At 37.3% G+C, this 72,089-nt stretch overlaps 1 protein-coding gene across 2 annotated transcripts; it reads right to left on the bottom strand.

Annotated features, from left to right (window-relative positions):
* Window positions 1–18,413: 18,413 nt before the first annotated feature.
* On the bottom strand, window positions 18,414–69,259 carry FAR1 (fatty acyl-CoA reductase 1; the record flags this gene model as incomplete). 2 transcript variants are annotated; one of them, XM_084229009.1, is made up of 12 exons in its annotated part: window positions 18,414–18,576; window positions 20,122–20,249; window positions 22,778–22,907; window positions 30,939–31,110; window positions 32,595–32,662; window positions 33,611–33,729; window positions 33,849–33,893; window positions 35,035–35,212; window positions 37,609–37,788; window positions 43,713–43,888; window positions 48,969–49,164; window positions 69,117–69,259. In XM_084229009.1, the coding sequence occupies 11 exons, from the start codon at window positions 49,155–49,157 to the stop codon at window positions 18,414–18,416; spliced, it is 1,548 nt and encodes a 515-aa protein (XP_084085135.1). The 2 variants fall into 2 exon arrangements, with proteins under 2 accessions (XP_084085135.1, XP_084085134.1); XM_084229008.1 differs by lacking the exons at window positions 30,939–31,110; window positions 69,117–69,259 and adding an exon at window positions 30,467–30,638 and having other exon boundaries at window positions 48,969–49,157.
* Window positions 69,260–72,089: the final 2,830 nt, after the last annotated feature.

Raw genomic sequence — 72,089 nt, 5'->3', positions numbered from 1 at the left:
ACTCGTGCTGCAGTGGCAGCGGATAGCTTCATAGGTTGCTTCTTAACCCCTTGTGCCACCAGGGAAGCCTTTTATTGATCTTCTGTATGAGCTTTGTTATAGCTATTTCACTTCTACTGTTAAATTTATCCCGTTCTTCTACTCACTTTAGGTCTTGCTTGTTCCTCTTTTCCAAGTTTCTTTAAATATAATATTAAGTTTTTTATTTGTATTTTCTTGTTTCTTTAGACCTGCACCCATTCAATATGGCAGACATTAGCCACATGTGGTTATTGAGCACTTGAAATATGGCTGGTTCAAACTGAAATGTGCTGTGAATGTAATCAACAAATCAGCTGAATCAAAAACTTGGATGTAAAACTTGAAATCATAAAATACATAGAAGATAACAGGCAAAACACTCTGTGGCACTGGTTTCAGTAATATCTTTGAGAGCTAGACTATAATAGCAAGAGAAAAAATAGCAAAAATAAACAAAGGACTACATCAAATTAAAAGCTTCTGCACACAAGCAGAAACTATCATTAAAACAGGAAGACCTGGGCCTCCCCAGTGGTGCAGCGGGTTGAGCACTGTGCTATGAAGCTGTGCGCAGCCTCTGCAGTGCCGGTTCGATCCCCGCCAGCCAGCGAGAATCCCACATGGCACAACAGACCTCTCCTGTCTCGCCTGCTGCTCCCTCAGCAGTGGAGTTCTGTCGTCTGCCTTTTCTGTTCCCCGCTCTGTCTCTGGTGAATCCTCTCACCCTCCCACCCTCTGGCCTGTACCCCAGTTCTTGTATAAAAATAAATAAATATTAAAATAAATAAATAAATAAATCTTTAAAAAAAAAAAAACAACAACACACACACACACACCAAAAAAAAATAAAAAAACAGGAAGACCTTACTAAATATAAGGGAGAAAATATTTGCATCATACATTTAACAAGGAGCTGATATCCAAAATCAACAAAGAACTCATAATAAGAAAACAAATAATCTAATCAAAAATGAGCAGAATACCTAAAGAGATACTTTGCCAAAGAAGACATACAGGCAGCCAACAGGCATATGAAAAAATGTTCATTATCAGGGAAAAACAAATCAAAACCACAATGAGATACCACCTCACACCTCTGAGAAAGGCCCTTATCAAAAAGATCAAAAACAATAAATGTTGATGAGGGTGCAGAGGAAAAGGAACCTCAGTACATTGTTGGTGGGAATGTAAACTAGTCCCGCCTCTATGGAAAATACTATAGATGTTTCTCAAAACATTAAAACTAGATCTACTATAAGATTCTGCAATTCCACTCCTAGGTTTCTACCCAAAGAATAGAAAACCATTAATTCAAAGAGACACATACACACACACACTCCCCCCCCCAACTCTGGCTTACACCCAGCTCTTGCATGCATAAATAAATAAAAATAAATCTTGGGGAAAATTTTATTTCACCTTTTTGTAAAAAATGCGTGGTGTGGCTACTAGAAAATTTTAACTACATATGTAGTTTGTGTTACTTTTCTACTGGGCAGGAAATTTATGGGCGCCTGGCTTTATGGCTTTATAGCCCAAGTTTTGCAATAGGAAAACTTTGTTATGTGAGTTTGTAAATCCCATTGGGCCTCTGCCTAAGCATTGAATAATTAGGATAAGGAGGGACTGGAGTTGCAAGATGTTATTTTTGTAGTAATAGTGGATGTGTTACTTATTAATCTCCCTTTATTCATCTGTACAATAAGAAAAATCAGTGCTGTTCTAGTGACTTCATAAGGTCTCAGTGCGGTTTGCTGAAATAGTGTGTGTGTGAGAGATAAAAGCTCTTAAAACCGTAAATAGCTGCTGCAATAGTGGTTGTCACGGTAATAATAATCACGATGGTTGCAGTAACTTCCTGGCTCCGGGCCCGCAGCGCCGCCAATCCCGCCCCGGGCTGGGGCGTGCTGGCCGCGGGCCCAGCGGCTGTTTCCATTGCATCAAAGCCGAGAGCTGGGTGGCCGCCAGGTGGCAGTGGAAGCCGAGCTCTGCTTCCCGCCTGGTCCCCGCCTGATCCCCGAGGGGCAGCCCCGCCCTGTGAGTAAGACTCCTGCTTTCCTGGGTAAGGTACCTTTTGCATCTTAAGCTTGAAGTGAGGCGATGCATAAGAGCTTCTGCGCCACCGTCCAGCCCTTCAAAGCCTACAGTGTAAACAAGAAAGTCGACCTCCAGGCAACCGGTCCCCTGGTGAAGACCCCTGCCTGGTCAGACAGACATGGCAGCTCTGATTTGGTCTTTGGGGAACAGAAGCTTCCAGAGATGTGGCCTCTGAGCAGGGTTTTTCGTGGAGAAGTGGGTGGGGAGACACATTTCAGTCAGAGGAATAAGCAAAGAAATGCAAAGAGCACCTGGTGCACTGGGGAGCAGAGGGAGAACTTTGAAAAGGAATGGTAAGTTGCATGGTGGTGCTCCAGGCATTTGCTGAGTGAACTGGAGTGTGCACAGATGTGCAGGGCACTTGGGTATAATGAAGAATTGCCCTTTCTGAAATGCCATTGGCAGCCCTTTTGAGAAATGGATGGTCTGGGTGGGGAAAGGGAAGCCAAGGTATTGAGATACACATGGAAAGATAGAGTGAGGACAAGTTGAAAAGGGCCTCCTGGCTAGACTCTGGCAGGTGACACAGCAGTGAAGTGGAGGTTCTAAAAGCAGGCAGCATCGCTGCGGGACTCTGGAGGGAGATGCTGTCCAACTGTGCTCCAGAAGCAGCTATACTACCTCCTCCTTTCACCTGTGACTCTTGATCAGATGCCAGTCATCCCATCCCTGGCACCAGATTGATGTCATCCTCCCTTTGGAATTTCAGACTAAGTGTGGACACAAACAGGCACTTAAAAACAATTGCCAAATGCCATAGAATTCACTTCCAAGACCTCTTGCATTTGCACAATGAAAGCAAACCCTCCTTCTGTGTTATGTATTAGTAATTTAGGTTTAAAAAAGGTGGCACCAGTGAGTTGTCAAAACCTTTGCTCTGAGCCTGCAGGAGGGTCTTCATCCCAAAAAGGGGTCAATGAACTAACTCATGTTACTGAGTCAGAGAAGGTAAAAACCTAAGGTGCCCAGGTGGCGGAGCCAGGCCACTGATCTGCCTCTAAGGGCCTTTGTTCTTTTCTCTGTGCCAGTCTGTTCCTCAGTCACAAGGAAATTGTTGTTCCTTAAAAGGGAAGAAAGGAACCCAAGGCCAGGGCACCCCCAGGAGAGGAAGCGGGGCTGCATCATTCTGCAGCCTTATTGGGATGTACTCAGCAGAGGTCTGCAGAGGGTTCCCTGTGAGAGGGGCCAAGGGCTCCAGGCCCACTACTCTCCTGGCCCTCACTCAATTTAAAAAGGGGCCCAGGAGAGCTGTGAAATGGAAAACGGGACACAGAAAGTGCTTGGGCAGGGTGTTATCTTCCAGAACTGCCAAAAACTGTCTCTGCCAACTCCTCCCTTTGGGCTGGCGCCTTGGCTGCACAAGAATGTATTGATTTAGTGGCTGTTTCCTCAGGGAAAAGGAGCCACCGCATGGAGCCACTCGTCTCCCCAGGGTACCATCGAGGCCCATAGCTCACAGCCACCAGAGCCATTGCACAAGACAGCTCCCACTGGTTGTTTTTCTGTATATTTGCCTGGGTGAGGGCCAAGTGTCTCATTGCCAGAGGGCTATTATCCTGCATGAAGTAACAAGAGAGATTAATTGCTGTTGGGACTGGCCTGTACAGGGCTGCTATGGTCTCCCCAGATCCCTTGGACTCAGGGCAAGTAATCAACAGAGTAGAATAGTCTTTTCATTTATACCATCCATCCATCCATCCATCCATCCATCCATTCATCCATCCATCCATCCATCCAACCATCCTCTGTTAATACAGACACTGTGCTTAACCCCAGGGGTTAAAAAAAAGGAGGGGAAAAGAATAGTCCCAATCCTCAGATTATGGGGTGAGAAGTCTAAAAATATAAACTCAGTGTTCCCAGCCCTCAGCACCCTGTGAAAACAAATGTGTGGACCCATTAATTCAAATAACCCACTCAAAGTCTTTAATTGCCTTCGAAGTTTACTCAAATATTTCCTGAAGTTCCCAAGAGTGTTGGGCATATAATCACAAAGCAATCCATCAGTTCAGTCAACACTTGACCCTCACCCTTTGTCTTTCCCAATCCCACACTTAATGCTTCCCCACAAACTACTCTTACGCATATCAGCTCATGCAAATAGAACCCAAGAGAGTGCCCTCCCCATCAGTGATGGCTCCCTTTCTAGGCTCAGCTAGAATATTGCTTTGCCTCAGTAACTGTAATGCAGTGGGAACAAAAGCTATCATAGTTGCAAGCACAGAAATGGAACATGTGAATCAGACAAGTGTGTCTTATAAAAGGAACATCTGGGGCCTCCCCAGTGGCGCAGCGGTTGAGCGCTGGGTTGCGAAGCTGCCCGCGGCCTCAGTGGCATCGGTTCGATCCCCGGCTGCTCCCCGGCCACCGGAGGAGGGTCCCACATGGTGCGCAGACCTCTCCTGCCGCCCGCTGCTCCCCTCAGCAGTGTACTTTGGTCCTTCTGCCTGCTCTGCTCCCCGCTCTGGCTCTGGTGAATTCTCTCACCCTCCTGCGCTTCTGAGTGTGCCCAGTGCTTGTATAAATAAATAAATAAATCTGATGGTCTCACTCATAGCAGGAATCTAGAAAACTTAAATAAGGGACCAGGAAAATGAATAACTATAAGATAGTGAAAATCAAAATCAACAAAAAACTATGAACCAGAGACACTTTTAGGGGGGCGGGGGCGGGAGGGGAGGGATTGGGGTCAGAATGGGGGGGCTGCAATTGTATGGGGAATATAACAATAAAATTTATTTAAAAAAAAAAAAATAAATAAATAAATAAATAAATAAATCTTTTTAAAAAATAAAAATAAAAATAAATAAAAATAAAAAAATAAAAGGAACATCTGAATTGAACCTTAAATGGTGAAATTAAAGGGAAAGTATAGGGATGACATCCAGACAGAAGAAACAGCAGAAGTGCAGGGGCATCAGCTTGGTTGTGCCAGAGGAGACAACAGGAGCCACATTTTAGACTCTGTTCATTGATAGACTCTGTTGAGACCACACTTTAAGGATGTGGGGAGCCACTGAAGATGACTAGCAGAGGAGTGAGATAATAATCTGTGTGCTTTGGAAAGACTGTTCTGGTTACATTGAATGAACTGAGCAGTGCCAGGGAGAAGGAAGTGGGTTGACTGTCAAAGTGATTCGGGTAAGAGACGATAAGGATTAGAACTGAGCAGTGGTAAACAAGGAGTGAAGAGGAGGAGGAGGATGGAGACAAGTTCATCAACAGAGGGGCAAGGACTCCCCCCAAGTTTCTGGCTTCGACACATGTTTTGAGGCCTTTGACAATGATAACCCCAGAAAAGGGAGAATTAAAGGGGTCTACACAAATGCTTGAGAGGTAACAGTCGCTGGAAATATGAATGTCAATATAGAATTTTTTTCCAGGAAAAATATCCTTTAAAGTAAAAATGAAACTAGAGACATCTGCAGGTGAGCAAAAGAATTTATCATCAGCCAAAGGAAATCATCATTCAAGCCAAAGGGAAGTGGCACCAATTGGAAATATGAATCTATATGGAAGAACAAAGAGCCCCAGAAATGTTCAATACTCCTTGTTTCTTAAGATCATTACAAGAAAATTACTAAGAGCAAAAATATTAACAATGTAGTTTGTAAAATCTGGAAAAGTGAAAAAAAGTATTTGACAACAGTGGCACAAAGAATGGGAGGGAGATACATGGAAATATATTGTAACATATTAAGTGGTATGACAATCCAAAGTAGGCTTTGAAAAGTAGAAATACTAGCAAGCTGGATTCAGTAGTACATACAAAAGATATAAAAATTGGGTTTAATGCTAGAAAAGTGAAGTTGGTTTACCATTTAAAGTGGAATAATTTACTGTTTACAAATTAGAATTGACATTCTCCATCCTAACAAGCCCACCGTGAAATCATCTTAACATCAGGCCACTTAGATATGTGTACGTTGACCAAAGATGGCAGATGCCTTAGACATGTGGCATGATTCCGTCTTTTGCACCCCTCGGAGACATCAGTGAACAGTAATGTATGGCATCCCCGTCCATGGAGTTTCTCAAATCTTTTGTCAACAGAGATGTCAGTTATCAACTAATTGGCAATAATACCAAAGACAAAACCTGTTTGTGATCCCTGGTTTGGACTTGGAGAATGAACGTGTGGAATGGAGTTTTATCAGAAGATTAGGAACAAAAGGTCATAAAGGCTAACTTTATTATTACATAACAGTAATAATAAATAATACAGTATCATGACAATTATCAATGCTAGCCGCTGCCAGACCTCTTATATAAAAAGAGTTAAGCTACAACCTGTTGTTTGGTTTTTTTTTAAGATTTATTTATTTATTTATTTATTTATTTATTTATTTATTTATTTATTTATTTATTTATACAAGAACCAGGGTATTGGCCAGATGGGCGGGAGGGTGAGAGGGTTCACCAGAGACAGAGTGGGGAACAGGACAGACTGACTGAAATACACTGCAGAGGGAAGCAGGGGTCAAGACAGGAGAGGTCTGCTGTGCCATGTGGGACCCTCGCTGGTCGGCTGGGATGGGATCTAACCGGCGCTGCAGAGGCTGGGGACAGCTTCACAGCGCGGCGCTCAACCGCCTGCGCCACCAGGGGAGGCCCTGCAACCTGAGTTTTTGGATATTTGCAGATGAAAGAATTCCTGATACAGACTTGTTGCCTAAACTGGAATGTAAAGTGGGTGAGATCAGACAGAATTTTACAGGTAGAGACATCATAATCAAGGCAAGAGAGAGATTAGAATTTTGATAGAACAGCAAGTGCTTGGGAAAGAGGTATAGGGAAGATGTGATCATAAATGAGCTTTAGAAACTGTTATGAAGTATGAATTTGATCTACTTGACAGTAACATACAAATGGAGAGTCACTTAGGGTTTTAAGTATGAGGGCTAACACAATCAGATCTATGACTTAGAAAGATCATTCAGCTGCTGATAAAAGCATGCTTCAGAAAGGAAGCAGAGGCATCAGTTAGATATTATCAGGATCCAGGTAGAAGAAGTGTTGGTCTCAGGCTGCAGCAGTAGCCGTAAAAATGTCAGGAAGTAAATTCCCACTGTTAAGGGAATAGAATGGAGATTTGGTGACTAATGCAATAGGATTAAGAGAGGGAAAGGCCCTGAATGATTTCCAGGGCCTCTCCGGTGGCCTGGGAGTTAAGTCTCAGCAATTCCATCGCAAGGCCCTCCTGAAGCAAAGCAGCCTAAGTTCAAGCCCGGCCAGGGAGCGGACTCACATGGCACAGCAGACCTCTCCTGTTCCGCCCCCCGTTCCCCTCAGCAGTGTATTTCAATGGATCCGCCTGTTCTGCTCCCTACTGTGTCTTTGGTGAATCCTCTCACCCTCCACACCTCCAGCCTATACCCCGGTTCTTCTATGCATAAATAAATAAAATAAAAATCTTACAATAAAGGAATAAGTCTTTAAAAAAAAGAATGATTTCCATTTCAAGCTTACCTGGGTGGATGATGAAATCTTTACTAATGGGATAGAGGAGAATTTGGGGCCTAGGGAATTTGGTGTCTTTTGGGACACCTTCAACAGCCTCTCCAAAGGCAAGATGGACCTTGGGAATGTATAAAGAGCAGTAAATTGAAGTATTACAACTTTAGCTCTATTGTCTGACATACAATAGAAATGTGTGTGCAAGTGTGTGAGTGCATGCGTGCGTGTGCGTGTGTGTTGGGTTTGGGATATACAGATAGAGGAGAACAGACTAGGTAGAAAGAATTTTTTTTTAAAAGATTTATTTATTTATACAAGAACTGGGGTACAGGCCAGATGCGCGGGAGGGTGAGAGGATTCACCAGAGACAGAGTGGGGAACAGAACAGGCAGACTGATGAAATACACTGCTGAGGGGAGCAGCGGACGAGGCAGGTGAGGTCTGCCGCTCCATGTGGGACCCTCGCCAGCCGGCATCGAACCGGTGCTGCAGAGGCTGCGGACAGCTTCACAGCAAGGTGCTCACCGCCTGCGCCACCAGGGGAGGCCCATGTAGAAAGAATTTTTTCAGACAAATAATTTGCCTTCTGCCTAGACCAAACCTGTGAATGAGCAGTCTGCTCTATAGTATATGTGGAAGAGCAGGGCTAATTCCCATGTAGTAACTATGCCTACATTAGGTACTGATGGGAAGTAGTAGCGAACCTGAAAAACAGAAAAAGGCAGTGGACATTTTATCAGAACCAGACATGAGGTTTTATTCTACCACATCTGGGGTCCTGAACCCTACCAGTGGAAGAAACCAGCACAACACAGCCAAGACACAGACAAGAAGCTGTACTAAACACAGAGGAAAGAGACGGTACACGGAGTTTAAGAAAGGGATTCCAAAAGCATGAGCAGGGTTATGGCAGCCAACCAGGGAGGCACATAGGGACTAGCAACAGTGGTGACCTGCAGACTAGGGGAGGAAGCAATAACCAGAACTCTGCGCTGCGTGGGGCTCTGAGAGAGGCGCCAGTCTGTTAGAGGAACGCAGCCCTGCCAAACTAAAACCCAGAGGGAGCGACTGAGGAATAAATACCCCGTCCTCTCTCTATTACTGCCAATGCCTCTCACTGTCTGGATCCAACTGGAAGCCAGAGGGCAAAGGAACTCAGATGTGTCATCCAGAGTCAGCTTGTTGTGGCAGAGCAACTGGAGGTGGAGCAGGTCTCAAGGGCAAGTGAAGAACATGCACCCCGCATAGGGGCTTTAAATGAATGTTCTTAGGGGCCTGGGGGTGCAGGGTGAATGGGGGGAACTGTAGATACTATCAAAGTGAGGATTGTGAGTCAGAATTAGAAACTCAAATGAAATAACTAGAAAAATATTAGCCAAGGGAAAGAGATCTTGTGAACCTCAAGGCTTAAAATGCAATGGGAAAAAAAGTTAGCTTAGAAAAAAAAACATTCTTATAAAATGCAATGGGGGAAAAAGTTAGCTTAAAACTAAATGTGGAAACACTGTAATAACCTCCTTTAAAAGGGAGAAAGGGTGAGAACACTGCATGGAATGCCTGGCAAAGCAAAGACCCAAACTAGAGCTCAGAACCTGTGATTTCACAATTTCTAAACACGGGTACTCTGCAATTTCCAGTTATTTGAAACTCTTCTGATGTCTTGATTCTGAGGACGGTCTCTGTTCAAAAGGGAGATTGTAAATGTATTTGAGGGTGGGGTGATTTCCCTCCCATTTCAGTTAGATGGAGTTTGTTTGGATAATTTGCAGCTTCTTCTAATTATAGCACACTGATCAGCCTGTTTAATTTTTCAGTGTTTAAGACTACAGGGCTAATGGGATGTGAAGAAATGTTTTAGTAGCCAAGTTACACGATTAGAAAAAACTGACACTTCTGCCGTTCAGGTTTCTCTTTTTTAAATGCAAGAGGCAAGAAACTCCCACAATGTTTTTGGAACATAAATGAGGCCCACAAGACATGCTATATATCTTTCAACCCCAGAAAGAGGACGAACTATTGTTTGCTTGACAACTGGCTAACTACAGGCCACATTGGGGTAGAGAAAGAGGGTAAATTGTCTCAAGATGGGGCTAACAAAAAAGTCTGAGGGAATGATTGATCTGGGGGGCATCTTTAAAGAATTATTCTGCCCTCAGATGCAGTAAGTCGGAATTTTTGTTCTTGGTTGGGGTAGTTTTTCTTTTTAAAGATTTATTTATGCATACAAGAGCTGGGGTGCAGGCCAGAGATGCAGGGGCGTAAGAGGATTCACCAGAGACAGATTGGGAAACAGAACAGACAGACAGACTGAAACACTGCTGAGGGGAGCAGCAGGCAAAATAGGAGAGGTCTGCCTCGCCATGTGGGTAGCTCGCTGCCTCGCCATGTGGGTGGCCGGCAGGGGATCGAACTCCTGCTGCAGAGGCTGCAGATTGCTTCATAGTGCTGTGCTTAACCCCTTGTGTCACCAGGGAGGCCCTGCTGGGGTAGTTTTAAATGATCCTCATTTTATCCCAGTGGGCAAAAGGTATTGATTGCAGAAAAAACACAGTGGAGAGAGAGGGATGATCTATTGAAGTGATAATATTGCTAGGGGAAAAGAGAACTGATTTCCCAAATTTTCGTTTAAAATATTCAGAATTCACTAATGATAAACAAGAAAATGTGATAGAAGTATCATAAATGGAAAATCAAAGTGTAAAAGTAGAGAATATAAAGTGGGTTGTGTTAATATAACATTCTAAAATTAGTCTTTACTTTTATTCTATGGATGGTTTTGGTGATTTTGAATTTACTGAACACTTACTATGTGTCACACACTATCTTCATTCAGTCCTTATATAATTTAACCTTCCCAGGCAGGTATTTTTACAGATGGGGAAATTGAGGTGAAGAGATTAAATGACTTATTTTCAAACAACTGGTAATGGTGGTGGATCACACCTCATCTTAACAAAACTAATGCTGTTCCACTACATAATTCTGCTTCTCTGTCCTGAGATGTTATTAGTTATGAATTTTACACACACTTGTGCAGTTACCATGGGATAGTGCTGGAGTTGCAGACATAGAATATCCACTTACAAAAACAATCTGAGTATCTGCACTGAAATGGCAGTACAATTTGTTGGAAAATGCTAAAGAACAGCAACTTTGCACATTACTGTCATCTGCTTCTGTTTTGTGTGGAAAAATCCTGCAATTTTTTTCGAGTGGCAAGAAAGTCTTTGAAAAAATTTGGGCAGTTCTTCAATTGCTCTAAGTGTGTCAAATTACCCACAAGGCTCGTTATATATACAAACGCCTGTGCCCTGTCCCAGATCTACCAGTATGTTTATGGAATTCCTCAGATGATCCTGCTGAATACCACAGGCTGGGGGAAAGTCAGTAGAGGGGAAAATCACTTAGACTTCTTAAACTTTCAGAAACCCTGGAGGTGGGTCCTGTTTATGCTTAAAAAGTTACCCTAGTAATTTTGATTACAGGCAGGTATGGGAGCCCCTATCTGGGCTTCTGGTGGATTACAGGTTGCAAAGGGAGCTGCATCATCCAGAGAGAGATGGAATTTTCAGTTTAGGCTTTATTAACAACCCAACTCTTAGAAAACTCTAGCAATGTTGTGAAGAATGTGAGGTCAGAAATATCCCCCAGGCAGGAACTAAATAAGCATACCCTTCCTGGCTACTTTTTTTTACTATTATTTACATTTATATTATTTATCTTTCAAGGAAGGCTCCCCCTCCCCATTTTTTCCTACTTTTTTGCTTACTTATTAGGCAAATAAAAGGAAAGGATCCCTATGTGCACAAGCGTCAGTGATAAAACTAGTTAGATTATAGCAAGTTAGCGATGTATATTTGAGTGTTCTTTAAGAATTCCTTTTGACGCTTAATTTTAACTGCTTATTTTACTAAGCAGCACATATTTCATGTGTGTAGACCTTTATCATGGGAATTCAGTCTCCTAGAAGGTATACTGGTCCAATTCCCTGGAAGAAGAAAGTTAAGATAACCCTGGAAGGCTTGAAAGGGAACTTTCAAATGGGAGATGGGGAAAGCAAGAGCAGGAAGAGAAACTGTCAAGGAACTATGTGATAAAGGGGACGAGGGTGAGAAACAAGCAGTGGTGACTCTCAAACACAGCAAGGCCCACACTGCACACCCGAAGTTCTGAATTTCTCATCAACATTTTATTTCCTTGCATTTATTTTTCTGCATCAAGGAAAAAAAAAGTTTCCTTTAGGACCTAATGGGCTCTCTCCACTTTCCTCTTACATGGTTTTGCATGCTTTTTTGGTATTAAGCTAAAGAGGATTTCTGAATAGCCCATGATCCCAATACTGACATTTCTTCAAGGAACTGTCCATTTGCTCTGTGCTGACCTAGAATTTGATGGTCTGTTAAGCTGACAGAGAACGGCTATATGTAATGCGTTAATAGGTAAGTGCATCTGATAACCCAGCAGAGGTTGGAGGGTGCTCCTAAAAGGGTAGGAGTTAGAACAATATTGAAATTACATGTTACTGATTCAGTAGGCCTGTGATGGGTTCTGAAAGTGGCATTTCTACTGAGGTCCCAAGTGATGCAGATGCTGCTGCTGCTGCTGGCTGAGCATCATTCTTTGAGAGACAAGAAAACTAAAAAACAGACCAGGTATTTAAACACTGATGTGATTTGTACTCTCAAAGACCGTGACATTGTATCAGTAGACTTTTCTCTTAAATTGACTTCATTTCAAAAAGAAATGTATTAGGTTTAAAGTCCAAAATCTACTCCTATTCAATAGGAATTGGGTGTGCTTCGGCGAGGGGTATCGCGAGTGAGTTTCCACTCATCATTCCTGTTTAAACTGAATTCTGAGCCTGCAAAGGTCCTTACTAGCTCCAGCTGCCTTAGTCACTACTGGCTCATCTTTCCTTAGTCATCTTACCCTATAGAACAAAAAATTTCCTCACTGTTCCCCACACTTCCCAGTCGTCACACATTCCATTCTCCATGCCTGGAATGCATCCCTAACCCAGCATTTCTCCCAGACTTAAAACCACAACTCAAATGCCATGTTTGCATGTGCCCTCCCCTAAAATACTAAGAGTAAATAACTCTTTACTTTCAGTATTTTGTTTTTTTCTTTCTTTACATGTTATACTAAAAATTATGTTTACTAAGCTATGGTATGTTAAAAATCCTAAAGGGTAGGCAGTGTGCATACTTAGGTCTGGCTCACTAAGAACCTTCATGTGGTGATACAGATAATTGCAAAATAAAACATAAGCATCTAACCCATAACAGGTACTCAAAACTTGAACAGGTTTGGGAATGAAGAAATAGACTGGGTTTGAGAAATGAAGAAACCAATAAAGGCATTTTAATACAACAGCATGTCAGAGAACCTTTCTGAATAGTCAGAAATACTTGTGTTGCTGTAGTAATAGTATGGTAGGCAAGTATAATGGGCTTTGGAACTACACTACCTGAGTTCAAATCTTGGCTCTGCATCAGCAGTGTAACACGAGGTAAAAACTAATGTCATATACCTTAGCTACCACATCTATAAAATATGGGCAATCTAGGTGCCCTCCTTTATGACACACAAGAGTTGATGTAAAAGGCTTAAAGTGAATTCCAGCACATAGTAGGTGCTCAACAAATGTCTGCTAGTGTTATTCCATAATGAAAAAAAGATGCAAAATTGGGGGCCTCCCTGGTGGCGCAGTGGTTGAGCGCTGGGTTGCGAAGCTGCCCGCAGCCTCTGCAGCGCTGGTTCGATCCCCGGCTGCTCCCGGCCACCAGAGGAGGGCCCCACATGGCGCACAGACCTCTCCTGCCGCCCGCTGCTCTCCTCAGCAGTGTATTTCATCGGTCTGCCTGTTCTGTTCCCCACTCTGGCTCTGGTGAATTCTCTCACCCTCCCGCGCTTCTGACTGTACCCAGTGCTTGTATAAATAATAAATAAATCTTTAAAAAAAAAAAAAAAAGGTGCAAAATTGGGAACAACAAAATTGGGAAAAATGATAGTGACCTGTGAAAGATGTAGAAAATTAGGTACTAAATGTCAAACAAGTACTGATGAAATAAATACACAATCCTGGGATGAATACTTTATATAAAACTACATTCGGGCCTCCCCAGTGGCGCAGCGGTTGAGCGCTGGGTTGCGAAACTGCGCGCGGCCTCTGCGGCGCCGGTTCAATCCCCGGCTGCTCCCCGGCCACCGGAGGAGGGTCCCACATGGCGCGCAGACCTCTCCTGCCGCCCGCTGCTCCCCTCAGCAGTGTACTTCGGTCCTTCTGCCTGCTCTGCTCCCCGCTCTGGTGAATTCTCTCACCCTCCCTCCCGCACTTCTGACTGTACCCAGTGCATGTATAAACAAAACAAACAAACAAACCAGCAAACAAATAAATAAAGCATGCCTCTATAAAAAAAAAAAAAAAAATTTATATAAAACTACATTCATTTGTATGTTTAGGCTCCAGTGTGCTTGTTAAAAAATAACACCAATAAAGCAGCTCTAATACTACATTGAATCATATGATCTATATAAAGACTATCAAATATTAACACTTTTATGTAGTTCCCTAATCCAGTATTTTCTAGTTATCCCTTGCTTACAAAAACTGAAGGGAAACTCTTGACAGATTTATGCAAAAGAGAATTAGGTTTTCCAGACAACAGCAGAAAATAAAAGAATTCTGCTTCCAAAGCATCTTTGAAGAACACCCTATAGTTACTAAAAAAAAAAAAAACAAAAAACCAACCCTATAAAATTCATCCCTATGACTACCTAACATGAAAACTAAGTTAAATATCTAGAAGAGACTTAAAAAAAAATTTATGCATACAAGAACTGGGGTACAGGCCAGAGGTATGGGAGGTGAGAGGATCCACCAGAGACAGAGTGGGGAACAGAACAGGCAGACTGACTGAAGTACACTGCTGAGGGGAGCAGCTGGTGAGACAACAGGAAAGTTCTGTTGCACTATGTGGGTGGGTTAGCTCCCAGGCCCGGGATTGAACTCATGCCACAGTGGCTGCAGATAGCTTCATAAAAGGGGCCTTTATTTAAGGTAAATAAGGCCTTTATTTACATTTAAGGTAAATATTTTGCTTTTAAATTCTAATTAGTTCATAAGAAGTCTTCACTGTTTTTTTTTCCCTCTATCTCTTATAGGTATTATATTTGTGACCCACCAAAAAAGCCCTATTCCTACATTCAGACTCACAATAAAGATATTACTCATATTTATTGCTTGATATTTTTCCAATAAGTGTATTTTAGAGCTATCAACTTGCAAAGGAGCACATCAAACTTAACTTTAGTCAAATTTTTCTTTAATAAAGAAAAATAAAAGAAATTATTTAACAATTTTGTACAACTATGCTCAATTGACAAAGACGAATTTATTTGGGAATCTTAAGGGTAGCAAAGATTATACTTAAGAGGGTAGTACCACCATAAAAAAAAAAAAAAAAGAAAGAAAGATTCATTCTATACTAGAAAATCCTAAAGACAAAAACATGAATTCAATGAGAAAATATTTCATATTTCTTTTATCACAGATTGTTATTTCTATATCAAATTATGCAGCAAAAGTTCCTGTCTCTAGTTTCTCATGCAAAAAGTTAGAGTTTTTCTCAAATAAAGCAAGTCAATGTTAATGATTTCAAGTACAGACTTGGAGTCAGCCTAGAAGAGCATGCTTGGGAAGTCATACTCTACCCCAGCCTGATGTACTCTCCTTTTTTACAGTAAATCTCTATTACTAATGAATGATCCCTTGTACTTAATAAATTGCTGAAGATGTACCTATAAGTTAATGATCATTAATGTGGAGGAGAGTAGCTGCAGTCTAATAACACCCTGGCAATCTCCTAGGACTTTTATAGAAAACAGAAAAATTACTTCATTCCAGTTAATGCATAAATAGAATACCTTAACAAAAAGTATTCATCCTGCCTAATATACTTCCCCTAAAATGCTGTGTAAAAGACTTAGAATTAAAACAAGATATGAGAAATAATGAGTAAACCTGAAAATTTGGTAAGAAGTGACAGGCTATTTTCTGTAATTCTAACCACAATATCTCATGAGTAATTTTCAGGATAATTATTGTGAAAATACAATAATACTATAGTGGAAGTATAGGGATTCATTTATTACTTTTTGGTTTACAAACAAAGGCACCCAATAATGCTTCTACTTACTTCTTATAAAAGATTATCAATTTACATTTAAAACAAAAAGCAAAAACCCTGAACCAATTCCAACATACACACAAAAAATAAGATATTTTTCCTCCCTGCTTCCAAATCTTATTATACAGATTCAAAGAATGTTTATTTTCATACCACCCTTAGTCAAAGAACACATTGCCATGCTTCTCTGTGTTGAGTTTCAGAAGATCTTAATCTTGTCTAGCCAAATTTAAATATACTCACAATGATGTCACGATTGACAGAGGCATAAAAATCAAGAGTGAAAGGGGGAAAAAAAACCCCAAATGTGTTATACAATGTAACTATCAAATGAGTTAAAAGAAATATTTAATTTAGTAGTCCATCCTATTAAAAACTGAGTTTGTGTAGAAAATATAATCAAACAGAACTAAAATCGGGTCTAGTGAATGACACAAATAATTTCCAAACTCTTTAAATTTGAGTCAAGCTTAAAGTCTAGTTTGTGGGGATTAACAATCTTACACTTTTTATACTAATTTTAGAACTTTGAGTTCCAGAATGACATATTAAGTTATTCATATTAGCTTTCTTTTCAACAGAATTCTAAACACACACACACACACACACACACATACCAATAATGCTATAACTGCAGTGCCCTCTCAGCATTTCTCTAAATTAGGTTACAAGGACAAAGACACAGTTCAGAAGACATTATACTCCTGACCTACTTAATGTGTCCATTGAAGTTGTACCTGATTCTTTTGTGAGACACAAAGGCAGCTCATCTGATTCTAAGTCTATCCGGCAGATGTATAAAAATCATAGCATGTCTTCAACACATCGTGGAAATGTATTAGAAGAAACTGAATACTCAGTGTAGAGAGCATCAACAGTTAATTACATGGGCCACTTTAAATGAAAGGCATCACTCATTCCATTTTTTGACACTTGCCATGGTCTCTCATACTTTACACAAGGGATGGTCCTGGACCAGATACATTAGTATCATTCTAAAGAATGTGTGTGTGTGTGTGTGTGTGTGTATACGTATTTCTTTTAAAATAATGTTTAAAAGTTTTACTACAGAAAATCTGGCTTCAACAATGGAAGCATTTTTCCTTATCAAGATTTCACACCTACATAGAAGAAGGTGATTTCCTCTACATTTAGTTTTTTCACAATAACAAAATAAACTTCTTATACATTGCATTTAAATTGACAAAGAAAATTGAGATGTAAAGTTCTATGTAACTTTTTGTATTGTGAACTGACCTCATTATTTATTAAATATATTCAACATTGTTGATTTAAATATAGTACAATTTGATCAACTAAAATAGAACATGTTATATTGATCAGTCTATTAAACCAACTGTATACCGAAACAGTATAGTTAATACTATTAAGGATTAAAGGGAATTATAAAGTATTTTTAAAATATACATTAGTTTCTGGCTATTGTTTCTATAATGTATTTCTCTCTAAAGCTAAAACCACATGCAGAAAAAAAATGGTATCTTCAAACTCATTCAACTGTTTGCTACTTTGCGTGGCATGTAAATAAAGTCTTTAATTTTATACACATTATGTTATGCATTATTTTATTTTTCTTGAAGGAATTCAGCTCTCAAAGTCAAAAATTAGTTATGTGTTTATACACAAGAACATTTCTTTAATGTTATGGCTACCTACAAATACATTCTTCTGTAATAATGCACTTTCAGATTTTACTAGAAAGACAGCATAAGTCTTTTTAAACCTAGTAATAAGATTTATATAAATGGAGGAGAGCACAAGTATGGTGAATCCTTGCCTCCCAACCCTTGCAAGTCTCAAGAAATTCTCCAGCTTCAAAACATGAAGAAAATCTTATAGTATTTTCATTTGGTCAAAATGTAGACAAGAAAAATGTATTTCCATTATTTTTGAAACTAGTCTTACTGAATTCACTTTCATTTTCCTTGGAAAAACACAGCATTTGTTGATAAGGATTCTCAAACCAAATTAGATCCAGGAGGGTCTTCAAAATAATATGTAGACTTTTGATTAGGAAAACTGATTATTTATAGAAAAATTATATGCATCAGATTCTAAACAGAGGAAGAAAAACGAGAACGTATTTTTCATGTTTGAAACCACTCAATAACTTATAAGATGATGTAAAAATAGTGTGGCTATAATGTAAACAAAACCTACTTCAACTGATGAAAAAACTCAAACACTAGAGAGTCAAATATCTATCAACTGAGCTAATATTCCTGCCCAAATAAATGCTTTCCTTTCCACTAAATATTAGAATTAGAAATTTACTATATGTTAAGGCATATTTTAATTAATGTTCCAGAATTGCACAGTTAAACTGGTCAGTGTTCATATTTCCCCATTCCTACCCTCAACCCCCATTTCTTTTACCCAGGGCTCAAAATGTTAAGTCATGGTTTTGGTGGCGGTTGTAGATTTGAACTGGCATACCACAGTGTGTTAACTAGGTTTTATGAGCATAAACATTAAAATGTTACATAAGATGTACCATAATTTACTCCACACTCCGATCTAAGATGGTTTAATGTCTTGACAAAGGTGAGATGACTTAAGTACATTTTACATTTTGTGCATTTAGACCACCATATGCATAGATGTTCTAATGCTATATTCTTGACTTCAGTATCTCATAGTGCTGGATGCTCTGAAGTATGACAGAAACTTGTAACACAGACTAACCACAAAGTACCAGATGTTTCTTGCCATTTGTGATCTTGCAATAAAAACACGCCAGATCAGGATAACAAGGATTGTATTAAAACCGTATCGTATGTTTCTCAACCTGGAAAGTAAGCCAAGATACGTATTAGTATTTTTTGTAATAAAATATTGTTGGATGAAAGATAACACTTAGTTTTTAATCTAATCAAATTTAAAATTCATATTAATTTGAAGCTTAGTTAAAAATTAGAAATCCTTAATTCAAAGTTAGCAAAAAGTCAAGCAAACCTAACTACGTGGAGTCTGGAAAGCAATGCATCAAACAATGCATCACCCTCCATTAACGATAGATGACAAGTGATCACTGTTACACAAGTGAAATTACTACTTCATTTACAGGTGACAGTCACATGATCAATGGCCAACTGGAAAAGACATCATTCAAGAATGAAACATGGAACTAGCACTATATAGGAGAATCTTTTCATTCTCAAACAATAACAAGCCATTATCTTGCTCAGGTTTCAAAACAGTTTTATGTTCTTCAGTGGTATTAGAAATAGGATTATAATTCTTTACACACACAATAATGTTGCATAAATTCCTTAATCTTCAACAGAAATACAAGATAGGACTCCAGTATTCAAAGAAATGGTGTAAGATCAAAGAACTTAGAAGTCAAAAGATCAGTCTGCTTACACATGTTATGACCTAAACAAACACAACCTCCCTAAGCTTCAATTTTCCATCTATAAAACTAGATGCCCTGTGAAGCCTCTTAAAGTTAAGCCGCCTTAAAGTGTGGAGGCATGAGAAGAACAATGTTAAAGTTCTGAAAAGTGTTATATAAAAATTGTATTTAAAAACACTACAACTTACTTAAAATTAACTGTGTCTCTGGATAATGGATTAACAGTCATTTTTTTTTCCCTCTTATTTTCTGATGATTTTTTTTAAAAAAAAATAGTATGTATTACTTTTATATTGAGACTAAATGAATATTTGTAATTGTTTTATAAACAAAAAGTTCTATGCTGAACGATGTATTACTATATCTTTTCCTCTTCTAAAGGTGTGCTTGTGTAAGTTTAAAAAAAAAGAACCCTCTAATTTAAAAATACTTCTACCTTTTTACTTTGCAGTAGTTAATAGTGATTTTTTTTTAAAAAAGATTTATTTTATTTATACAAGAGCTGGGGTACAGTCCAGATGCACGGGAGGGTGAGAGGACTCACCAGAGATAGAGCAGGGAACGGAACAGGCAGACTGACAAAATACACTGCTAAAGGGAGCAGTGGGCGAGACCGGAGAGGTCTGCTCACCATGTGGCCTGCTCCAATGCTGGGCGGAGATTGAATAGGCACTACAGAGGCCACGAACAGCCTCACATCACTGTGCTCAACCACCTGCGCCACGGGAGGCCTAATAATAGTGTTTTTTAAAACTAAATTGTACCTGCACATAGTGCTTAGGAACACTATAAACTGATAAATAAGTTTCAACAATCTTAGGTTAAATCAATACTACTATAGTTTAATTCCAAAGGTAAGCATTTTCTCTAGGGAGTATTAGAAATGCCTTTCATTCTACCAGCTAAGAAAAAAAAAACACAAGTGCAATATTTCATAAGGTAAACAAAACAAAGTCAAACCCATGTAACGCTTACTTGTTCAGGTGTTTTCTAGCTGCAGGGATACCAGACATTTCTTCATTCAATACATACTTCTTAGTTCCCATGCAGTAGTTCTCTATATATTCTGCCCAATGTAATTGCCTTACATCGATATTAAAGGTCTACATAAAACAAAAAAGATAATGGTTACTTTCTTGAGTAATATCTTTTACAACTAGTCAAAAATTCATTACTTTTCCTAAAAGTTAATTCCAAAAACTTACCAACAAAAGAATGAAAAATTACTGCATAACATTGTTTATATAAAGTTAAAAATTGGTAAAACAAAAAACATTTAATGTTAGAGTAGAAAAGAGGCAGTGATTGGGAGGGGGCATAAGTGCACCTTCTTGGGGTAATAATGTTCTTTTCTTCACCTGAATACTCACTTTCTAATAATCCATTGCGCAGTATGTGTTGTATAGAGTGGAGGTAGGAAGGGAGAAAGCAAACAATCAACAAAAGTCGTAAATCTTTCAACCTCAAATTATCAGCAGGACACTGGGTAACTTAAACCTACTTTTGAGGGTGCAGGCAAAAAAGCCTATGGTCCCATAAATTAAGTCTTGTTATAGAACACTCCTGCAGAAATATAATAATTCATACAGCTATAGTCTAGTAGCAAAGGTGAAGTAGTAAACCCACTACACATAGAAGTGTGCAGAGAAACACCATACTTTTGGACTTTTGAGGACTTATCGGAGAACCACTAAAAAATTAAATCTTTCCAATATGGTAATCGTGTAGTTACATGTAGCTATGAGGCATATGGAATGTGCTACTCTGAACTGAGGGGCTAGATTATAAAAATACATACTGGATTTTGAAGGCTCAGTATGAAAAACAGAAAGTAAAGTACTCTTTAAATAATTTTTTAAATTTTAAATAATTTTTTAAAACTTCTTCAAACTATGTGATATAACTTTAGCTATATTGTTTTAAAAAGTGTGAAGAGAAAGGAAACTAGCACAAGGAAAATTAAAAAAAAAAATCTCCTTTGAGACACTGTAATCAAGAACCAGCTCTACAGCCAATTTAAGGCCTGAATTCATCAAGTCATGCTAAAAACCTAATCAGATATTTTAAAGTGGTACTGGCTTGCTAATGCCACCTTACTGATGATACAAAGATTCACTAGGCCTTTGGCAGAAGCAAAAGCAAATCCTTACTAGTAAAGTACAATTTCAATCTAGGCTTGAAAAACTACCCTTAAAAACTCTCAAGGAGTATGAATTTACAGTCAAAGCAACAAAGAAACAACGAACCATGAGTCCTAGTCTAAATCACAGAAAGCTGTTGTTACATAAAGCAGATGTTGCATAACCTTTACAAGTTTGAATTATTGAAACAGAACTGAAAACAATTGTTTAATATTTCAAGGAAAAAATTCTGAAGATTATTTCAGAAATGTCTATGACATTCAGAAAAAAACTAAATTTCTAAAAATGAAAATATAATTAGTGAACCCCAAAATTTAATTGGGTGGTTTAGACATAGCTGACAGAGTGCCACAGAAAATAATTATCTAGCTTTCAGGCAGAAACAAAGAGATACAAAACATGAAAATTAATGTTAAAAGAGCTAAAGGTGAGAACGACATGTCATATATTAACAATTCACAAGAAAAGAATGATGAAGAGGTAATATTTGAAGAAACATTAATTTTTTTCCTGAGTTGCTTAAAAAACAAAAACAAACAAACAAAAAAAAACCTTTCAGGTCCAGGAAGCCCAAACAAAACAAGATAATTTTTTAAAAATGTAGAATACCAAATATAAAGATTCTGAAAAGGAGTCAGGAATAATAGATCATCTGTAAAGCAGCAGCAAATTACACTAACTTTTCAATAGCAACAACGTAAGACAGAGATGAAAGTATAATCAAAAAAGCTATCATTAATTTGCTAAAGTTGTATTATAGAAATGAGAAAAACAAAGAGACATGTCAGTTAAAAACTGAGAATGTATTAATAACTGACTCCCACTAAATCATATTCAGGTATTCTGGATATATTGCAGACAGAAAGAAAATGATCCTAAAAAGAATATCTGTTAGCAAAGACACTGGAAAATATAAATTTAAATAAGACTAAACAAAATAACTTCTAATTATGAGGTTTAAATACAAAACTAAGGTATTAAACAACCATATTAGGTTATTAATCACAGCTAAAATATTTGAAGGGTTAATATAAAAAATAAAGTATTTTAAGGTTATATATATCATTAAGAGGCTACAGAAATTGCTTAATTTATACTCTGTACACTAAAATGCTTGAAACAATCCCAAAAGGAATACATACAAAGAGTTTAAGTTTCAAAGTAACAAGTGCAAAATATGTAGTTTTCTCAAAATGTTAACAGCAAAGAAAGAGGTCAAAGTTCTCTTTAAAACTGACATTAAAGAGAAAAATCAACATTTCAATAACATTTTGAAAATATCTTTACCACTCTCAAGTACTTTATATTATAAATGAAACAACTTTATTTAACCACCACCAATTATGATTGAAGTTTTAATGAGACTACATAGAGCAATGACTTTCTGTAATACAATGGTTGTAGAAAATACCTAATCATTCTTCAAGGTTGCAAATGATTCTCTAATCAGTATGCTATTTACTTTCTAATATAAAGCAGAAAATACTTGCCTTTTTATCTTCAGGGTTAAGCTGATTCATTAGCATAGTGACATTGTCAGTATTCCAAACCCAAGAATTACTTGTGAAATACTCAAGAAACACCATAGCTCTGTGAAGACGAGTTATTGCTTTCATCATCCTGTATTATAAGAAAAATTGAAAGATTCACATTTTGCATAGATTAGGAAAAATATCACCACCCAGGACACCAGTTTCTATATTGACACGTTACCATTAAAATTGTAATACGTAATTCTATGAATACCCAAATCAGCAGGGGCTAAGAATATTTCTGCAACTTTGAATACATTTTACAAATCCAAAATGAAAAATAATTTTTAAGGTCAAATTTCCTACAAACAAATGGACTCAATTAGTACTCCCTGGTGCTTTGTTCCTTAAGCCACATTTTATTAAATTCAACTACAATCTCTAAGATTTCCTGGGAGCTCATACTGTGTTACATTATAATCTCAACTCTTTAGTCTCATGGAAACAAAGTATACAGAAATAATTCATTTAGCTTTTAATCAACTCTTTCCAAATCTATATATTCTTTTAAAATAATTTTCTCCTTAACATTGCCAGATCACTTTTGGTTATCTGGATGTGCTGTGGTATCAATGACTCGAGTTAAAAACTTTCTGAAACAGAAATTCAAGATCTCATCTCCCCAAATCCCCAATATCCACCCTTAGAGAAATAAGGATGTTCAATACATTCTTTTTTCTTTTTAAAATTTTGAGGAACCTTAATCTTTAAATCTGTCATTTTATAAATTTTGAGTCACTGTAAGTCATTGATCTCATAACACTACTTTGAGAATTAATAGTTATACAATAATAATTACCTATGATAAGTAGAAAAAGGAAAGAATCTTTTGAAACAAAACACACCAAAACTTCTTAACCTCTAATAAACAGAAAAATAATTTATGAAGAAATAATTTAAAATTATTTTATTTATAGTCCCACAGTAAGGATTAACATTATATGTGTTTCAGAAAGTCCCACAAAAATTTGGGGTTTTAGAAATGGGAGAAATGGAAGAAAATCAGAGCATTAGAAATGGGAGGAAAAATCAAAACAGTAATATTAGCTAAGTAATTCTGATCACATAATCACTGTATTTACAAAGAAATCCTGAATTCAGAATACTGGGAGAAAACAGGGCAACATGGACTAACATAAATACTGCAGCTCAAGCAAAAAAGTAGTTTTAAAATAAAACTTCCACTAAACACAAAAATAATTATTAAGCATCAATCAAACGCTATATTTGGACAGGAAAGATTCAAATAAATAGAAAGCACCTGGGGGGAAAACAAGACAGGCTGCTTTTAGAGAAGAGATTGGTAATTTATTTTCTAGAAAACAACAAAAGACATAATAGATTTGTAAACAAATCAACAGTTACTATCAGAGCCAGTACAATATATTTGATTCAAACACAAACACACACTTGGTTAACATGGTTTTCCAACATAAATCTTATTAAAAGTTTTTCTTCCTAACTCTTTATCACTGACAATTCTCACCTAGGCTTAGCTTCAGATTCAGTCAAGTATCATAATTACCCTAAAACCAATCACTGATTCAGCCAATCAAAAATAATTATAATAGAAAGACTGGAGGGAGAAAGGAAATTTGAAAGACCATATATATATGAAGTTCACAGAGCATTTATAAGGAAATAAAAGTTACCGGATTAAATACTATCAGGAATAAAAAGAAACTTAAAAGTTGCATTGCCACTCTTTGGTTAAGCATGCTGTAAGAGCAGATGCCAGGGGTTAACATTGACAGATACAAGCTGAGTATTTATTTATTCTATATAATGACAACCTGCAAAAAGAATCACAATCCTGTAGATTAGGGCAAGATTCAATACCCATTTAGTGCAGCATTTCTCAACTTCAGCACTTAATTTTTGAGTCCAATGATTCTTTGTTGTGTGTTGGAGGGGGCGGGGACCAGGGAAAGAGAAGGGGGAGTATTCTGCATTGTAAGACCTCAGCAGTACCCTTGGATCCCTACCTACTAGATGCCAGTAGTACCCCAGTTGTGACAACTAAAAACATGTTCAAATATTGTCAAAAGTTCCAATTGAGGCAAAATCATCTCCAATCAGAATAACATAGATAAAAAAAGATCAGGTTCAGAGATGTTAAGCTAAATAACCAAAAAACAAGACCATGGAAAAAAGTTTTAAATGTCAGTTTTTACTGCTTCCACATGTGATAATATGATGCATCCTAATCTCCATTGACTATTGACCAGGAACCAGTATGATGCATCTGAGCTGTACTTTTTAATATGTTACAGAATGTTTGAAAATTAGATTGGTGAAGGTTACACAACTCTGTTTGCTAAAAGCCACTGAATGGGATGCTTCACATTGGGTGGGTTTTATGGCATGCAAACTAGATCTCAATAAAACTGCTTTTAAATACCAAATATATAAAATAAAACTATGTCCAGACATATAGCAAGACAGATTTTTATCTAGCTGACTCAGAATAACTAAACTGAGTAAAATGGACATCACGAATGACATGATTAATATCAGTTAAAATATAGAACTGGGCATTATATTGCATTCCCAATACAATATATAAAGCCTAGTAACTTGCTCAATATATATCTGAACAAATTAAAATATAAATTATAAAGACTTTGTACTTAACACTACCAAAATTAAAAAAACTTTACATCTCTTAGACTTGAAGCTCCTAGCAGTCAAAGATCATTCCTGTTTGAAACCTATAAAGTCTCACACAGGATAAACCTCAGGTCAGAAGATTCTTTATTTGATATCTCCTATTTGATACAGATTTTACTTTCCAAAGATGGCTGCAGTATTATCTCCCATCCTACATGCTCACCCAAGTCACTATGACTATCTTCCCATCAAGAGGTGAAGATAACTTTTGACCAATAGAATGAGAAAGAAATGACACTGGGTAATATTCAAGGGCAGATAAGAAAAGGTTATAGGTCTTTCTGCCTTACTCACTAGAATACTCACAACCTTGAGGTCTTTAGTCACATGTATTTTATCCAATTTCCAGAGACTGCCATGCTGTGAGGAAGCCCAAAGTAGTCCATGTGGAGAAACCACATGGAGAGGTTGAGATTACGTGAGAGAAAGATGCCTGGTCAACCCAACTACTCTCTCCTTTAACACTCTCCTCCAGTGTACCTGTTCCAGACCCTATTTGACTACAACCACCTGAAAGACACTAAGTCAGAACCATCCAGTCAAAGCCTTTTAGAATCCCTGACACAGAGAAATCATGAGAAATAAAATGATTATTGTTTGAAGACACAATCTGAGGTGCTTCATCATGCAACACAGATAATAGAGAAAGATCCCAGTACTTAGAATTAGAGGCTGCTATAAACAAAAAAATGAAACACACAGTATTTTGGCTTTAGGACCAGGTGGTAGAAAGAAAGCGGAAGGCCCCTGAAGAGACCACTGACAAAAACCTGGAAGAACTTAGAATGTTAGTGGATACCTTAAAGGGTTTTAAGGAAACTGCTTACAGCTTAAAGGGAAGTGAAAAAAATGTTGGAAGTTGGAAAAACAAAACTGTCACCAGTGGTAACATAGAAATTCAATGATCTAGCCAAGAGTTACTCAAATAGGACAAAGTTATCTTAAAAAATAAACTATGTGAGTAGAATTTGAAGGGAAAGTAAAATACCAGCCAGGAATTCCCGTAAGAAAGGGCTTCTGAGCACAGATCAAAGTCAGAATGCAAATGTAAAGATTCAAGAATTTAGAAAGGTCTAAAGAAGTAACTCATATAAACAAAAGGCTCTCCAGATCTTATAGAGACAGAAATCCTCATAGGACCTCAAAGAAACCCTACTGTTTTAAGAGGTAGGATCTAAGAGTCAAGATCTAAGATTTAAGGATGTTGTTCAAGAGCAGCTTCATAAGGGACTCAGGATAGAGAAAGGCATGTCTGAAAATCAATGGGTATGGGTTTTTTTAAAAAAAGATTTATTTATTTATGCATACAAGAACTGGGGTACAGGCCAGAGGTGCGGGGAGGGGTGAGAAGATATACCAGAGACAGAGTGGGGAACAGAACAGGCAGACTGACTGAAATACACTGCTGAGGGTAGCAGCGGGTGAGACAGGAGAAGTCTGCTGCGCCATGTGGGTATCTCCTTGGTTGATCGGGGATCGAATTTGTGCTGCAGAGGCTGTAGATAGCTTCATAGTGCTGTGCTTAACCCCTTGTTCCATCAGGGAGGCCAAATGGTTTTGATTGACAATTGTCTCAAAATAAATACATAGGAAACCCACACATTTAAAAGGAATTATCAGTTTACACTTAAAAGATAAAGTACAAAAGGAAGAGAGGCCTCTGGATGAAGGGTCAGCAAACCAGAGACAATATGACAAATCCATCTATTTTTGTAAATAAAATTTTACTGGACTATGTAAATATTTATTTACATAATGTTTATGGTTGCAGAGTTGAGTGAATGAAAGGTGGAAGCTACATTTAACAGTAAGCTTGAGTACTGCAGGGGCCTCCCTGGTGGTACAGGGGTTAAGTCTCAGCACTATGAAGCTATCTGCAGCCACTGCAGCACGAGTTCGATCCCCGGCCAGGGAGACTGACCCACATGGCACCAAAGACTCTCCTGTCTCGCCCTCTGCTCCTCTTAGCAGTGTATTTCAGTAGATCTGCCTGTTCGGTTCCCCACTCTGTCTCTGGTGAATCTTTTCACCTCCCCGTACCTCTGGCCTACACCCCAGTTCTTGTATGCATAAATAAATACAATCAATCTAAAAAAAAAAATAGAGTATATTGCAATAGAAACCATAAGGTCCCCAGAGCTTAACATATTTACTACACAGGCCTTTATAGAAAGTTTGCCAATATCTGCCCTGGGGATTCCCAATTTTTCACAGCAGGAAGAAGAGTGAAAAGACTTAAAATTGTGAATAGGCCATTTTTAAATAATTTTTTATTTATATCTTTCACATCATTGTATATTCCCGATAAAATCCCCACCACCAGTTCACCCATTAACTATTACCATAGTCCCTTGTGCTCTCCTCTCCCCTGGTGTGATTCCTTTTCCTCCTTCTCCCTCACAGAATGTCTCTGATTTATGGTTACCTGCTATTTTTTGTTGTTTTATTATTTACGTCATGTTTTTTTTTTTTTTTTCCCTGATCCCTTATTTGGTTCCTCTTTATTCCTCCTACAAGTGAAACCATTCGATATTTTTCTTTTTCCTTCTGGCTTATTTCACTGAGCATGATCCCTTCAGCTCCATAACAGAGGCCATTTTTTAATGGAAAAAGGTGGATGACTCAGAAAGTAAAGCTAAGAGCCTCAGAAAATTCCCAGAGAGCAGAAATGAACCCTAAGAAACCATCAATACATAGCCAATTGGAATTCAGAACTGTTATGGAGCTGAGATGGCTGCATGTTTCCTATTTCTTTCTTTGGATCAAGATTGTCTAAAATAATTTTGCTATACTTGTCTAACCGTTATATGTTGGGTATATGGGCAGGAGGTAACTGATTAATGTATTTCATAGCTTTTCAGTCTAATACTTGAGGAATCATACTTGCAATACCACCTAAAGAGCCTCATTTTGGAATAGCACCAGATTTCATTGCCCAAACACTGACTTCAAACCAATGTTAGAAGGAGGCATCTTGGAGGGGAAGAAGCACATGTATTTTCCATGTGGAAGGAATATGAACTGTTGTGGCCAAAAGGTTGACTACAGCAGATACGCATTTTCCAAAAATGGCTGCAACAATACCTTTTACCCCACTTGCTTATTTACAACATGATCTTTTTTTTTTTTTAAAGATTTATTTTATTTATTTATACAAGCACTGGGTATAGTCAGAAGCACAGGAGGGTTAGAGAATTCACCAGAACCAGAGTGGAGAGCAGGACAGGTAGACTGACGAAGTACACTGCTGAGAGGAGCAGTGGGCACAGCAGGAGAGATTTGTGTGCCATGTGGGACCCTCGCCAGGTGGCCGGGGATCGAACCGGCGCTGCAAAGGTTGCGGGCAGCTTCGCAACCCAATGCTCAACTGCTGCGCCACCGGGGAGGCCCTACAACATGATCTTGACCATTCTCTGTATTTCCTTTACTTTAAACCTTGGAGGACTCATGACTCACCTGTGATTAAAAGAATTTAAGGTGGAAGTAGTGCCACATGTTTTCCTGAGGTAGGTAAGTAACCACACAAGCTCTACAACTCCCTTAAGACAACTACTAGTCCTTGCAGAAACTACATGAAGTGACAAAGATACTAGCTATTTCACTGCAGGACCCCCTCTCCATGCCATCTGACCATACACATATGAAACCTCTTCCTCCCCAGCTAAAACTGCCCAACTGATTCCTTCTAGAATTTCTAAATCCAGAAAATAAGAAGATGAAAGTGATAAGAAAATTACTGCTGTCATTTTAAGCCACTAAGTTTGAGATGATTTGTTATGCAGCAATATCTACTATAAATTATTTTTTAAACTTTGCTGTTTATTCACTTTTAAAATTTTACTAAGTTCCAATTTCTATATAAGGCAGTGAGATACATTAAGTTTTCTAACCCAGTTTTGACTTTTCTGCTCTAACGTGAAACAAATTTATTACTATCAAGAAAGCAACATGCATTGCCATCACTCATAAATTTCTACCTGCTTTTTTTTTTTTTACCATAAATAATGTGCTTTACAGATAATTCTAGGTTTTTCTACAGAAAAACCTGAAAATTCTGATATATTTTAGAGCTTTTTCCCCTTAAGTATTTCTTTACCTATTCTAAAGTTGTTCAGTTCTACACCTCCCACATATTCCAATGTTTAACATGCAAGGTTAGGAACATACTGGACAAGTGAATCCACAGAAAATCCCTACAAGTAATTCAGATCCTGATGCGCTATAACTGGCAGATACCTCACTTTTTATTTTTGAGCAGTTGATGGAAGTTCTGAAATCAGCATCTTCTTTACACATAAATACTCAAATCCTGACTCTCCAATCAAAGGCTTCATTGTAATGCCAATGTAGTTAAAAAAATAAATATTTTTATAGAACATTTTACTATAATTGTGGTAAAAACGGTAAGAAACTAGGTTTGTGGAGGTTCAATAGAAAGAGAAGAAAGGAGAAAGAAAGGCTGTAACAACCATAATAAAAATATAACTTTTCCATTTGTTATTAACCTTTTAAACTATGACATTCTCAACCTGGAAAATTAGTCAAAAACTTTACCATATTATAAGCTGAATGGGCAGCTGAGATCAATTAATTTTCTAGCAGCATCCTATGTTTTCCATTTAAAACTGCACAATGAACTTGAAACAAAACATTTTTACCCCTAATCCCTTATAAAACTCACCCCTAAGTTTTTAAGGGGGAGAGAAGGGCTCTATTTCAGCTTATAATAACAATGACAAACTTGGCGTTGGACATTTCCTCTATTATGGGTATTGGAGGATCAATGTTCCAATAAGATGAGATTCAGTCTCCCCACGTATCCTCAATTTCTAAGAAATGTCCCAGCACCCTGATTGTGATTGTGATTAATCAGGTTAGCAATTCTAAAGGTAAAGCTCATGCTAGCGACTTTTTGTCTCTCCAGCAAGCTTCCACCACCTTACCAATACATAGTGTATTTACTGCTATTCCTCTTACCACGGTTTCTGACCTGTCAACCTGAGTGCAAGATCGAGCAATAATGCAGGTACTGTATCTCTGACACCCTTCCAACAATGAAACAATAAGCTGTTGGAATACAACTTAATATCGGGGCGCCTTAATACTTGGTTTAAAGGATTCGTCTTGAAGGAATGATTTAGATAATATCCTGTAGGAAAAATAAGCATCAAAGCATTTTGAGTGTTATTTGTTATTCAGAAAAAAGCCTAAAATTAGACCTAGAATTCAGCACATGACAATAATTAATAATCCAAACTTTAGAATAAATTAAATTACAACACTACCTTTGCTTTTCTGACAAAGTCTTAAATTCAAGTCTTCTCATTCACAAAAGGCCATTAAGCCTTATCATAAGCATAAACAAATACAGAGTTAATATGCAGTTTAGTGTAAGCATGGGTTGTTTAACAGTCAGAGGAACAGATAAGACAGAGCTAGTCACCATTACCTTGGGCTTCTTCCAGTCATCCTGAGGTAGATATCATACAGGAATGCTGGGGCCTTATGGCTTACAGCAATCCAGTAATGATATAAAAGGTGATTGGAGGTTAGATTTACATTGGGCCGTCTGAAGGCCTGTTCGAGAGGATTCCTCTTGAAAGTGGAAATTACATGGTATTCTGAGGAAGAAAAGTTGTGTAACAGCTTTGATAACAACCATGTAATGAAGTTTTGAAAAAAATCATGTTTTTACAAAGCAAAATATTTTACCAAAGATGTCAGAGTTCGCTCATTTGAAAAACAAACTTGTCTATTCAACTATGGTAGCTAAGAGAATATGGGTATTAGACTGCTGAACTCAAGTGGTTTTAGGACTGCCACTATTTATGAATTTTAATTAGATGAATGAATTTTTGCTAAAATTCACTCTTAAAAATCCTTTTGTTTTACCTACATCATTTTACAATGTTACTTTCTATATTTCACCTCTTACGATAGCTTCTTTCTTTCTGTTCCTCTTTCCAGATTCTTATTACTGTACTTACTTAAAAAAGAAAAGGAAAATCATCATCCTTTGCTTATGAATAATTAAGTTGTTCAAATAAACATATACCAACAAGTTTAAAACAACCCAAAATTAACTTCTGCTGCAATGTATTTAGGTTATGCAATGTCAACACAATCAAATCTATTATCATCTATGTTAATATTTTAATGGAAATGTATATTGATATTCAATAAAAATGATGTTCACTTTGATTTTTCTAAATTTAACAACACAATAATATTACAAATAATCTAAGTCATTCAAAATGTTTTAAAATTCTTAAAAAGAATATTAATTTAAATAATTATCATAAATTAATATCATCCTAGATTTTTCTTAGAAGTTCTGATAGTTAATCTTCAAATTGAAATAAAAAAGTGATAGAAAAGCCCTAGAACAAATGACATAAAGGATTGACTTTAAAATCAAAAATGTTCTGCAAGAGTAACAAAAATTTAGGGTAAAACAAAACCTCTTACTAAATACCACAAAGATATTTTTACTTTAAATTTGGAAACATAAACCAACAACTTAAAATGATTCAATTTCAGTAGACTTTAAGTTGTACTATTTTTATTTTAAACAACAGCATACATATAACAGCTATGAATTTTTGAATTTAAATAAATTACTAAGTGTAATAGAAAATATCCTGGCAAAATGTATCCTACTTGCTAATTCCTTTAGTTATTATTCTTGGGATCACTAGCTATCTCCTCAGATATGCCAACTTGTGTAGCTGGAAGTCTATGGGTAGGCAAAATCAGGCTTGAGAATGTCTGTGAGGGAGGAAAAAAGCACTGTTTCCACACAACATGTAAATATGAAACTTGCTGCAGATGACAGCAAAAAAATAGAATGGGTCAGACAAAGGTGGGACAGGAAGGGGATAGTAAGATATTTTTAAATTTGCCAAAGATTACTAAGAACAACAAGGCATTTGTAGCTATTTGTAGCTATTTGTATTTGGAGCTATTCTGAAATGGCAATTAAAATTGGGAACTTGGTGGCCTTAATGTCTCGGGGGGGAGGGGGGAGTTCCTAACAAAAATTCAGTAAACATTTTAAGTTCTTTAAGATTTATTCTAACATTCAAAAACACAGGTAAAATCATACCAACTTCACCCCAGTGGAAAGGATTAGTGCTGCCTGTGGTACAGTTATACACCATGATATTCCTTGGTCTGCAAAGACAAAGATCAAAACATTGAAACACAAAAGGAAGACAAATTCATCCAAACTAAATCTTGCATGCTATTCAAGTAGGAAGAAATGAGGATGATTGGTACCTTTTCTACAATTTATCCTCAAAGGATTAATTTTTGTATCTGAATAACTATTTATAATTACCATTTTCCCCTACCCTAACAAATAATTATTTATAAAGACATAGATTTCCTTCTTTTCATATTTTTCTTCCTTGTACTAGGAAGAGTATTTGTTTTAATTTAAGGACAACAGCAACAATCAATCTCAGCTCTTCCTATCACCTTCCCATTTGCAGAGGTTTTAACTAAAAGACATTTTGAGCTTAGTCCCTCTTACTAGAAACAATAAATCACACCCTTTTCTAAGATATAAAATACTCACTTCAAATATAGGACACTATATTAATAAAGGAGAAAATGTCCTTGAGAAGCTTAAAGTTTACTTGTAAATGCTATTATTCCCTTTTAAAAGGAGAATCATGAATTGATTAAAGCTGCTCTATAGCCAAAATACTCAGTTGGGAGAGCATTACACTGAAGACCTTAAGCTGCTCTACTGTGCCATATTAGATAAATGTAAGCCATTCTCTGTGCATTTCGGCTCTTTACATAGGCTAGTTTATACCAAATTTTAGTTTTGGGGAAAAAATCATGGGGGTGGGGGCAGGCCTTTTATTTCATTTTTAATTGCTAATGAACTTGTCTATCCTATAGGAAGTACAAGAAAATTATTGCTAATTCTTAATTATTGCTGATGGAAACACTTTATTGCCTGCGATAAACTCTTACAGTTGGAAGCAATAATGCCTATATGTACTGGAATGGGACTATCAGGCTTGAGGGGTTAATTAACATCAGTCACTAGTTCTGTTTTCCCCTCTCAGTTACTATAGATTTAACAAGTGATGTTGTCACCTCATATACCTATTAACTCCGGAATACCAGGCTGCTGCAAGACTCGTGTTGATAACTACATCTACAGGAACAAGATCTGCAAGGGCACTGTTGGAGGCACGCATTGTTCGAAGAATTCCTTTCCCTGCCTTTGTTGAAATTAAAAACAACACCTTAAGATATATAAAACAGTCCACATACACATATAAAGATGTATAGAAAACAGAAAAATATACAGAATATTAAATACATCAAAAGGTTTACTTACCGCAATGAAGAGACCACTTGGTCCATTAAAGTTATCAATCCATCCCTAATATCAAAAATTAAAAAGGGAGGCAGCTTAGAAATATTATAAAACTAGAAATTTATTACTTGAAATGTATTATACTACATATATACCTGGTAATTTTCTTCTAAAAACTACAAAATAGATCAGGTTAGGTGAGGATATTTCTCCCCATCCCAAACAGAATCAGCCTTCCTCTGGAAGCATAAATGGCTAAGTAAAAATCATTTTCAAGGAGTTACCAACTCTTTTTCCAGTAACTCTCTGCCAAGAAAAATTGCTTAAAAGGAGTTTATATCTATCAAGTATTTGTGCTACATCAAGCCTATTCAAGTTTGATTTATGTTATTTACTGCTTTGCTGATACAGTATCCTGAGATTAGGGGGAAATAACAATTTCTCTTCAAAATTACAAAGGAAAATAAAATTGTAAAGCAAAAAAAAAAAAAAACCCAAAACAAAAAAACCCATGTTATCACTTACTACCACTATAGAGACCTAGGTTTTTCCTAAATTAATCTAAGTTATGTTTCATCTTATAACAAGAATTCATAAATACCATAGTGCCATTTTTCTACAGCAAATCACAGAAATCTCTTATATCTTTCTTAGCTTGTGATCAATACAGGGCAGAGCCTACCTCTTGGAAGGCCTGCCTCTTCTTGGTAATTAAAAGCTAATGAAATAAAATAAGATCTTGAATATTCTTATCTCTATTCCAATCACCTCTGCAAGGAAAACTAGTCAACAAATAAGTTTAAAAGCCAACAAATGTTGACATGTCAAGAGTCCAATCTACTACTCAACGTAGGAATAATTCCATAGTGAAGATGAGTTTTAAAAAATGGAAGAGATAATTGCTACAAAAACTGGCTAAGTTGAGGAGACTTTAGCCAGAGAAAACTCATTAGGTGAGTGTGCTTACAGACAACATCCCACCACAGCCTTTGATTTAATTTTCAAGTAAGATTTTTAAAATGTTGATCAGCATTTCTACATTACACTGAAATAAAAACATCAATAAAAGTCTTTTTAAGAATAGAAACAGTTTTGCCATGGTAAGTCATGTTCAGTAAATAATGCATGCTCTTAAAAACTTTTCAAATAGGGTTCTGACTAAAAAAATCTTAATCCCAACTACTTAAAAAGAATTCTCAAAACTTACTGGATAAGGTTCTTTCCAACTGGCACCAACAATAGATGGCCTTACAATTGCCACATTTAGCTTAGCTCCTTCTTGTTGTACAACATATTCTGCCAATGCTTTTGTGTATATGTATGTATTAGGTCTGTCTCCTATCAATTTTGGCGTGATATCATTTACTAGGCCATCATCCATCCACCTGGTAAAGAAATTGAATGCAAAAATGTTTTCAGATGTTTTACTATAAAATGAAAAACCACTTAACATTGCACATTCAAATATCTCTTTATCACTGACTCAAATGGTGACAACTTAAAAACAAAAATGGAAGTTACTTTTACTTTCATTAAACATCAACTACAAGTCCACATCTCTTACATTGTACAATTTCTATATCCAAAAAAGGTATGAAAATTGAATGTTCTTTCAAAATAAACCATATGGTAGGTAACAAAAGCTGATATGAACTGATTTATGATCTTAATATCACTGAGTATAAATATTCACACACTTCATGTATCTGATAAAGGATGCTACTCCAGATCTAGCTAAGGTATTCTATAACCAAATAAATTCCAAAATACATCTGGCTCCATGGGTTTCACATGAGGAATTAGAGATCACTATATATACCTAACAATGTAACATGTTAATTATATACATTTGCAAGGAACATACATATTAAATTAATATAAAAGGGTAATTAAATAATTAAATAGTAATTAAATATTTAATGTGAAGCACTGAAAATCAAATGCTCACTAATGAGACCAACAAATACTACAGTAAACAATAAAAATAAATTCTATCAATTAGTAACCTATGAAGTCATAAAACTCCTCTAGATTTCTCAGTGTCTCAGAAGAAAAGGTCTACTGTGAAAATGTGTAAAAGGAGGGTCATATGCTAGGTGATATCTATGACCTTTCTCAGTCTAAATTTCTTATTCCAACATGTTATGTACTTATTTTTAGACACCTTTCCTTTTTCCTTTATTTTCTATCATGTTATGCATACCTTATACCCAGTAGGCTGCCATACTCTATTAAGGATGAGGAAACATAAATAAAAAACCTTATTAAGATAAATTTTCCTCTGTATGTGGAAGTACTTGTTGTATATAGATGAAAAAGAATATTAAAAATTGAAGAGAGGATACTACTCAACTTAGGAATAATTCCATAGTGAAGATCAGTTTTAAAAAGTTCAAGAGTTACTACAAAAACTGGCTAAGCTGAGGAGACTTTAGCCAGTAAGCCTAATATCATTGGTGTGAATTTACAGAGTGTATCTATGACTTTTCCTAAAATTATGTTATTCAATTTTTTTTTTTTTTTGGGTAAAGAAAGAAAGGAGATAAAGAATTTGAAGGTTAAAGGTTCTTTCTTGGCTACCTGGATGTTTGGGTACAATGACTACTAATAAAAGAAAAAGTAAAAGGTTTCACTAACTTCTACACTTAACTTTTTAAACACTTCTGCTTACTGATCAGTGAGGAAAATGAGGTAAATAACGGGGATTACCTAAGAAATGAGATCAGAGAACAGAAACCAAGGAATTACCGTAAGAATTTCTCGGTAAGCTCACATATTTATCAATTTTTAAAAACTCTATCTGCTTCATCATAGTGATTAGCAGGTAAGCCTTAAAGAAAAGGACTTAAGTCCTTATCTTAAGAAACACCTTGGAGAAAAAGCTATGGACTTTGTGTAGCACCCTCAGGAAGAATAGAATTTGCCTGAAGAAGCAGGGGACGGTGAGTAAGAAGCTGAAAGTGGACTGCATCTCTGGAAAGAAAGGAGACTTAAAGGGAAAGAGAAGAAAAGGACGAAAATGTGCACAAAATCTTACATGAGTAACAAATATGTGAAGATATGCATATGGAATGTTTTCATAATCAGTTTATATTAAAAAAATGAATACTTTTGGTTTTTGTTCTGGTCCTATTTGTTTCACTTGCATAGGCTAAAGCAAATGAAATCTTGGTCATGGTATAAACACTTTCCACATACTTCCTATCCATTAAATACAAATATTTTTCATACAGTAATTGCTCATAGGATCCTGGTCCTTAGAAAAACTATAAACAATAACACTAGGCACATCAATGAAAGGACAGGGACCATGACTCCTCTGATTTCCTAATAATAAAAGAATCCTCTATAGATATACTCCATTGGGGAAAACAAAAAGGATAATCACTTAACAAATTAGAACCTTGCTATCAAATAGACAGTCATTAGTCTCAATGAGTATCAGGTAAGTCTTAGTCACTAAAATGACTCCCTGAAAAATAGGGGCTCTAATACTGTGAATGAGTTATTCATAAGCCTTCTTCCAACCATCACACCTAGTAAAAAGTGAAAACTCCACACTGACTATCCTTTAGATCAATCTATACAATCAAAAGAACATAGTAGATACATAACAATTTGTGGACTAAGAAAGAGATAAATGTATACGTAAGTGGAGAAAGCATAAAGTGGAAAGAAGTGGAGAGAGAAACTGAAATAGACCAAGAGATATAAATAGATAAAACTTGGATCCAAAGTTTTGGGATCAAAACAAATCTATATAAATTTCAAACAAACATACTCTAAAGAATCAATCAGTTTCTTGGGATCCACAGGTGGTGGATAAACTACTTCATCAATATGCTTTCGATTACAATAGGCATATGCTGTTGATACATGCATGAACACTTCCAGATTCTTCATTTGTTGTGCAAGGAGAATAAGCTGCCTTGTAGCTATCACATTTAACTGAACAGCATCTCTATAAAAGAAAAAGTGACAATGATTAATAGGAAAAGTATGTCATTTACTTACCCTATTAGAAACGATCTTAATTCCAGTAAAGAGAAAGACTATTTTTATTTACAGTAAAATCCCAAAAAGGTTGTGTACATTTTGTTTCCATATAAAGTAGATCCAGTCTATCTTTAAAACTTAAAAGAAGTTTCTGATTATTAAATAAACTCATCAGAATTAAAAAATGAAAGTAAAATTTAAAACTTTTATTAATCCAGAAAATAAACAGATTTCAAAGACATAAAATTTGAAGTCATTTTAGATGACTTCTGCATCTTTTGCATAATAATTTTTTAGCATACTGCTTTATGATACAGATATACCACAGGAGAAGAAATCAGAATAGCAAAATAATTTTAAAATTATTTTAAGGCTGAATCACCAATAAGGATAAAAGAGTAGAAGAAAACTCAGAAATAATAAATTACATTAAAATATAATCCAATCAGAATGCTTATTTCCCTCTTCATAGTAATTCATTAAACATCTATTTAAGACTACCTTATAAAGTTCAAAGGGTATTATAATAAAACTGGTACCAGAAATATATGCAAGACTCAAAATGATCTCTATATTCCTGTAACATTGTAATTTATAGTAAGAAACACACACACACACACACACACACACACACACACACACACACACACACGGTCTTCATTTAGGGTTCCTGGCTTATAGTTTCCAAAACCCTGAGAATTTCCCAAGTATACAGAGTGATGATAAGGGAGTCTTTTGTTATGCTGATGACATGACATTTGGCAAACACCTAAGAATAGGAGCTGGTAGACTGGAGACAGAATCCTGTGATAAGAGACTGAAAGAGGGGAAAAAGGACCCAGAAGTTGATTCAACTGCCACTGCACAATCAATCATGCCTGTGTAAGGAAGCCTCCATTAAAACCTTAATGAGGGTTCAGAAAGCTGCTGAGTAAGCAAACACACGAAGACTTGGGAAGATCGGCACTCTGAGAAGGACTGGCATCTTCTCATCCTTTCTTCCATCTGGCTGTTCGTGAGTCATATCCATTTTTATAATAAGCTATTATAATAAACCAGTGATCAAGTAAGTAAATGTATCCCTCATTCCGTAAACTGCTCTAAAAAATCAATCAATTCCAAGGAGAGGTCGTGAGAATCTCTGGTATACAGCCAGTTAATCATAAGTATAGAGCACAACATGGACTTAAGACTGGCATGTGATTTGGGGGTTAAAGAGGGCAGTCATCAGGATTGAATCCTTCACCTGTGGCACCTGATGCTCTCTCCAGTAGACAGCATAAAAATTAAGCTGCAATCTAGGAAACCCAGCTGGTCGGTACTGGGTTTGGAGAACTGCTTGGTGGTATGGGGAAAATCCCCACCTCAACATCAAAATTTGGTGATCAGCCAAAAGAATTCCATTTAAAATTTATTCAAAAAAACAATTTCACAAATGCAAAAGTTCATATACAGAAAAATTATCAATGAAAGATCATCTAGCGGGCCTCCCCTGGCAGTACAGGCAGTTGAGCGCTGCGCTGTGAAGCTTTCCGCAGCCTCTGCAGTGCGGGTTCGATCCTGGCTGGCCAGCGAGGGACCCACATGGCACGGCAGACCTCTCCTGTCACTCCTGCTGCTCCCCTCAGCAGTGTATTTCGCCAGTCTGCCTGTTCTGTTCCCCGCTCTGTCTCTGGTGAATCCTCTCACCCACCAGCGCATCTGGGCTGTACTCCAGTTCTTGTATAAATAAATAAATCTTCAAAAAAAAAATCATCTAGCAATAACAAACACGAGAAGGGCCCAAATATACATTATGAATAGAATGGATTAATAAAATAGGTATTTTACCACAATGAAAGAATTAATAGAATGGGAAATTTGTATTAATTTTTTTCAAATATATACATTATGAAGATTCTAAAATAAGACCTGGGTTCAAATCCTAACTTGGCCTACCTATCAGCTAGGATGAGTGACCTTGTAAAGTCACTCAAGCATTCAGGTCTCAGTTTCCTCACCTGTAAGTAGGAATACTAATAAATAATACAGTCTCTCTACTAGAATTAGTATAAAATCAAATTAAGTAAAATACAGCTTGCAAGTATTTAGCATTATTCCTAACATAAACCTGAAAACAGGCATTCAATAAATATTAAGGTAATAAGATGGTAGGTTGTTTTTGCTTTCTATTAATTTTATTCAATAGCTTGTTGCATGAAGGGAAAAAAGTGGAATTAAGTGTATCAGTAATGTTGCAATAAAATGATAAAAAGTAATACACTGTTGTTCATACTATGAAATGAAATAATCTGAAAGACATTAGGTCAAAATATTGGGAATTACAGAAATGATTTAGGTATTAATCTAGTTTACCTACTGAAATTAACTCAGAGGAAAACTTGTTTCTAATCTTAATTTCTCAAACAGAAAGAAATTAAATTCCCTAAATATGCTATACTAATTGAGTATTACATAAATTATGGTGTATCAACATGATGGAGTATCTTCACATTACAAAAATTATTAAAGTACAACAGGGTCAAAAGGAAATTTTTTTAGAAATAGTTTTGAGGGCCTCCCTGGTGACACAAGGTGTTAAGATGCAACCTATGAAGCTGTCCTCAGCCTCTGCAGCACAAGTTCGATCCCTGGCTGGCCAGGGAGCTACCTGCATGGCATAGCAGAGCTCTCCTGTCTCACCCACTGCTCCCCTCAGCAGTGTATTTCAGTCAGTCTGCCTGTTCTGTTCTCTGCTCTGTCTTTGGTGAATCCTCTCAGCCCTGCATCTCTGGCCTGTACCCCTAGCTCTTATATGCATAAATAAATAAATATTTTTTTTTAAAAAAGAAAGAAACAGTTTTGAGAACTTTCCAAAATTCTCACATTCTCAGTATTTAAGAAGAAAGAAATCCAATTGTTCTTCTAAAAGGCAGGGATATGTTACAGATAGCATCTGGTCTACTTGACTGTAAAGCAGTGCTTTGATGTCTATGACACTGCAAAACAAAAGGGATGGGAGGGTACTGTTTTGGAAAAGGTATACACAGACTATTCTGTTACAGGCTCCTGAGGACTGAACAACACATTCTGGGTCACCAAGAACAGGAAATAATTCAGAAGAAAAAAATTTCTGTGCCTTATTTTTTTTTTTTCAATTAACAGTACCTGAGAGTCTATGAAAACATATTAGAAGAAAACACTGTTCAATGAAATAATTGGCTGGGGTCTTATAATCATGAGTGTACCTTTTTTCCCTCTTTATCTCAACTAAGGGGCAAAAATCTGTCCAAACAGAATTCCAACAAATAAGACATTTCACAGAGAGGTCACTGTCCTCTAGATTGTTAAGGCAATGTGCTATTTTCTTTTCCATTTGCAAAACAAAGAGGGTTGGGTACAGAGTAATGTTTTGGGTGAAGCACACAAAGGATATTCTGTTACAGGTTCCTGAGGATGGTGATAGTGTTTCTGGGTCACTGAAAATGAGGAATAACTTCAGAGAGAAAATACTCTTGTGCCTTGCCTGACACAAGTAATATACATGACTTGACAAGGAAAAGAACAATAAATTTTCTTATTCATCTTTCTACCCATCCACTATGATACCTCCAGCAAAGAAGCAAGAATAATAATGAATAGATTCCCCTTTCATTAATGGTAGCCTTGCTCACCCTGAGGGGAACAGAAAGAGAAGGTTCCCAGAAAGTACAGTACTTGGGTTCTCCACCTCTTCTCCTCATAAAGGTTACTTTGATGAGTTTCATCCTAATTAATGTTGCCTGTTTGCAAATTAATTTCCACTTTAAAAACATTATTTTCCCTTTAATCCAATGATGACTATACCACAATTATCCAATATCTACATACATATTTTTCTTGAAAAGTTTCATAAGTCTGTGTGAATTTTTTCTTTCAGATATAAAAAAACTAATGACAATGCTGGGGCTACAGGGAGAGGACTAACACTATTTCCAGTAGGGGGAAATATGTTTGACTGATGATTGCATACTAAAAACCTATCTGCAATTACACTATCCAAAGATAATAACTGTCAAATATCAAAAGGTATATATGTAAACACAAAATACACATATTTTAATGAAAACTAGATTATACTATAGTTTCTAATAAGATTCTCTTGTCACTTTTGAATCAAGAACACATAATGGGGCCTCCCTGGTGGCGCAGCGGTTGAGCGCTGGGTTGCGAAGCTGCCCGCAGCCTCTGCAGCGCCGGATCGATCCCCGGCTGCTCCCTGGCCACTAGAGGAGGGTCCCACATGGCACGCAGGCCTCTCCTGCGGCCCGCTGCTCCCCTCAGCAGTGTACTTCGGTCCTTCTGCCTGTTCTGCTCCCGGCTCTGGTTCTGGTGAATTCTCTCACCCTCCCGCACTTCTGACTGTACCCAGTGCTTGTATAAATAAATAAATAAATCTTTAAAAAAAAAAAAAAAAAAAAAAAAGAACACATAATGGCCACACAGAAAGAATTAAAAAGTAAATAAATTATCATCATCAAATAATGAACAACACTGCCCTTTCCATTACACAGAACTGCCTCTTCTTTATCAAGTATAAAATGGACTTGCCTCTATTACAGTGGGCAATATCAGCATGGAATAAAACAATGAAGGTGAAAACTGAAAATGATAAAGCACTATTACCGAAATAATACAGTGTCTTCATCTGCAATAAAGGTAAAACATACTGTAATGCTTTGATGCTGACTGTCCCATATTTAATGTCATAAGGTTTATACTTCTACATTGAAGACAATATGGGGGATAATCTCTAAACCCTTTATTATCAGTATTTAACTTGAAAACATTTTAAAAAGAAACTTTTCCTGGGCCTCCCTGGTGGCCCAAGGGGTTAAACATCAGCACTATGAAGCGATCAAAAGCAATTCACAGTTACTACAGCACAAGTTCGATGCCCTGCCAGGGAGGTGACCCACATGGCGCAGTAGACCTTTCCTAAAATACACTGCTCCCCCCAGCAGTGTATTTTAGTGGATCTGCCTGTTCTTCTCCCGGCTTTGTCTCTGGTGAATCCTCTCACCTCCCACACCTCTGGCCTACATCCCAGCTCTTGTATGCATAAATAAATCTTTAAAAAAAAGACAAGACACTTTTCCAGTAATCGTGAAACCTGAACATGCCCACACCATCTTAACTAGTATAAGACCATACAATTAGATTAACATTGTAAAGCTGTATTTTGAACATGCCTTGGAAAAAAATGTTTTGAATTAAGCACCATTATTTGAAATGCATAATTACTAGATTTTTGTCTTGGTGTAAGTTTTTAAATGTTATTTTTTCTTGAAAATGACCTTGAAGGAAATTCAAATTATTTTTCAAACTGAATTAATGTTATATGTACCTTGTCCCTAACATTGCTACCAAAGTTTTAAAAACAAAGTATGGCTTAAATTGGTAAGCCAGTTTTGCTTTACTCTGCAAAAATGTGAGCATAATTAAAAAAAAAATTTAGATGGATATATGTACACTAGAAAAGTAAAGCTACAGTAAAGGCTTCTGAGAGCATAAAGGAAAGAGGAAAACAAACACAATACATTTTTAAGATTAATACCCCCACTCAAGGTAAACTTTCTTCTTTTTTTCCTTCTTCTCTTCTCTCCAGATTTCTCAATACTTGCCTCCTCCCTGTCCCATATTTAAATTGATGGTAACTTCTTTGTGTACGTTAACAAACACACAATATTCAGTGTTTTTAAACTTACAAGAGGAAGAAAATTCTGAAGGACCCTTAAGGAGACTAAAAGCTATACTTAACACAGCATGAAGAGTTTCAAATCATTTTCAAAACAACTTTACTAAGACACAATTACTCTTAGCCCTTTTAATTAGGTTCTGAAGTTCAAATATATAAACGCCTTTACTTACCTTAAATTTTCATTAAACCTTACTGTAGCTGCACAGTGGAATATAATATTGGTAGAATCTATGATGACTTCTTTATCTTCTTCACTAAGAGCCAGTTTAGGTTGGGTGAGTTCACTGTTGATTGCTATAATTTTCTGCCTAAAATCTGGATTTTCATCTCTCAATCTGTCAAAGAGCTATCAGATAGGAAAAATTATTTTAGGGCACTATTTTTCAACTTTCTAAAACTTATAACCCTTTTTCCCGATGAAAGCTCACTATTTTTAAAACTTTATCTACGCAAATTCTAAGGTTGCTATTCTTAGTTGCTATTCTTTCCATACAGAAAACACTCTATTAGGCCCACCTTACTATCCCCATTTTATGGATAAGGAATCTGAGACACAGAGAGGTGAAGTAACTTATCAAGGACAAAGAACTGGTAGTGTGCAGAGTTTAAATTTGAACTGTCCATGCATGTACGGATTAGAATATATTAACCCTCAAAATAGACTTACACAGTACAGACATCAGAACAATGTTAAAAACTATCTTTCAGATTTCTAAAATCCAGATCTTAATTTATCACTTCATTTTATTTTGGTTTATTTCCTTGACTTAAGTAAAATACCATGATTCACATTCTACCCAAAGACTTTAAAAAAAATTTTAAGGGGAGGAAAAAGTAAATATATTAAAGGAAAAACACTGGTATGCAAAGATGCAGATTAGAAACTGAAAAACTGAGAAATATCATATAGAAATATATATAAAAATTCAATATTTCTTAAGCAAACTCAAAAAATTTTAAAAATCTGATCACAAGATTACAATAATGTAAAGACACATTAAACTATGAGTCAAATTTAGGTTTTCTTTCTCACATTTATAGAGGAATATTGATGATACTTCCACATCACTGCTCTATTAAACTTTGACTCTCCAATTTATATGAAGCCTGTATTTGCGGTTAAAGCAGGGACTGAATCTGGGAAGAAAGACTATAACACTTATACAGGGTTCATGTTTATCTTCCTGGATGACTTTCAGTATACAAGTTTTCTATTGTTTACCATTGACTTCAATACTAATGTGTCCTTATATTAATGAAATATTTACTAAACATTTCAAATGAGCCAAGCATCTGAGAGACACTGAAAAAACAAAGAAAAATGAAATTTGCTTCAATCTACTTTAGAGTCTAATAGGAAAATCTAGATAGGAAAATTAAATTAGACAGTCTAATAGGAAAATTAAAATAGTTTTATCTTGCTGGGCAAGATGGTTGCAGAGTGAAGCCACTGGGCTCACCTCCTTCATATATTCACAACTCAATTGCAGAACAAAGTTTTTCAGAAACTGAAAAATCTCCCCCAAACAAAAGCCTAGAGCAAAATGGCTTTACAAGAGAATTCTATACAACTCTGAGAGAAGAACTTATGCCCATCTTGCTCAAATTGTTTCTAAAAATCCAAGAAAAGGGACTGCTTCCTAATACATTCTGCAATGCCAGCATTAACTTAATAATGAAACCAGATAGCTAGTACAAGGAAAGAAAATTATATAGACCAAAATCCTTAGAAGACTGATGCAAAATCTACAAGGCAATCGAATTCAACAATATATAATAAAGATTATACATACATCATAATCAAGTGGGATTTATCCCAGGAATGCAAACATAGTTTAATACACAAAAATAAATCAACATAATACACCATATCAATAAGTAAAGATAAAAAATGTAAGCTCTCAATAGTAGCAGAGAAAGCATTAGATAAGATTCAGCACCCGCTTATGATTAAAAATTTTAGACAAGATGGGAATAAAAGCAACTTATCTTAATATAGTAAAAATCAAATATCGCAACCAATAGCCAATATAATACTTAATGGTGAAAAAACTGCAAGTTTCCCCTTTAAGATCAGGAACAAGAGAAGGATGCCTACTGTCTACTTCTGTTTAATTTAGTATTAGTGGTTTTGGTTAGAACAACCAGACAACTGGAAATAAAGGGAATCTAAGTTGGAAAAGAAGAAGTGAAACGATTACTGTTTGCAGATATGATATATAGGAAATCCAAAGATGCCTCCAAAAAGTTATTAGAAACAAGCAAACAAAAGGGAATACAGTAAAGTAACAGGTTACAAAATTAATATGCAAAAATTTTTATAGACAAACAATGACCAAGAAGAAAAAGAAATTAAGAAAATAATTCCATTTACAGTGGCTTCAGAAAGAATCAAATACCTCATAATTAACCTAACCAAGGAGAGTTATACCACAAGACCTACAAAACATTATTAAAAATTTAGATAGTGCAATTAGGATATGGAAAGACATTCCATGCTCATGGATGGGGAGAAACAGTATAATCAAAATGATTATCCTACTTAAAGTGATATACAAATTAAATAAAATCGCCATTAAAATATTAACAATATTCATCAAAGAAATTGAACAAAAAATATCAAAATTTATATGGAACCATCAAAGGCCTCAAAAGGCAAAAGCAACCACTAAGAAAAAAAGGAGAGAAGTGGCAGCATCATATACATGACTTTCAACCAGCAACAGTACCAAAACCAATATGTTATTAGCATTAAAAGAAAAAAATGCATGGAACGGAACTGAAAACCCAGAAATAAATCCACTTATATGTCAATATTTAATTTATGTTAAAGCACCCATGAACATACAACTTGGAATGGAGAGCCTCTTTAATAAATGGGGCTGGAAAACTGGAAGGCAACAAGAAAAAGAATGATGTAGAGTTTCTGTCTAATTCTATGCACAAAAATACCAAATGAATTAAAGATTTAGATATGAGATCTATAACAATAAAATATATAGAAGAAAATATTGGCCGTATGTTTCATAACAGCACTAATAAAGATGTTTCCAGAGACTCAACTCCCATGGCAAGGAAAATGAAAGCAATTTGAAACTGGGATTATTTCAATTTAAAAAAGTTTTACACAGTTAAAGAAAATATAAGCAGATGAAAAAGATATTCTACTGAATGACAGAAAAAGATATTCTACGTTACATAACTGACAAAGCAGTTAATAGCCAAGATAAATAAAAAACTTATAAAATTCAGCAATAAAAGAAAAAAATTCGGGCCTCTCCAGTGGCACAGGGGTTGAGCGCTGGGTTGCGAAGCTACCCTCAGCCTCTGTGGCGCCGGTTTGATCCCCGGCTGCTCCTGGCCAGGCCACCGGAGGAGGGTCCCACATGGCGCGCAGACCTCTCCTGCCTCCCGCTGCTCCCCTCAGCAGTGTACTTTGGTCCTTCTGCCTGCTCTGCTCCCCGCTCTGGCTCTGGTGAATTCTCTCACCCTCCTGCGCTTCTGACTGTACCCAGTGCTTGTATAAATAAATAAATAAAATCTTTAAAAAATAATAATAAAATAAAATGGTTAATTTAAAAAAAAAAAAAAGAAAAGAAAAGAAAAAAATTCTCAAAGGGCAGCAGATCTAAACAGACAATTCACTAAAAAGGACATCCAGAAGGTCAATAGACACAAGGGAAAAATGTTCATCACTGCCTCCAGTAAGAGACTTGCAGGTTAAAATCATGATGAGATCATTCCACACCCATGAGTAGAGTATATATTAAAGTGACCCCCAACAGGTGGTGGAGAGGATATGAAGAAAGAGGAACTATATTACATTGCTGGTAAGAATATAAACTGATGCAGTCATTTTGGATTTACCTTATAAAACTAAAACTGGAAATACTATATGACCCAATAATCCCACTCTTGGGCATCTATCCAAAGAAAGTGAAACCATCAACTCAAAAAAATTATATGCTCTACAATGTTTACTGCAGCACTATTTATGATAGCCAGGACATGAAAGAACTCTAAGATCCTACTGACACAGAATTGGGTCAAGAAGTCGTGTATACCATACACCGGAATACTATTCAACCATAAGGAAAGACAAAATGCTGCCATTTACAACAAAATGAAAGGAGTTAAGCAGGAATTATGTGTAGTAAAGCATATCAGAATGACAAAGAAATACTGGATATTTACATGGTAGATAATTTTACAAAGGAAAAGTTATAAAAACTAGCAGACATTAGTAAACAAAGAGATCTGAGGTTAAGAGGGAGAAGTGTTTGGAGAAAAGACTGAAGGGGATATAAGGAATGGAAGTGGGAGGCAGAAATAATACTTTATGTTAAAAATAAATAAATTATACTGTTATAAGTAATAAAAAAGGACAATATTATAGTGTTATAAGACTGCACAGGAAAAACAACAAAGATAGTTTAGGAAGGAAAAGAGATTATAAAGTAGAAGAAAGTATTCCTGGCAGAGAAATTAATACATACAATCACCTAAAAATGAGGGAGCATTAATATAGTTGGGAAATTAAAAATAATTTAGATAGACTTGGCTAATAACTGAATACATGAGGGGCAGGGAGTGTAAACTCCATGAGGACAGTGACTATATCTAGGCTGCTTGGCACACAGTGCTCTAATCTGTAATTAAGGATATCTCTTCACACTTTCAGCAATTCTTTGACAACACAGAATGACTCAAAAGGCTCCTGGTTTTGTCTTTGTTTCTAAAACAAAAGTCACAGTTCCTCTAGAAGGTTGAAACTTACCAGATATCAAATAACTATAAATAACTTGTTATTACACTAAACTTACTTGTTACTACACTAAATCTACACTATACTAAATCATTATGTTGAGAATTCAAAAGCTCTGTGAAATAATTTTACTCCAGTTCATTTCCATTTTTTTTTTTGTTAGCAACATTTTTCAAAAGGTACAAAATGAGTACATATTCTTGTATTCTATATGACCTATCTGTCATCATGTTTATTTACCAAGTGGGAATACCTGAATTTGCTATCCCTTCTAATATTGTCATGGGAAGTAATCAATGCTTATGAATTTTAAAGTGTTATCAAAGCATAATGTCTCACAGCAGAGTAGGCAGTTAGAAATTAGTGGTAAGATGATTTAAAATATCTCGTAATTACAAGTAACCTGCCTCAAATACTCTAAAATCACATTAAATATCTATCACAAGGTAATTTAGAATGTGTTGTATGATTTTTTCCCCATAGAGAAAAGCTTTTCTCTCTTACCAATCCGAAGTCATATTCAATTTATTGTCAATCTGTAGATTTTTCTTTTTACAAATTATTTGCAAGAGTGAAAAAATATACTAAGCTATTGATGACTGCAGTGATTACACATACAAACACATTTTCTCTCCTCCAAATGATCGTTTTCCACACTTACCTTGCTACTTAGGACTTCTTCTACTCGTTCTTGGGGTGTCTGTCCAGCTTTCTGCCTCACCAAAACATACACTGAATTCACCTTAGGACAAGACCGCAGCAACTTTTCCAGAAGTACCTTCCCTAGGAAACCAGTTGCTCCAGTGAGGAGGACATTCTTGCCTTCATAGTATTCTGGGATTGAAACCATTCTGATCCTAAGAAAATATGGCAAATAAGCATCAGTTCAAAGATCTTCTGTGTATTTTTATGTAATAAAAATCTCAGTATTCAAATAATTACTTTAAAGGACAGGAAAAATCAAAGTTCAGTGTTAACAAAAGGGTTTTAACCTCTGGTTCACTGTACTAAGAAGGAAAGAACAATGAACTGCAACAATGATTTCTAATTCCTATATTTCCCCCTTGGACTGCCTCAGACAAGTCACTCACCTTCTCTGGGTCTGAGTTTCTTTAATACAGTTTGTACTAAATGATCTCTGAAAACCCTTCCAGCAATAAGAACCCAAATCTTCATTTAAAACTCAGTGAAGGGCCTCCCCGGTGGCGCAGCGGTTGAGCGCTGGGTTACGAAGCTGCCGGTAGCCTCTGCAGCGCCGGTTCGATCCCCGGCTGCTCCCCAGCCACCTGAGGAGGGTCCCACATGGCGCGCAGACCTCTCCTGCCGCCCACTGCTCCCCTCAGCAGTGTACTTCGGTCCTTCTGCCTGCTCTGCTTCCCGCTCTGGCTCTGGTGAATTCTCTCACCCTCCCGCGCTTCTGACTGTACCCAGTGCTTGTATAAATAATAAATAAATAAATCTTTAAAAAAAAAAAATAAAAAAAAATAAAACTCAGTGAAACCCTAAACATGAATGGATTGTGTTTCTGCATCTCCAAAGGAATTTATGACACCAAGTAGAGGTCACTAGTAAGACTCAATTGCCTACCTTGTTTAACATGGCTAGGTATCATATTGACTTAGGTAACACCAAGACGTTTCTCCTAAAGGTCTATAGTGACAACATATCCAAAAGGTACTTAAATCTCCCTTTTGAAAAGGTACTAGTAAGAAATACATGGGCTGACATCCTTCCAAATTTCACAGAAAACAGCAGGAAAACTAGTGTACTAAGACATTAAACAAAAGAACCAGGATGAGTGGAAAAAAACAAGATGCAGAAGGATTCATGCAGTATATCACTATTCAAAGCTCAAACATATTCAAAACAATACTCTTTATTGTTTAGAAACACACACATAATATTAATGGATGCATGAGAGGAAATGCAATACATTCTGAAAAGAGAATAAGGAGCTTCAATTGTATTTTTTAAGTAGGGGAAGCAGATACATGTATTCTAAGTCCAAATTTTTCATGATTACACAAAATAAATTCATAATAGTTTAAAAGTAACAGTCTCATTAACAGGGTAAGAAAGAGAAGAAAGGAAAGGATTTCTAGAAGAAACAAATGAGAGTAAACTGACAGAGGAATCATAGTGGAAGGAATAACAACTCAAGCAAAACAAGCACAGGAAAGGATTATAAGGAGGCAAGAGTTGTCCCAACACCCTAAACAGAAAAAAGCCAAGCTCAAGGTCAAGAAGCAGGATTAAAGCATAGGGAAATCAAGGCAATTAAAAGATTGCTCACACAACAGCAGAGCCACTCATGACAGTCTTACTTCCTGTATAAACTTTGGTTCCCAGGCATAGTATCCAGATATGCTCGAGAAGAGCATCCAGCATGGGTGCTAGGGACAAAAGAGAAGGTGCCTGAGCCTGAGGTTGCTCCAAATATCCAAAAATGGAGGTATGGGGTAGGGAGAGAAGAAATAAAATAACTAAAAGAAAAATGTATTCATAATACTTGAGGTCCATAATAAACATTAGGTCCCCAATCTATCTGGTTGCTTCTGGCTCTTAAATTCATGTAGAATTTTCAATCAGTAATCCCATTTGGAGAAAAGTTTTGTGTGTGTTTTTTTAAATGAGCCTCAAAAAACTGAGAGGAAGTCACTATCAGCTACCCAAACCAACCCTCTTTATTCCTTCATAATTATGAACAGATAACCAAGGATCACCAGATATGTAAGAAACACCAAAAAATTTTAAAAGGACCAAAATGAAAAGCAATAAAACAAACCACAAGGGAAGCTAATGAAAAATATAGAAAGAGGGGCCTCCCCAGTGGCGCAGCGGTTGAGCGCTGGGTTGCGAAGCTGCCCACAGCCTCTGCAGTGCCGGTTCGATCCCCGGCTGCTCCCCGGCCACCGAATGAGGGTCCCACATGGCGCGTAGACCTCTCCTGCCGCCCGCTGCTCCCCTCAGCAGTGTACTTCGGTCCTTCTGCCTGCTCTGCTCCCTGCTCTGGCTCTGGTGAATTCTCTCACCCTCCCACGCTTCTGACTGTACCCAGTGCATGTATAAACAAAAAAACAAACAAACAAATAAATAAAAAAAAAAAAGCCTCTAAAAAAAAAAAAAAAGAAAAATATAGAAAGAATTTAAACTCCAATAAATATTTTCCAAGCCATTCACAAGACTATTTATGCCCATAGAGTAGCTATATGAAAAAGGAACAAAGAATTAGTAAATTTTTGGAAATCAGAAACTTCTATGCACATAGAAAATCCAATGAACACATAAATAATAACTTACCAGTAAATTTAAGAAAATCAGTAGATAAAAGGTTTATATGGGGAAAATAAATGTATTTTCTCTCTCTTTCTCATACACACACACACACACACACGCACACACGCACAAAACACAGAAAATGAAGTAAAATAACACTATACCATTTAAATACCATCAAAAACAAAAAATTTATGGAAAAATAGCCATTATTGAGGATGTCAAGAAACTGGAACCTATACACATTGTTGGTAGGAATATAAAATGGTTCAGCTGCTATAGGAAAATCAGTGGGCATTCTAAAAGTTAAAACTCAGAATTTATCATATGACCCTGCAATTCCTAGAAATACATTCAAAAGAACAACTACACCCCTTAACATAATTGTATTCTCTTAATAAAAGCCCTTGTATAAATAGAAGATACCATGTTATCTCATTAGTTTTAGAAACTTAAAGCAAATGATTACAAACAAGAGCTTTTCTCAATTTCAACTTACTTTAAACCAATTTGTCTTGAGAAATTGGGATATTACAATAGCCAGAAAACTACAAAATCTACCATTTGAAAAAAAAAAGGCAGGTCACTCAAATAAGAATCCCTTTGCCTGTATTAGAAAGAGTTGAAAACAACTAAAATTCATTAAAATCTTTAGTTATCAGGCCAACTAGTTTCAGACACTTGCCAAGTTCACATACAAATGTGAACAAGTATATGGAAAGCAGGGTTGGTGGGACGAAGAAATGAGAGGCAATTTCATGGACCAGGAGCAAAGTCTTATAAAAGACTCACCAGTGATAAGAAATGCATATAGAAAAGACAAGAAAACAAGAAAATTATCCAATGTGAACAAATTACACCTCTCACACTTTCAGGTATAATTTCCCACAAGAATCTTTAATATTTCTTACCTAAGTTCACTCAGCACACATAGACAGGTACAGCCAAATGTGAACTAATATCCTTAAATTACAGTTTCCATTTATAGAGGGCCTGAAAGTTTCTACCTGTCCTTCAGTGACACTAAGACATCAACTCAAGAATAATTACTAAGTGCATAGCACTAGAAGAGAAGTTTAGAGAAAGTAAAGAGGTTAGAATAGTTTGAAGGGCTTTTCTAATTCTAAAGTTGTATGATTCATTACAGGAGGAAATGAACATCATTCTTCACTACAGGTCTTCTTGGCATAGATAGAAAATTTTAACATATGAAACAAGGCAAATTTTCACTGAAGAATCCTTATAATTCCACATCATTCCACAACAAAACCTGATGGGTAAAATTAGCAACATGGTATAGTTAGCAACAGTTAGCTGGTTCAGAAGAGTCTTAAACAGTTAAAATTCAAAGGCAATTAATTGACTTCAGTAGGATTTCTCTGAGGGCCATTTCCACAGGTCACCAAGAAAGAGGGAAAGACTACAGGAGACCATTTTCAAACTTAGAACTTGACTCACAAGACCATGTAGGTGGATTTAATTACTGCCACTATCAATCTGAATTTTAAAAAGACATCATTTTCAGGTTAAGAAATAAGCATTTATCAAACAGGATGACCTGATGTCACAATGTAATGGGAAAACTCTGGGCTCTGAGTCTAGAAGGACTCACCTAGGAGGTACGTTAATGTTCCTGTTTTGATTCTGTAGTTTCCTCATTTCTAAAATACAGATGCTATACCATCCCCTCTCACCTCATAGTGTGAGAATTAAGTATAATTATGCACAAAATACTAGGCATATAATTTCCTTACTCATCTTTCTTTTACGGAATTCCATGGCAATGATTTTCGGTATGGCCCTTGGCAGTCTAACATTTCAGTCCAAAAAAAGGGTAATGGTTGTTTTTTCTGAAGCAACCAATTACTTGTGACTATAACTTTTAAACTAGAAAATTACCTTTTTTTTAAACCAAATTAAGACCAGTGATTATCTCTGGACTAGATATTGCTATATTCACATGCACCTACACTCATTTTTTTTTTTTTAATTTCAGGGAAAAAGTGAATGATTTTAGCACAACTAAGCTTAAATCAAATCTCTGAGGGCTTGAAAAAATAACAGACCTACTTAATTGGTTGAAAACAGTTAACTAGCTGTTAAATACAGGAAATTTCCTAAGATTTCCTAAGACAGGAAATCAGGCTATAGTCTCAGGATAAGTTTATTAGGAGCAATATATCAGAACTACCCTGGGGGTGGGGGATCGCAAACTTGTCGATAATAGTGTAATACAACTGGAACTCACCTAATCCTACTAGCACCACAGAAGTGGGTACAATCACTTTGGAAAATCATTTGGTAATATTTAGTAATGAACACCAAAAGAAAAAATAAGAAGATATAAAGAAGTATTACACTGCAACATGCTGAAAGTGAAAAAACTCAATATCCATCAACAGTAAAATGAATAATCACATATTCTGACAGAATAAGGTATTTCATCTACCTTTTCATTGGGAGTCACAGATTGGACTCCCAATCATGGGTAATTCTGCACTTAACATAATCATGTCCAAGGCTGTTTTGTCTTACTGGCCTAAACCTTTTAGCCGGAGGACCACTTCGCAAGAGTTGAGGGAAATTCAGTTAGCAGAGAGAATGGTGAGCTAAATGATTTTCTAAAAATTAGACATTAGATTGCATGACTGAAAAAGCAGTGGAAAAAAAAGAACTTCCAATATCCTTAAAAGGGGGAAATTCATTCCAAAATATTCTAAACCAAGCGTTGGCAAAGGTTTCTGTAAAGGATCAAGTAGTTAATATTTTCAACATTGTGAACCATATAATATCCATTGCCTATTTTCACAACTACTAAAGGTACTGTGCATAATATTGTAAAATGAACAGTAAATTTTTGTTTGCTACAGTATCTTTAAAAACAAACCAACAAATGAATGCAAGACTCCAAAAACAGACATGCCAGCGTATAAATGCAAAGAAAGACATTTCCAATAGCTATAAGGTGGATTAAAAAAAAATCTGTATTTTTAAGAGGAAAGCCCATTAAGATGTTCAGGGGTAAAATTTGGGCAATATTATTTTGGAAAAAAGGCAACAAGTGAAGAAAACAAATATAATCCTGTCAGACTCAGAACGCTTGACCGCTACCTTATTCAAAAACACCTTGATATAATCAACAGAATTTAAAGAGATCAAGAGCCCAATACTATGGGGCAAGAGACAAAGATCTATTTATATACTGTTGCAGGTCTAAACAGACATAAATTATTCTGTTCTACAGAATTTCCTTAGCCAAATGTCACATTTGGGAGACGGAGGTGGGAAAGGAGACCTAAACATGAAACATGGCAAATAAGACACAGAATGAAAAATTTCTAGAAAGCTGTATTGAGCTACAATGACCATGAGATTATCTTAAATACCTCTGCTTCCTCACCCCCCACCCAGCCCACCCCACCCCGCTTCCTTTTTTTCTCCACCAAAAGGGGAAATAAGTACTAGGCAACTCTTAACTGATGGAAATTAGTATCTGTCTTATTCAGAGTTTCACGAAAAGCCTGGGGGTGGAGTGCAAGAACATGTTAAAGATGCATACAAAATATTGTTAGTGTGTCTGTATGTGTGTATATGGGCAAGCGTGCAAGCCCATGACATATCTACCTTTTTTTCTAGGGGAAGAATCCACTGCTTTTACCAGATTCTCAGAGGTCAATAAGTCCAGAGTTAAAAACCACCATAAGTTTTGTATGTATTATGTGTGTAGACTGAAGGGAAGGGGAACTCAAAATGCAGAGAACATAGCCTTATGGGCACTGACTAAAAACTCCACTCATTGAATCTGAAGTAGAAACATGTTTAAACAGTTAAAATGTAATTATACCAATCTCCCTTGAGACCTGTTATGAGTTGAACTATGTTCCCCCTAAAAAGACACGTTCAAATCCTAACCCCAAATACCTCAGAATGTGACCTTATTTGGAAATAGTATAGTTGAAATTATAATTAATTAAAGTAAATGATGTCACACTGGAGCAGAATGGGTCTCTAATCCAATGATCACTGGTGTTCTTATAAAAAGACATCCAAGTGAAGACACACAGGGTGAACACCACCTGGTAACAAAAGCAGAGACTGGATTTACCCAGCTATGAGCCAAATAACAATACAAGAAAATAAGACTAAAACTGCCAGCAAAAAACCCTTTCAGGTTTCAAAAGGAGCATAACCCTTCTGACACCTACATCCACATTCATGGGGATAGGAAACAATACAGCTGTTTGTTCTATATTTTTAAGAAAGTATGGCCCCAAGATCCGTGGCTCTTATACTTTGAAATATTTGATATACAAATAACCTCAAATGAAAATTTCATTTTCTTATGTCCAATTAATTGTGAACTTCTATCCAGTAGGGTTACTACTTGGAGCTGACATAGCCAAAAGCAAGCCAACTCATTTTGGCTAAGACTTTTAAAGTCTCACCTTGTAGGTTAAGTACAGATACTTCCTTTTAAGATTCTTGATAGGCTTCCACCTGGAGGTAGACTGGCAAACACTGGTCTAGTGTCTTTTCTACTATATATTAAAAGGTTAGAATCTTGGTGTTTTGCTTAAGTCTCAATATAAAAGAAAACCTCCTCTGAAAGGAAGCCGCAGCAATAAATTAAGGGCCAAAATGCAAACTCTAAGCATACAAACTATTTACTGTCTTCAAGTTGGGTTCCTTTTCCCTTTTTTCAAAAATTAAGGCTGATAAGGCATTTTCTACAAACAAAAGAATAGCTCTAGCATCTTAGTTAACATTTCTTCTTTGAATAAAAGATGCTAGTGTCCAATCCTGCTGTGAGCACCCATTGAAGTAGATATAATGGCCACTCTGTTTGCCTACACAATTACAGATATACCAATACTTAACTCTCTGTATCCTATTTTCCCCATGTCTAAGGTACTTCTTGAGGTTGAGAAATCTCAAAAGATTTACTTGTTCTTGGAATATGTTGGGTATCACTTAACAAGGCAGATACTACATAATTATTTGCACACTGAAGTTGCTCCATAAACATGGCCCTTTTTGGTAAGAGTTAAAATGCCTCAAAAGACCTCATTATGCTGGAAAACAGCAGACATTAAAAAAAAAAAAAAATCAGACTAAAACATAAAGACCTTTAAAAAGTAAAGTTCTAATCCATCAGAGAGAATGTCAATTCTATTAATATTATCTACTGAAAGGTAACTTAAATTTTAAAGATCTGTTTTCCTTTGTTTAAACTCTTTCCTCAAGACTGATACCAACGGAGTAACTTCTCTGTAAATGCTACAGAAAGAGAACTGTGCTCTTGTTAGCACATTTGGTAATACACTTTTCATTCTCACAAACAACTATTCAAATCCATTTTGGGGGAAAATAGTAAAAGAAAGAAAAAAAGTTAAGCTCCATAAGCCATATATGATCCTTTTCTTTAGAAATAGTATTGTGCTATAGTCTCTCTTTACTTTTATAAAAATGTTTTCATGTCAAGACATGAAATTTTTATCCAAATATATTATGACTTTGTACTCCACTATACAAAAGTATACTATTTCAAATATACTACAAAAGACAGGACTTCTTGAATTTTTCCAACACAACAGAATAAACTGAAATAATGTGCTTTGCTTACAAATTTGTGAAACTTGCACATCTGATTCTAGTAAATACATTAAGATTAATATAAAAATATTTCAAGCTATTCAATAAAACCAGTATTAAAAAAGTACCAGATCTACCATGGACACACGTAAACTACATGCAGGTTTATATAAAAATAGATTCAGGCAGATTACTTATAATTTATCTTATGTGGTCTAGTTTAAAACTACTAAAGTCCATTAATGAAGATTAGTACTTTCAAAATAAATTGGTAAAATCAGGTATTTCATTGGTTATAGAAAGAGTTAGTCTCAAAGCCATTTATACACACTCTGATTATGACAGCAGATGACTTGCAATCCTTAAAAACCAAGTGCTTTCAAACTCCTGCTATATGGTGTATTGCCTGTTTCTTCATAATTTTCTTATGCAGTCTTGTGAATCTGTTCTTAACCTTCCCAAAGTAGTACAGGGAGCTGGGAAACTGTATACATTATTCCAAACCAGGAGATTAACAAAGTACATTAGCATATCAAAGACTACAAAATGTTCTGAGGTAAAGGAAACCACTGAACTCTATTTTAAGTCCAGTCTTTCACAAATTTCCCAACTCAGTGAAACAATGATCTTGCAAAGCTCATTGATACCTCAGCTTTCAAAAAATATGGGCCAAACCTCCCTCAGATACAAAGGATTTTAAGGGCATCCACAAGTCTACTTATGAATAAACTATCCATAAGGCTATTTATGAATAAACTATTAAGTTGGTTATTAAGAGTTGCAAAAATGAGCAAGTTATAAGATCAAGTTGTATACAATTAATAACTGGTTGTTGCACTGCACAATGCTGCAAAACTATAACAAGCAAATTCAATAGCTGGAATCCTATAAATTTTCAAAAGGGACACTTAGTTGTTGCCTTTAGCTAGCTGTAGTTTCAATTATTACTCTAAAAATTACCATTAGTTGGGTTTCATTATTATTTCGTTTTATTATACCTGTATTACACAATTACATCTTAGGACTTGAGGCAAAAGTTTTTTAACTAATCTAGATCTTCAGACCAGTACATTTTTGTGACTCAACTAGGAACTATCCATCTCCTGCCACAAAATGCTATTACCCTGACAATTAGTTGCTAGCATTCTACTAGAAAGTAGAAAGCATTCTACTAGACAATTAGTTGCTAGCATTCTACTTGAGAAAAGAATGAAGAAAGGCTGGGAGTTAAAAACAGACATAGTCATTCTTCTGAGGGCCCTAACCCTGGATGGGGACACCACTGGAGAAGCAGGTCCACACCAACCACATATGGCATAAGGGCTTAGAATCAGAGGCCTTCATGAAGTACTAACTTCTCTGCACTTGGGTGTCAATGATCCCAAGTGTGTGAAGCTTCCAGTAATGTCTAAATGACAAAATCTCTCAGCAAAATCCTCTTTTCAAAAATCTTTTCCTGGTTTATCTTTAAAACTTGCCAGGTCCATAGATAAGAGTTTGCAACCGAATGCTCTCAGATAGTGATCTGCCCAGAAAGGTATAGAAACATGAAGTATTTAATGACTTTTGGATTCTTGGTATGTTTGTTCAGCTGAGAAATTGACTTAAGCTTCTAAGAAGCCTAATCCAAAAAGATGGGGCGAGAGCATGCACAGCAAACAGTAGAGGCTAAAAATTCAGGAAATTCTCAATTTATCATATGAGAATCTAAGTCACAAAGCTAAAAGTCCTACTGTTACGATATTTTATTCTCCAGAAACTGAGAACTAGAATGAAAAAAAAAAAAAAAAAAGAAGACAAAATAAGAGCAAAGACTTACCAAAAATCAGGCAGAGTAATGAATAACTACACTGTTGGGACTGTCAATAACCACCTTACTTGGGCAGTCAATTAACTATCTGATCATTAGTAAAATTTACTGAAGGGGAGGCCAAATTCTCTACTAGCTTTCAAATCTATGCATCTATTACTATGTAGTAGAATGAGTTGTTTCCAAGTAGAACATTAAATACCCAGAGAATTATTAACTCTGATAGGTCGCAAAGGTTATCACTTTTAAGCAATACACCAATATTCACTGATCTTCAAACAGTCTGTTCTCTGCTTTGCAAAGTCAAATGTCCATCAGCAGTTAATTCACCTGTACCTATCTCCTGAAGATTCTGTTGATGTAGATTACAGTTTAGATACAACCCACAAGGCTTTAAAACCATGTATTTCTAAGAAAGTTATTTTGGGCCATTCTTTAAACTAGAAGGACAATAACCACTATAAACTCGGGGCTCCACTGAGAATCTTTCTGAGACCAATACATGTTTCTAAGTCTCTGTATCGTACTTAGGAGTTACTTTAACACAAATGAGAATCTCAAATATTAACAGATCCTTTCCTCCACAGATCTTAACTATGTAAGGCAAGATAGGTCAAAGAAGCTTTTTCTTTTTCCACTAAACAGAAGATATTTATGCATATATTTATTCTTAAGTTATGTAGCTATACTTCCTATTAACTCAGGAAGGAGAGTAGCCATTATAAAGTACCAAACACTTATTCCAAAATCTTTGACAAACTCATCCCTACGTGTTTATTAAAGTGACTATGGTGTGCTTTCTCCCAAGAATCTAATTAAGGATTAGTCTTTTTTTAAAATTGGACATTTGTATAATGAGTTTTGTAATTTCATCACATAATGAAAATATTTGCTTGTAAAAGATAAGCAGTACACACAGAAATGAGCTGAGTTTCAGCAGTATGTTTTCTGCCACTATATTAAAGAACAGATTATTAACCGGAGTCCACAGAACCTCCCCACTCCACCCAAGATATGTGAATGGGTTCTAGAATCTTGGTAAGTCACTGAAATTATATGAAAAAACTTAAAACTAAGCATATCTGTATATATTTCTGAGGAGATAGCTCAAAAGTTTGAGACACTTAAAGAGGTTCATGACCTTTGACTAAGAATATCTGCATTAGGGCCTCCCTGGTGGCACAGGAGCTAACCCACATGGCACAGAGACTCCTGTTTTCCCCCCTGCTCCCCTCAGAAGTGTATTTCAGTGGATCTGCCTCTTCTGCGCCCCACTCTGTCGCTGCTGAATCCTCTCACCTTGCTTTCTGCATAATGGAATATAAGATTTTATTCTCAGTTAATATTTCAAAATATTTAAATCAATACTCCAAATTGAGAAAATATAGGGCAGGGAGGGAAATAAAAACAAAGAGGGAAGCAAGCACCATGGACTATGGTGGTGGACTATGGGTGATTTGGTGATGGTTGTACTATGGCGGAAATACTTGATGGGGTTATCCAAATATTACCTCAATTAAAAATCAATTTAAAAATTGAAAACAGGGTCTCCCCGGTGGCGCAGTGGTTGAGCGCTGGGTTGTGAAGCTGCCCACAGCCTCTGCAGCGCCGGTCCGATCCCCAGCCGCTGGGCAAGGGTCCCACATGGTGCAGCAGACCTCTCCTGCCACGCCCGCTGCTCCCTTCAGCAGTGTATTTCATCGGTCTGTCTGTTCTGTTCCCCACTCTGGCTCTGGTGAATTCTCTCACCATCCCGCACTTCTGACTATACCCAGTGCTTGTATAAATAAACAAATATTTTAAAAAGTAAATAAAAATTGAAAACAAAATATGAAGATATAATGGTAAGAACTGCTTAAATCCAAGAAGGATTTCTCATTGACTGTCATGTCAATATAGCTGGCAAAAATTCCATAAATGACAAGAATGATTTAAATTAGGTATTTCAAAGTAATCTTGAATTTGTTAAATGCTAACATTTAAATTAAACACACAAGGCCATTACTAAAAATCTCAAATGACTTAAATTTGAAAGTTTATGGTACACACACAAATACACACACACACACACACAAATGTTCTAGACAATAGTGGACCTTTAAACACGCCTTACTGGGGCCTCCCTGGTGGCATAGGTGGTTGAGCACCATACTGTGAAGCTGTCCGCAGCCTCTGCAGCGCAGGTTTGATCCCGGCCAACCGGCCAGCGAGACTCCCACAAGGCAAACAGGCCTCTCTGTCTCGTCCACTCACCAGTGTTTCTTCAGTCAGCCTGTTCTGCTCCCTACTCTGTCTCCGGTGAATCCTCTCACCCTCCCGCACATTTGGCCCGTACCCTGGTTCTTATATAAAAATAAATAAATCTTTAAAAAAAAAAAAAACACTCTTACTAAAATACCTACAAGGCTCTATAAAGGAATACATCAAAAAGTTCACTATAGATAGTGATACATTCACAAAGTGTGACTTCTAATTCCTAATATTAGCTTTTTTCTAAGTATTGATGTCAGAAACATGTCAATAACATCTTGTATGGGGTTTAGAAGATATAGGCAGAAATAGTTATAGATGCATTCTATAAAGCTAAAGTTACATTTTTCTAACTGCATGCTTTCTCCATATGATCATCCGCACCCCATATCTAAATACTACTTTTGTTCAGAAATAATGGCATTTCCCTCTTAGAATTTCTATCACCAATTTTGGCATATGATTGTGTATTTCTACATTGTGTTTTATATAGGTATACTCATCAACATTATCCTAGCTCCACAGTAAATGATATCTAATTCTCTTGTTCTAGCACAGTATAATACACATATCTGAATATATATTTATTTGAACAATTCACACTCCCCTTAGATTAGCATATCTATTACATCTATCATGCTGTGTGGCAATACTTAGTAAGAATTCTAAGTATTTGCTTCAAAGTTTAAGAGGTGGGGGGAGTGGACAGACCAAGTTAAGATGAAACAAGATTGACCAGAAGTTGATACTTGCTAAAATTGGTGATATGTACATTACTGTATATTTATGTTGGCAGTTTCCAAAGAAGAAAATGTATGGAAGTTTGCTTCTCCTACTATAACAGATAGAACTTAAAGACAGATCCAGGAGTTTTATGTCTATCTAGCAGAGAACAGATAAACTTACTAAACACATTTCATTCTTTAGGAAGAACTCTCTTTCCATGAAACTTCAATTGTTTTTTGATGGTATTTTATTTAAATGATTCTTTTATTAAATCACATGAAACACATAATTCATTAACTATTTACTGTACATACTTTCTCAGATATCTTTTCTTGGTTAGTGTAAGACATCAAAAATAATTCATCCTCTAATAAATTAAAAGTCTGACAAAGTTCTCTCAAGGATCCCTAGGGAAAAGGGAGGGAGGAAAGACAGTAAGATGAAGAGGGAAAAAAAATAGTAAAAGACAATAAAGTTCTTAAGAAAAAGATCTAAGGCATCCACATTCTTAATAACAAAGAGGACATAGAGCTTGCTCAAGGTATTCAGGCCTAAAAGTTCCCCTCCCCATTCATTTTACTGATGAGGAAACTGAAGCTCAGAGAGGAGGAAGTGACTTGCCTCAAGTTACATACCACATTGCTAACAAAACCAAAATTAAAACGCCTATCTGCTGCTTCAGAGTACAATGTTAATTTTCTACACCAAAATATTTTCTTCTACACCATAATATTCACTTGCTGAAGAGAATAACTATAATCGATACAAATTTCAATTACATATTATGCCAAAATAGAAAAGAAAGTTCATAGGCTACGTAAAGAAGGGAGGAGGCTGGAGGAAAATGCATACAACAAACTAAGACAATTATACATGACGACCATACATATACCATGAGACACATTTGACTTTTGGACACAGTATCCATTTCATCAACATTTTAATACATAGACACTGTAAAATATATCTTCATTTCAAAAAAAATACTAAAATGTGAAAATTTACATGTGTAAAGCAATAAAATGTAACACAATACACCCTCTAAGACAAACAAAAAATCACTATCTTTAGGAGAGTGTCACAAGGCACAAACAAACAGAGCAGAGTCCCATCTTCTAAAGTAACAAATGCTTACTACATATCTAAAGCTGTGTGGCTTTTTTTTCAATTTTAAGTATTAATATTCATCTTGTCTTTTGTCTCATATGCATGAATGTTTGCATTAAACAAAACAAGGTTTGAATCTCCACTCTACCACCTTTGGAAAGTTACTAACTTCTCTGAGGTTCAGTCTCTTCATCTGTAAAATGGATTTCCACCTTAGAGAATCTTATGAGAAGTAAATGTGATAATTTACTTAAGAAATATAAAGTTGGGGGCCTCCCCGGTGGCGCAGCGGTTGAGCGCTGGGCTGTGAAGCTGCCCGCAGCCTCTGCAGCGCCGGTTCGATCCCCGGCTGCTGGGCAAGGGTCCCACATGGTGCGGTCTCTCCTGCCACCCACTGCTCCCCTCAGCAGTGTATTTCGTCTGTCTGCCTGTTCTGTTCCCCACTCTGTCTCTAGTGAATTCTCTCACCCTCCTGCACTTCTGACTGTACGCAGTGCTTGTATAAATAAATTTTAAAAAAAAAGAAAAAAAAAGAAATATAAAGTTGGGCCTCCCTAGTGGCACAGCGGTTAAAGTCTCAGCACTATCAAGCTATTGCCAGCCACTGAGGTCTGAGTTCAATCCTTGGCCAGGGAGCTAATCCACATGGCGCAGCAGACCTCTCTTGTCTCTCCCGTTGCTCTGCTCAGCAGTGGATTTCAGTACATCCACCTGCTCTGCTCCCCCACTGTGTCTCTGGTGAAACCTCTCACCACACCCCCCCCCATACCTCTGGCGTATACCCCAGTTCTTGTGTGCATAAATAAAAATAAATCTTTTTAAAAAAAAAGAAACAAAGTATTACGTAGGTGAAATATTAAATTTCCTCCCACAATCTCTATGTGTCCAATGAAATTAAACTAAAAACTAGATCCTATTCTTGACTTTCAAAATTCCCTCTTTCCATTCGACATTGGAATAAATATGTACTAATCCTAAAGCAAATCCTACTAGTTTTCTTTGGAATAACTTTTTTCTTTTTAAAGATTTATTTTATTTTAATGCATACAAGAGCTGGGGTATAGGCCAGAGGTACGGGGGTAGGGGAGTGGTGGTGAGAGGATTCACCAGAGACAGAGTGGGGAACAGAACAGGAAGACTGACTGAAATACACTGCTGAGAGGAGCAGCGGGCGAGTCAGGAGAGGTCTGCTACGCCATGAAGGTTGCTCCCTGGCCAGGGATCGAACTTGTGCTGCAGTGGCTGCGGTGAGCTTCAGTGGTTGTGTCTTAACCCCTTGCGCCACCAGGTAGGCCCTGGAATAACTTTTTGATAAGAAGAGTTTATTTTCTCAAAATTTGTCTTTTTATTAAACTGGGAACTGAAAAAACAGTAAATACTTAAGTTAAATTAGTTACACGTTAAGTCAGCACTTCCATATGTACTACTAAACTGACATCTTAAGACCCAACTCACTGAAGAGAGGAACTACAGAATCAGAAGGAAGGGTGTAAGGCCAAGACACAATTAAAATGACTCAATTCTATGAGTGGTTTGGTCTTTTTAATTTCAAATTCATTTAATAAGTTCGAAAAAAGCAATTAAAGGAGGTGGACCATTATCTCCATGATCCAGGGTGATTTAGTAAACCTGATCCCTCAGACTAACAAATGGCATCTTTTAGTACGCCAGTTTCAAGTTGTTTCTACCAGTAACAACGCAGTCATTTCCAAAATAGGAACACGCCTACAAAAGTGCCTTAAATGCAGTAAGCACTGAAATAAGACCATCTTTTCTTCTATTCCAAACATACTTCAGATTAGTTTACCCATGTATTTCCTCACTAATAGCTGATTACAGTGGATGGCTTTCCCTGCTAATTATAAAAGTAGTAATGTTCATTTTCTTTAATTTGGGAAAAATGCAAAAAGTATGAGCATTTTGAAACCTATGATCTTACCAGCCAAAGACTAAAAATATTATAAGAGGAAAAAAAAATATAAGAGGACACACTAACATCTTTCCTATGAATTTGATCATAACTGTGATCACACCAAATCTTTAATTTGTATAGAGCATTTGTCACTAGACACAATTTGCTACCAGCCTACATCTTAGTATCTTTATTCTGGCTTTCTTGCAATTAAATTTACATTTACTTTTTCCTTTATAACTCAGTGGTTTCCTCTCAATCTTTGTTATTCTGAATCTTTCAGCTACATATTTTACTGCTGACCACTTCCTCTTGAAACTCTTCCTTCCTTGTTTCCCTAAACAGTAGTATATTCCACAGTGTCTACAAAAGTCTCTCCAACTAATCTTTCTCGCTTTCTTCATTGGCTCTCTTCAATTAATTCTTGACACTCTGAAAAATGGCTCAGATCTGATCTTTGAATTTCTTGCCAACTCTGAGTCTCAGCACTTAATAAAGTGCCAACATGAAGTAGGTGTTCAATTAAAGTTTAATGCATGACTTCACCAATCCTGACCTGCTACTTACCAGTTGTATGAACCTTAAGCAACTTAAATGTCTCTGAATCTCAGTTCTCTGATCTATAAAACAGGGATGATCAAAAAAACTTGAAAGCTCAAAGCAGTGTCCAGCACAAGTAAATACCTAATAAACTTGCTATTATTATCAACATAACCTAGTATAGCACTAAATGTTTCTCATCTATATGGTTGAACACCAAATTTACCTCTCAATAACCCACCTTCCTTTCATTCTATTCTCTTATCATAACTATCAGAAATTAGTTTTGTGCTCTTTCCTCTACGACCTACCTCTAATTCTTTTCTCCTGGCCACCACACAAAGTCATCTTTTATCAACTAAGATTTAACAGATTTTCAAATCCCTAAATATTCATTCAAATCGTCAATCCTCCTTAAAAAACATTTTTAATCTGTTACTTTTGTACATAGTTGCTTATAATGTACCCAAAATACTGGAATGTCACCCTCCATGTCTTCCAATAACCCATATCACAACCTCTTAGGTTCAAAAGATGGTTCAAAACTTACCTCTTCCAGGAAACCTTCCCTGATTAACTCCACTTGGATTAGTTCTCTGCTCGGACTCGGTTCAGCACCCCAGCACTTAGGTATTCTGTTATACCAGGGATAAAATGTAATCAATGAATAGCATTACCAAGAATTTATTCTCAAAAAATTATTTGTAAATCCTAAAGGATGGTCCATTAGCTAAAACATTTTATTAATCTAGCTAATAGGGAAACATTCTTGACACCTGACACTATATTATGTTTTTCAAGAAGTACTTGACAATCCTTCTGTCCTATCAATCAGAAAATATACCTCAGAGCCTATCACAGAAAGGCAGTAGCAGTAATACATACTGTCTTCCTTTCCTCTTTGTGAAAAGAACTTTCAACCTGTTCAGCTACAAAACATTTCCTAAGCCTGAAAAATTTCCCACTAGCATGATGCATAATCAAATTCTACTATATCAAAATAAGCTAGTCCGACAGAATGACAGGGCAGTATTTATATGCTAGTACTTGCTTGTGCTAATAGACGCTCTTGCATCATTTTAATGCTACGTTACATATGACTAACAAGATAACTGCGAAACTCCCCTGTAGGGCAGATTTTCTGAAAGTATTTTCTGATATGGCCTTTAAAATAACATAATTTTGGGCTTCCCCGGTGGCTCAGTGGTTGAGCGCTGGGTTGCGAAGCTGCCCGCAGCCTCTGCAGCGCCGGTTCGTTCCCCGGCCACAGGGTGAGGGTCCCACATGGCACGACAGACATCTCCTGCCACGCCCACTGCTCCCCTCAGCAGTGTACTTCTGTCCTTCTGCCTGTTCTGCTCCCGGCTCTGGCTCTGGTGAATTCTCTCACCCTCCCACGCTTCTGACTGTACCCAGTGCTTGTATGAATAAATAAATAAATCTTTAAAAAAAATAAATAAAATAAAATAACATAATTTTTGCTTCTGCACAGCAAAAGAGACATTAACCAAAACAAAGAGACACCCCACTGATTGGGAAAAAAATCTTTGCACTCCAGTCAACTGATAAGGGATTGATCACAAAGATATACAAAGAACTCACACGACTCCACAAAAACAAAATAAACAACCCAGTCAAGAAATGGGCAGAAGAATTTAAAAGACATTTTTCCAAAGAGGAAATGCAAATGGCCAACAGGCATATGAAAAAATGTTCAACATCCCTTACAATCAGGGAAATGCAAATCAAAACCACATAGAGATACCACCTTACACCAGTAAGAATGGTACATATCAAAAAACAAGCAACAACAAATGTTGGTGAGGATGTGGTAAAAAAGGAACTCTCTTACATTGCTGGTGGGAGTGCAAACTGACCCAACCACTACCAAAAGCTGTCTAGAGGTTCCTTAGTCGACTAAAAATGGAGCTACCAAATGACCCAGAAACTCCACTACTAGGGATCTACCCAAATGACACAGAAACACTGATTCAAAAGAACACCTGCATCCCTGTGTTTATTGCAGCACTATTTACAATAGGTAAAACCTAAAAACAACCCAAATGCCCAAAGATAGATGACTGGATCAAGAAGACGTGGCATATATACACAATGGAATATTATTCAGCAATCAAAAAAGATAAACGCATGCCATTCGCAGCAACGTCGCTGGAACTAGAAGGAATTATGCTCAGCGAAATAAGCCAGAAAGAAAAAGAAAAATATCGGATGGTTTCAGTTATAGCAGGAATACAGGGGAACCCAGTAAGACATCGGTGTAAAAAAAAGTAACAACAGTACAAAACACAACAAAGCAAAAACGGACCATTATAAATCAGAGACATCCTGCACGGGAGGCGGAAGGAGAGGAATCAGAGGGAGGGAGGGAGGAGCACAGGGGACTGAGGTGATGGTGCACGGGTGCACTGGTGAAGGAAACTCTATAGGGACTACACCTGAGGGGGTGGGGGGAAGCAAAGATTGTTTAAAAATGAAAAACGATGTAAAAAATAAAAAATTATTTAAAAAGTTAAAAAAAAACCCACACTTTTAAAATATAAAGATCAAGCGATTCCTCATTACCACCCAATCAAAAGCAAACAATTCTGGTGCCACGACTAGAGAGGATGAGTTAGTGTGCTGCTCAGAGAAGACAAGATGAACTGTGGGGGGGGGGGGGGGTGAGGGGTTGGGGAGAGGAGGTGTTTGGGGGGGGCGTGCGCCCCAGTAGAGGGAGTTCACAAGTCTGCGTGACCCTGAATGAGCAGTGACTGAACCGAGCTGACTAACTCCGACCTGAGACATTCAGCAGCCCTGTCTCTGCCAAAACGGAGTTGTTCTTGCCACTTCCACGCCCTTAAAAGATCCACGCCCTTCAAGTTACCGCACAGAAACCTACCTCGTTAATTCCCTGTACACTTTCTCCTCACTGGCCACTTACCACCTCCAAGCTCAGCAGCCTCCATCCACACCTCCCCTGAAACCTCCTCCTCTCGGGCACCTTCGGGTGTCAGTCGGGGCCTCTTATTCCAGATCCACGCGCCCCAATGTGCACGGGGCTCAACCTTCAAACCCCAGCTAATCCTCCCTGCCCTCCCAGCAGCTTTCCAGCCGCCCTGCCCTGTCTCAATACCTGCTTCCAGGAGCCCAATCGCCCTCCGGGTTCCGCACCTGCTCCCGGGCACCCTTTTCTAAGCATCACCCTGTTCCCATCACTTTCCTCCTCCCGGCCCGCAATCTCTCAATCACCGCCAGTCACCCTCCAACTCGAGCCCGCTCCCCGTTAACCACCCCGCCCCACCTCGGCCACCACAGCGCGGCCTCCCCCTCCCCGGAGGCGCCCCCAGGCCCCGCGGCTGCAGACCAGGCCCTTCCGGGCCAGCCCGCTCGAGGTCCCGGCCCTCCGGCGGCGGCGGCCCGGCCCGGCCCGCAGAGACCACCTGTGCCGAGGCCGGAGCCCCGGTTCCGAGCGGCCGAGGGTGGGGGCGGGGGCGGCCGCGTCGCCCGGGCCTCGGCCCTGCCAGCCGCCCCGGCTCCCGCAGCCGCGGCCCCGGCCGAGCGGCCCGGCCTCTCCGCCCCGCGCCTCCGGGCCTCACCTGGACGCAGAGGCGACGGCCTCACTTCTTCCCAGGTTGTCCAGCGATGGCTCCGCAGCAGCCGTCGCGCTCTCCTCACTCGCTCTTCCACCGCCCCCGGCCGGCTGCTGAAGAGCGGACGGGCAGCGGCACGCCCATTGGCTGCTGCCCGCGGTCGCGTCAGCCGGCCCCAACCCTCGCCTCGGAAATTGACTGGCTGGCGCGGAGCCTCTTTTCCACGTCGCGCCCTGATTGGCTGGCTCTGGCCCTCTTACAGCAGGACCGCTCTCCCTCCGCCCGGCTCAGCCTCCAGCCCCCCCCCTCCAATCCCGTTTCCATCCGGGAGGGGGCGAGAGGAGCGGGAGTGGGCGCGGGTGAGACGCGAACGACCAATGAGAGAGCTGAGAAAGGATCGAGGGGGTGGGCTTTGCGGCCGGCCGACCGGCGGGGGAAAGTTCAGCCAATGGGCGCGTGGCCCTCATGTCGGGCTCAGGAGCGCCCCCACTGGCCACTCGCGTAGCGGCGGGTCGCGCCCAGGACCACGCCCGGCTGCCCTTGGCGCTGCGGGGTGCACGCGGTAAAGGTGAGAAGGTTGTGGCGGGGTCGGCAAGCCTGTCCATGGGGCGTTCATTGTGGCGTGCCCCGCACTGCCTACGTGGGGCCCCGTGCGTTTTTTGGTGGGTCGATGAGAGCTAAGTGATGGCCCTGTGGACTGGCCCCACAAACTCGCCCCCCCCACCTGCCCATCCCCGGGAACCACCGCGGGTTACCCTGTACCTTAAGTCTCATCCGGCCCCACGGGAATATGGGCAAATAATTTTACTTTCCTTTTCCTGCAAAATAATTTCGTGCAAAACTTATCTATGGGAAGAGAAGTTAGAGTAATGGTTACTTTGGGGGGATGGACGGGGTGGGGGAGCATAAAGGAACCCAATGGGAAGTGGAAAAACTCAATCTGGGTGATAGTTACAGAGGTTTGTACACATGTAAAACTTCATGGAGCCATGCACTTAAGATTAGTGCACGCCACATACTTTCTCTCAATTTTTTAAATAAAATGATTGTGAGAATTACAGTGTAATAACATTTTTGTAATCTTAGTCTCCAAGAGACTCCCCTGGTATAAACTCACTGGATTTAGCTATTATTCAAAAACTGCAAGCGAGGAAGGTAAAGGGGAAAAAAAATAATTGTGAGAAATAAAAGTAAATTTAAATTTCTGGCATGTGACTAGCACACAGGGCTTGGTAATTTAAGGATGGGCTAGAATGGTTTATTGTGTTTTCCTTTGGGGATTTAGATGTCCTTTCTGGGCCTGGCCCTGTTAGTAACGCAAAAACTCTGTTAAACCCAGTTGGAAACTATAAACGTGCCCTGGAGGAACTCACAAACCAGGAATAAGTAGTCCTTTCTGGAGGAGGGTACAGAAAACAAAGCTAACAGGTGCTTACCTTCTGGGTTGACATTCTACTAGTTTAGGCAAAAGGACACACGTCCAGAACCACTCTATTAATACAATTCTGAAATAGGTCAAGCAAAATACCTCTTAGAAATGGGTCAGTGATACTCCAAAACAAACAACCCTGGGCCAAATTCTGGCCTGTGAAAGGGCACCAGCAGCAAAACAAAGATGACATCATTCATATTTATTACTCTAGACACAATTCTTCCATTCAGATAAGTACTTTTGTTGAAATCACCTGTTTCTGAACTAGGCACATAAGGTTAGATAAGACAGTATTTTCTTTTTCTTCCCATTTTGACCCCAATCCCTCCCCTCCCGCTCCCCACCCCCCAAAAAGTGTCTCTGGTTCATAGTTTTTTGTTGATTTTGATTTTCACTTTCTTATAGTTATTCATTTTCCTGGTCCCTTATTTAAGTTTTCTAGATTCCTGCTATGAGTGAGACCATCCGGTATTTCTCTTTTTCTTTCTGGCAGATAAGACAGTATTTTTCATAGTGCATAGGGTATAATGGGAAGAAAGACATAAACATTTACAGTGTAATACAGGATGAGGGGATGTATATAAAGAGGATCTAGCAGAGCTTAGACTTAAGGTCATCATCTCAGAAGACAGGGAGATAAGTTCATTATTGCTAAGGTTTGTCAGCACACCATATGCAATTATGCACTGTTTCTGAATAACACTTCAATTACAGATTTTTTGATTTTTATGTAAACACCTTAATTTTTAAATATAGCTATATATAGATACAAAAAACAAATTAATACTTAGTTCTGAGGAAAACACGTGAAGAAATTAAGTAATTGCTTAATGAGCACATCATAATTTTTAAAAACAGAGTTGAGAACATAAAGTCATCTCATTTGATTCAAGTCAGTGACTAGGCAATGTATCTCCAGTGGAGACCTCAGAAAGGGAGGGTGCTTTCTGGAAGAGGATGTAAAATAAAAACAAAAACTTACTCTCCAAAATTGTGCTGTCTCATGGAAAGGGCATGTTGAATGGCCAGAGTCCCTCATAGTGCACCATTATTCTTGTTAATTCAAAGAATTCTTTTATCTACAACAGTGAGTAATTAATAATCTTCACAGAAGGCAATGAAGGATTTTACCCAAAAAAAAAATCATTTGTTCAAATGCTTTTCCCATTTATCTTCAACAAGAGCCCTGAAAATTGGGCTGTTATATATGGGAATCAAAACATTGCAATTTTATTCAAATATGAAACACCTGTGTGTGCTTCTGACTCTTGCTATAGAAACACAGTTCTGTAAATGAAAGTAAGTGACCACAAGTTAAAATGTACTGTTATAGTTTAGTCTAAAGAGAAAATCCACATATTGATGATAATCTTCTCATAGAAATAAACACCAAAGACATATACTAAACATATGTAGCTGCAAGTAATTATGAATTCCTCAGAATTTTATGACTTCTTTTAAAACAGAAAATAAGTGAGGCTGCGCATTAATTTTTTTTTTTTTTTTTATAGAGGCATGCTTTATTTATTTGTTTTGCTGGTTTGTTT

Source organism: Talpa europaea, assembly GCF_964194135.1.
Source record: "Talpa europaea genome assembly, chromosome: 1".
In the NCBI taxonomy this organism is placed as follows: domain Eukaryota; kingdom Metazoa; phylum Chordata; class Mammalia; order Eulipotyphla; family Talpidae; genus Talpa; species Talpa europaea.
The sequence above is the reverse complement of the archived record's forward strand: the minus strand, read 5'-3'. Positions and strand labels throughout refer to the sequence as shown.